Source organism: Thermobia domestica, chromosome 1 (assembly GCF_964235325.1).
Source record: "Thermobia domestica chromosome 1, izTheDome1.hap1.1, whole genome shotgun sequence".
Classification (NCBI taxonomy): domain Eukaryota; kingdom Metazoa; phylum Arthropoda; class Insecta; order Zygentoma; family Lepismatidae; genus Thermobia; species Thermobia domestica.
Genome location: NC_137454.1, coordinates 200748619 through 200820707, shown reverse-complemented (window position 1 = coordinate 200820707; position 72089 = coordinate 200748619).

The following is a 72089-nucleotide window of genomic DNA, read 5'->3' as shown; positions in this document are numbered from 1 at the left end:
AGATGGGCAGCATCAAGTTAGATTACTTCTGTGCAAAGGTAATGTCCAAGAAACAAGAATATTCTGATTTGTGGAATGTTGTAAAAATGTTTAATTTCATCCAATGGCAGTGTCTCAGTGGAGGGCGGGTTCTTAGTCAATAAGACACTTATTGTAGAAACCAAATCAAAGATTCTCTGGTAGCACAGAGGCGGATGTATGATGCAACTATGTACTATGGAGGTGTAAATTCTGTTCTTGTTGATCAAAGAATGCTTCTCTCAGTTCGTTCAGCTCGGAAACGCTTTGATGAGTACCTTAAACTGAAACGAATCAAAAGTGCAGATGAAAAATGAAAACTAAGTGCTGAAATTAAGAAATTGGAAGCAAAGAAGAAACAAATGAAATTATGTTAAGCACAAGAAAAGACGCTCTCGTAGAACAAATTCAAGAACTAATAGAAAACAAAATTCTGATCAAAAATGTAAATGTGAGGATTAACATGTCTCAGAGTTAGCAATATTAGGACCGATAGTGGGCCACGGTGGCTCAGTGGTGGATTATTCACCTCTGATTCAAGGTCCTTGGTCGGATCCCAGCTCGGGCCAAGTGAACTTTGTAGTGGACAAACACGTATGCGTGGGGTTTTCTCGGGGTTCTCCCGTTTCCTCCCACTTTCTTCATTCCATCATTTCATTAATTTCTCATCATCGCCGTCTTCTTTAGCCTAGACGACATAACCATGGAACGTAAAACTTAAAGATTTCATTTCTTCGCATTTTAGCACTGATAGTAATAGGTCTTAGGGAAAGTTGGCAATATATTCTTGACTGCATGTTATATTGCTTTCTATTGTTTTTTCAAGCAAAAAAGTCTAATATGCAATGTCAAGGTATGTGCTACTGTATCATACATATATTATTATATACTTACATGATAAGTGTAAATTATAATTACTAACACATAAGTTTGTGTAAATAATAATTACTCATATTAAACATAAAAAAAATTGTAAATTGTAATTAAAAGAGTATGTTAGACGGGTATGGGGATAAGGAGGCCCTTCTTCTCATTTAGATTCAAGAATTCATGTCAGAAAAAACAAGAATTTGTTCAGGGAATGTCAGGAAAATCGATCTTCACTTTTTTGTGGGAACCCTGTATATATATATATATATATATATATATATATATATATATATATATATATATATATATATATATATATATATATATATATATTATTTTCAAGATCGTCATAATTTCTTCTGTTCTATTGTCGCTCGAGTGAAAAAATATCCAGAAATAAAATAACACACAAAAAATATTGGACGTACAGAAGAGTATGTAAAAACTCCACTGCTATTATTTTACAAAAAGTAAGGAGAGCACAGTATCATAAAATCTTCCGGAAATCATGCATTGTCAGTCATATCAACCTGCACAACTAGAGTGCAGTTGAACTATTTCTTACTTAAGTAACCAACTTGTTCCAGATTTTTAGAAATTTGTGGTCTTGCATTCAACACTGAATACTTCATGTGTTCCTGTCCTCTATAATAATTAAAAAAAAAAAAACTCTTATACTAACACAGTTTTCGAAAAATGTATCTTCCGTGTTTCTCACTAAGTTTGCTAGATTCTACACTATACTCAGATGGAAAAGAACACCCCAATTTCATTCGGAATTCACGGGTTTTGATACTTTTTTTTGCATCTTACCCGAGATCGGCCTTTTTTAAAATCCAAATGTGTTTTGCAACACTCCGCTTATTATGATTACCGTTATTCAAGCCCACAGGGTACATTTTATCTATGATATTTTTGAGGAATTACCAAGAAATCGATGTAAATGTTTCTTATTCTCTCTATCTATCAGGCATTCCTAGTTGTTTTCTACTACATTTCTTAACCTTCTATTTTCTTACAGGGTTAAAATAAATTTAAAACAAGAATTTTAGGAAAACTAAAGATGGATCAAAAGATTGTGATCTTGACCAATAATTAGTTTTTGGATCAGGGCCACAAAATTTTTGAATGATCCCTAAATCGAGTTTTCGTTATTTTCTACGGAATAAGCATATCATACTGAGTTAAGTGACAGTTTGGATTTGGCTACACTATATGTAGTTCTCCAGATATAAGGCCTACAAGAGAATTTTTGTTGAAATATATTAGAACTTTCAGACCAATTGGATCAGAGGTCACAAAATTTTTGAACGGCCCCTAAATCAAGTTTTCGTATTTTCTACGGAATAAGCACATCATACCGAGCTAAGTGATAGTTTGGGTTTGGCTTCATTATATGTGGTTCTCCGGATATAAGGTCTACAAGAAAATTTTTGATTGAAATGTATTGAATCTTGTAATCCTGTAAAATATCTCTTTCAAATATGTAATTTGTATTTCTTGTAGCAATATAGTATATAGTGACGCATTGTATCTAGGGGGACAAGGAAAATTTAGGGATCATAGTTACTCAAGCTTCTCCCTCGTTGTGGGGCTGCTTTGATACAGAAAAGTCTTGATTCGATTCCTGAGATAGCTTATTTGATTTATATTGTAGCTGTAGTTCCTGGTTCATGTATCATCCGTGTAGAAAAAAGACGTTAAAACACAAACAACGAACTATGGAATACTGTACGAAGTTAACATTGTATCCATATAATAGTCAAAAGGTATTAACAATAAATGTCCTTGGTAACTGGTTTATCGGAACGACCTGAATTAAAATATTGTTTTCGTTTTTTGCATTATGGATTCAGTTAATAGTCTAAATGCATTGTAACTGGGAAGAGAACAGAAAATAGAAAAAGAGGAAGAGAGAGAGAGGAATGTAAAAAAAAGAAAAGAAAAAAGAAAAACAGTGAACAAGTAAGAACAAGTACTGGCCGACATGTATGTATGTAAGTGGAGTTGTTTTTAATGTGGATCTCTTTGTTGCTGCCATTCTGTGTATATTACGCTTAGTTACATGCAACGTAACGAGCACACGCTACCTTGTTTTAATGGCTTCATTCGTAAATGTATTTTGTCTCTTAGTTACAGCGTATGTAGATAGCAGGAGCAAAATAGAATTGTAAAGCAGAATTAGATCACAAAATTGCTATATTGAACATTTATAATTGGAGAAGATAAGTGTTTATATACAAAAAAAAAAAAAAAAAGCAAAAATGTTTAATGGGGCCATAAAAAATACAATTGACGATATTGTTTAGAAACGTAACACGAACTATTCTATTTAGTTTATCAGAGGTTAATTTTGTTTTTGAGGGCACGGTGCCTCAGTGATAGAGTCATCGCTTTTGTTGGGAGAGGTTCTGGTTCGATACCAGGGCACGTGAGTTTATGATGGAACATTTCATGTCCGTAGGTTTCCTGAAAATTCTTCCACTTCCTTCCATGTCAATATTCCGATAGCGTATCTAGCCCGGGGCGGGAATGCCTAGGCTCCCAGTTTTTTGAGTGACAAAAATAATTTAAGCTATTATTTATATATTTTTGAAAATTTATACCTATCATAGTCGGTTCTGGCTGATCCCTCCACCAATTATTTCATAATTATTCTCTTTCGTTAAACATTCGTCTTCTTTAGAGTAAAGGGCATAATCGTGGGACGTAAAACCACATATTTTATTTCATTTGAATAATAATAATAATAATAATAATAATAATAATAATAATAATAATAATAATAATAATAATAATAATAATAATAATAATAGGTTTTAAGACATTAATGTAAGTAAGAATAGGGACAAACGCAAAGAAGTTACTTTGTAGGTACGTATTTAAATATATGTTGTTATTTTGTCTATATTTTAATAAATCGTTTTTATCTATATTAAGCATAGTAATTATTGAAATGTTTTTTTTTTTGTTTTTGTTTTTTGTTTAGTTAAATAGGTATCAATACTTGGTTTGCACTTATTCAGTTAAAAGTACAAAAGTGAAAGTTTCATAAATATACAGAAGGGGCCACAGTGGTTTCGAAGTAGAGGATGTAAATGTTGTCTGCAAAGCAATATGTACAATACCAATTCTTATATCAAAGAGATTAAGAAGAACTGTGTATAAAACAAATCTTGTTGAGTTGTTGAGTTCTTATTTCGCTCTACATTCCAGTACTTATAACTACGTATGCATTAATTGCAAACTTGGAGCAAAGCGAGTGACCTTTATTGATTATTCATATAATTCTTAGTGCGTCCATTGTTTTCGTGAATGAATACAACATGCAAATAGTTTAATTCGGCGTATCAGCGAAAAGCATAATGGGTTTTGAAAAATTGTGTTCGCAGAATAAAATGCAAAAGGCTTCGCCCTATCTCTAATGCTGAAAATTCTATTTTCCATTGTTTACAATGAGAATTCACGTGTCAAATGCTTTTCCAATGTTAAAACTATGGGCATCCCATTTTTGGTGATTATTCCTCAATGGTATGTCCGATCTGGACGTGCAACTCCTTACGATACTCAGTGTGTGCTCTCGAATCAGCATCTCAAATTTGGTGAGGAACGGTTCCGTTCAGTCATTTTGGAGGAGTATCCGGACAAACGAAAGCCTAAGTTGAGAAAAGAGGACCTTCCTCTAATAATAGTTATTATTATTATTATTATTATTATTATTATTATTATTATTATTATTATTATTATTATTATTATTATTATTATTATTATTATTATTATTATTGGTTGCCCTCTTTCCTTTAGTCTACAGGGCATAATCATGTGCATTGAACCAAAAGTTTTATTTCATAATCATACAACTTTCATAAGAAACTCTGGAAATTATGTTTTTGCGTACGTTGTACCTATCTATTGAACATTGACGTAGGTCTTTCACAATAGTTTCATAAATTGACATAATTGCGTTTTCTCTTTTAACGCAATTCTTAACATTGTAAGTATTCATATACCAACACGTACTGCAAGCCACATATTTTCCCTATAAACACGTCTTTTTACAATTATAAACAAACAGTAGCAGACGACAAGAGGAGACTACACCTCCGGAAAGAAACGAAGAGGATTCGGGAAACTACGAAGAAAGCCGACTACCTAAGCCCTACCGACTACCGAAGCCCTACATAAGCCCTCCCTCCAGTAAGATGGTTATAAAAGAAACTGATAGAACCAAGAAGTTATCAGACCAGTGCTGATCACTCACCTACCAAAACCTTCTGAGGCTGTCATGAGTTACTGAAACTTCCTTTAATACCTACTCCCGGGGCTGCTATGGACTACGGAGAATAACCGATTCCCGTCTGATGCCGCTGTGGGCTAAGACCCTTTATTCCGACTTAGAGAAAAGACTTACAAGACCTTTGTAAAAAAATCATCAGACATTATTTTTATTTATTTATTTATTTAAGAAGAAGAACACAACAGGTTATTGTACCCAATTACAGTGTTCATACCAGAGTTACATAGAATATCTATAATATATTTGCGAAATCTTCTGACTCATACTGTGTATATCCAGAACTTTTTAAATTTACTCAGTTTGTTGTAGACTGCACCCATCCTCCACGTTGGTGACTATTTTGTTGCATTTGTTCGAGATTTCTTAGAATAAAAGAAATTTCCATTGCTCACACGTATGTTTCCATTGGGTACCCTGAGATGAAAGGCAGAGACAAATCCTTACTATTTAATTTGTTATTTAATATTTTGTACAAGAATATCATGTCATTTAACACTCTTCTGTGATTGAGAGACATTGTGTTAAAATTTTCATTAAGAGAAGTACTATTTTCATATGTGGGGAAGATGCCTGTTCTCTTGTACACCAGAAATCGCAGAAATTTATTTCGAACTCTTTCTATTCTAATAGTCTTTCTTCGTGTGGGGGTTCCATATAATAGACGCATATTCTAATTTTGATCTAACAAATGAAAAATATAATTTCAGTAAAACATTCGACTTATTAAATTCCCTTCCCATTCTCAAAATAAATCCAAGATTTTTGTTTGCGTCATTTGCAATTTGATTTATATGATACTCAAACGATAGTTTGTTATCATATATTACACCCAAATCTTTGATAGTTTGTTCCCCCTTTAATTCTTTACCAACTATCTTATATTGAAATTTAACAACATTCCGTTTCTTAGTGAAGGACACGGTTTTGCATTTATCTGAATTTATGTTTAACAAGTTGTTCTTGCACCATTCATTTACTCTGTCTAGATCCTCCTGCAAACTGACACAGTCCTGTGCTGTTGTAATTCTCATTAATGAATATTATAAAAAGTAACGGTCCTAAATTAGATCCTTGTGGGACTCCAGAAAATTGAATATATTCAAATGATCTACAGGATTTATAAACCACATATTGTTTTCTGTCCATCAAATATGACTTCATAAGAGCAATTAACTGATCAGAAAAGTTGAGAAATTTAAGTTTATTCACTAACAACGTGTGGTTTACCTTATCAAATGCTTTCGCAATATCTGTATAAACTACATCTATTTGATTATTACTCTCCAATGTATCAACTAGATGGTCAGTGAAGACAGCGAGATTTGTTACGGTGGATCTGCCAGGAACGAATCCATGTTGATAATCCGATATTACTGGTTTAATGTGATTTTCAATGTGCTTATAAATTATGCTTTCAAATATCTTTGCAAATGAGTTTAGAATACAAACCGGCCTATAATTTTGAATTTATTTACTGTCATTATTTTTAGGAATAGGGCAAACTTTTGTAAGTTTCCATTTTGCTGGAAACGTGCTGGTTTGGAGTATTAGGTTAAATAGCATGTGTAAAGGTAATAAGAAACTCTCTTCACAACCTTTTATTACATATGATGGTACATCATCGATACCTATCGAACACTTTGATTTTAGTTTTCTGATTGCCATTCGAATCTTGTCCACTTCTATTACCGCTATTTGCAACATATCAATTTTTTCATACATTTCAACTAATGTCGAATCATCTGTTTCAACTAGCAGTGGTGTTCCGTCTGTACAGGGTTTTCATAAAGTCTGGACGGATTTAATTTGCTTATAATTTTCATAAAAAATGCTCATAATGAAATCAAATAAAGTGCAAACGGTAGCGGAAGGATTAAATTTTTAGTTGGCAACACTGTTAGATAATCGGCAACTCTGAACACGTTGAGAGAGGGAGAGGGAGGGCAAGGGTCAGTTTCTTACCAAATTCCATCCATTGTTTTCATTGTTGTTTCAATGTTGACTGTTAAAAGTAAGTTGTAAGCTGTATTGGTGTGTGTGTCTTTTAAAGAAATAAATAAATGAAAAACTCCTCTGAGAAGACTATTTTTTTTACCGTATCAAAGATGGCGTCGGTGAAAGAGAAAGCGCAATGTGTTCTGTGGTACGCAGAGCTAAAATCACCAATTCTGGTGTGTCGAAAGTTCACCAAAGAGTTCAAAAAGACGGCACCGACTGAGAGTGCAACCCGAAAGTGGCATGCTAAGTTCTTGGAGACAGGAAGCGTCTGTGGCTGTCATTTCGGATCAAACACGGCGGAACGCTGTGAGTGGATTCCAGCGCCGCCTACGCGAATGTGTGGACGTAAATGGCGCTCAGTTGGAGGTGTGGCGGTGAATGAAATGAGCTGGTGCAGATTACAGGTAAAAATTTAATCCTTCCGCTACCGTTTGCACTTTATTTGATTTCAATATGAGCATTTTTATGTAAATTATAAGCGAATTAAATCCGTCCATACTTTATGAAAACCCTGTATACACTGATTTAAAGTAGGTTGCAAATGCGTTTACTATATCTTTATCACATGCTAACTCTTTACCCTCATAACACAATACATTACCATTTAAATGCTTTGTTTTACTCTTAATAAAGTTCTAAAACGTAGATGGGTCCTCTTGTATTAAATATTCCGCTCCCTTAACGAAGTTTGTATATGCGACTTGTATATCTTTCTTAATCATTTTTCGAAGTTTATTAAATTCGCGTTTATGTAAATCTATATTTGACTTTCCGAGTCTTATCGCTTTGCGGTGACGAGCTTTCATTTTAATTTTATTTATAATGTCTAGCGTGAACCAGCTAGGATAGTTTCCCGTGCCCTGTTTCTTTTTCGGAATGCATTTGTCAAATATATTATATAAGGTGGAATAAAATTTTTCAACAGCGCAATCAACGTCAGCGTGTTCACCCAGTACTTCCCACTCTACCTTTCCCAATTCGTGATATAGTTGATTGTAGTTTGCCTTACTGAAATTATAACCCATTACTTTACTTTGACTTTTTATCTTTACCTTATTGTTCTGTTTGATTTTAATTAATAGCGCAGGGTGGTGTTTATCCTCTTTAAGTACGGGAGGTTCTTCTCTCTCAACCACTACATTATCTAAATTTGTTAATACCAAATCTAGTGTTCTACCTAAACTATTCTGAACATCATTGAATGATTTCAAGTCATATAATGACATGAAGTTATTTTACAAATTTGTACTGCCCCGGGGCGCTCATGAAATCGAAACCCGTACCTTTAATGTCTGGTAAATTAAAGTCTTTATAATGAATAGGTGAAGGGTTGAAGTCTCCATCTACATTCTTTAGACTCTATCTACAGAACATTGCAATATTATCTCTTGCTAAATAATGCTCTTTTTTTCCGTCACCCCATGCGACTAAAAATCCAGGTTACATAGCCTATACTTAAGAAATATATAGATAATAATTCTGGATGTTGCAAGAATAGGAAAAGTTACAAAATGTGAACTGTAACATATTAACAGTACACATGTTAACTTGCTAAACTCAAAGCTGATTTGAGATAACCGTTCTGCTAATTTTAACTCGTTTTATAATTGCACTTTTCATACAAATTCGGGGACGCTGAATAGAATGAAATTTTTTGAAGCGTGTTTTATGGGATTACGAGAAAAATAACCTCAAAGTTGGGCTCCTTCAACTGCAGCTTATGACAATAGTAAAAATGCCCATGCTTTGATACAGTTCTCTTTGTGGTTTTTATATTAATTTGAGAACGCTGAATCAAATGGGATTATTGTCAAACAGATTTGTCCGTGGCATCACGAGAAAGTTGAGCTCTTTGATCACGAAACCCTCCCTCCCCTAAAACAACAGACACTAGCAAGGTAATGAAAATTCTGTATGCCGTATAAAGTTCAAGAAATATAAATGGTAACTTCAACTTACAATTTTCGTTCAGAAGAACAAATGAAGGTCCTTTATCTTATGTTGACTTGGTAAGATCCGGAAAAGTAGCTGCACACATTGATTAGTACATTTGCTTTTCTAAGACAAGAGTGTCACTCAGATTATCCAAATAAGTTGTAAATAGTTTATTGATTGCATCACTGGTATCTTAAGCGTTTACTCTGAGAATGACTTCAAAAAGAGATATTTCTAATTCATTCACATCGAGAATCCATCTGAAATACTATCTTTGGGTACGATTACATGAAAACCAATATTTTAAATTGTTCTTATTCAGTTTCTTCTGGAATTGTTTCAGATGCTCCACCGCTACCACAGTCAGATTCATCGAAGAAATTCTACCTTTTCTTCCCCATCTTGTTTTAACTGCCTTAGTCCCAACGGTAAAACTACTTTTTTTTTTTTTTTTTTTTTTTTTTTTTTTTACCACTCCTTGAATATTTAGATCATATACCTCTTACATCCTTATCTATGATAAGCTTAAGAACTTTAATCTTGTTCATTTCATTAGCAAAGAAGTTAGCTTTTAACTGCAGAATCTAATTCCTCACATTTATATGCTTTTATATGCTGTAAAATTTTCCTCACTTTTCATTCATGAAAATTAGTGGTTCTGGTTCAAACTTGGAAAATAATTAATCGCCTCGTTTATTTCTGCTATCTCATCATAAGACAAACTGCATTGGCTTGTTGTATTTCGTAAAGCTTTCAGTGCTTCTGGTAATTTTTCTGCTGTAGGCTTCGCTGCCTCAATTTGTACATACTGTCAGAGGCGAATCTAGAAGTTAAAAACTGGGGGAGAGGCCAGATCCCAGACTATGATATAGGGATAGCCAGACGGATCCGGATCCTATAAGATCCGGATCTCGGATCCGGAATTTCTGATCTTGGATCCGGATCCGGATATTCGGTTCCTGGATCCACACCCGAAATTTCGAAGTTCAGATTCGGACTCCTGTTTTGAATATTTTAGGCCTTAGATTGAGACCCACAACTAAAATATCCATATGTATAAAATTTACTAGGTGAATTTTATCTAACTCAGTGGGAAGACAATTCAATTTAAATGACAGATTGCATGAAAATCTCATTTTCACATTTTTCGAGGTTAGACCACTGTTGCGCACACCCCATCATTTAGTCTTTAGTATATCTTTAAACGTACTAGAAGTATGCCACTTTCATCTCAAGTCAGTAGTTGTATATTAATCGAGTTAGGATTAAAATTCGATTGTTTGTGAGACCTATCATAATATTTTCAGAATGAGTTATAACGTTGAAAAACAGCATAGTAATGCTGCACATTTTCTTTGTGCCACATTGGAATTTAATGTAGTCTATCTTATTCAGTCGGCTCTTATGATTAATTCAATGATCTGAACTCCTGCAGCATTACGCTAAAATCATGGATGTCTTTGAATTTTCGTCATCATTTCTATTTTTTTATTACGAGCAAAATAAATATCATAAGCGGCATTTTACATAATACATATAGACGCAGATCAGTCAGTTGATTGCTTAAAGTTTATAGCAAAGCTATTACATTTCTAAGACACTGGCGGCCTTAGGACAAAATCCATTTCTTTCCCATAAAATCTTAAATCTCTCTATATAAAAAGGGCAAAGTCCCGAGTGACTCAGTGAGTGAGTGACAGATCACCGTACAGGCCAAATCGCTTAAGTTACAAACTTGAAATTTGAACAGTTTATAGGCTTTGTGACGTAGGATACCACTAAGGAAGGACTTTGGGAAATTCGACGAGGAAGGGGGGAAATGGGGTGGAAAATATTGATGATTCTTGACGTTAGATACTTCAAATTTAGTATTTGGGTTTCTATTGAAAATAATTTGATACTTGTTTAAGTGCTTTTTGATATTTAAATTAGAAGGGGCAGGGAAGATGTAGAAAGTAAAAGAACGGGTGGTAATTGCAATTATTGCAATTAGTATAATAATATGCCTATATCTCGGAAACTTAAAGGGTTAGAAACATGGAATTTGGTATTTGGACTTCTCACTTAAAATAATTAGATACGTATTTCACCTTTTTTCTTTATAATATGTGGCCCAGAAGGGAAGAAAAAGGGCGAGAAGAAAATTAAGTGGGGATTACAATTATTGTATTAATATGTTCAATCCTTTAACGTTAGAGACTTAAAATTTGGTATTTGTATTTCTCATTGAAAATAATTTGACATGTGTTTAAGTGTTTTTTGACGTTTTAGTAAAAATGAAAAGAAAAGAGATGGAAAGGAAAGAGGGTGGGGATTGTAATTATTATAATAACATGTCGATATCTGGGAACCTCTGAAGGTTAGGAGCATAGAATTTGGTATTTGGACTTTACATTTGAAATAATTAGGTATGCACTTAAGCGTTTTTTGATGTATGTCTTAGAGGGGAAGAAAAGGGGCGGGGAGAAAAGACTTTTATATCTCGGAATCCTGGAATGTTAGAGAAATGAAACTTCTTATTTGAACAAAAATTCGTTATGAAATGAAATCCTTGAGTTTTACGTCCCACGATTATGCCGGTTAGGCTAATGAGACGGTGATTATGAGAAATAAATGAAAAGAAGAAAGTGGGAGGAAACGGGAAAACCCCGAGAAGGGTGTTTGTCCACCACAAAGTCCACACGTCGCGCGCTGGGATCGAACCAGGGACCCCAAGCACCAGAGGTGAACGCTCTACCACTTTTTTTTTTAATTCTTTATTAACAGTTCTATCACATGTACATTAGACAGTTATAAAAGCAATACAAGAGCGAGTTGATTAAAAAAAAACTGGTTATAAATCTGAAAAGTTTACAGAATTGTTATGGAGCTAAGACAACAAAATAATTTGCGAAGTGTTGTTTATACTGCACACTCATTTGCTGCAAATGGTACCTTAAATAAGACAAATACACATCGACATGATATGGTCGATGTGTGGTGAGCACATAAAGAAGCGTATATGCAGCGAGCCAGACTACGCTGTTATTTTTTGCTTTAGCAAAATAGTTAAAATCTGGATATATCAGAACATCAGTAGCAGTAATATGAGATGGTGAAGAATGACAAATCTTACTTATGAGTGTACTAAATTTGGTCCATATATGTTGAATCTCTGTACAGTATTGGAAGCGATGCTCAAGAGTATCTATATTATGACAGTAGTCACACAGATTACAAGACACTATACCGAGCTGATATAGTCTGTCTCGCGTTTCGTATTTAATATTAACGATAAAATACCAAAGAGATCGTTGCTGGGTAGTTAAAAAGGGAGCATTAATATTTTGCCAAATATAATTCCAATGAAGTTGTGGTTCTTTCAATTGAATGTGGGGCGTGACGATATGTTGCGTTCTGAGATAATGTCGGTAGAGTGCTTTGACAGGCATTAACTCAATTTGTGCTCGTTCAATTAATGCATAAGCGATATCTAAGACGGGTTCACACAAGTGTGGGAATTTAATTCCCCAAGGAAAAATATGAATCGGAGCTTCAAGGTCGATGCAACCTAAACATGCGGAGAGAACAGATGACGACACACTGACCCTATCGTTCGTAAACAATTCAATGCTTCTTTTCAGCAGTAGTGATTTTGCCTGGAGGGCTATGTTTACATAAGCTACGCCACCCTGAGCTGGTAAAAGCTCAAGTTGATCACGTGCAATTCTCAACAGCTTGTGTTTCCACAGAAAGAACAAAGCGTGACTGTTGAGGAAGTTATATGTTTTTGTGGGAAGAGGGAAAATCTGACAGAAATACCACAAAAGACTCAATGCTTTTTGTTTGAGAAATGAATTCCTACTGATCATGTTCATATTGCGAGGCTTATGCTGTATTAAAAGACCACGTATTTTGTTTGCAATTATGTCAGAATTGTAGTGAATGGTTTGTTTGGTGTTATTGAACCATTCAATACCTAGGATTTTAACTGAGTCAGCAATCGTATAGTGCGAACTGTATGTAGTCCTGTATTCGGGGTGTATACATAGTAGTTTTGTTTTGTCTTTATTTAAAATCGCTCCAGAAATTTGTTGATACCTGTGTAAAAGGCTCTGAATATCTTCTAAGGTAGAAATACTGTTAACATAGAAATGAACGTCATCAAGATAACTTGCGACAGAAATGGAAGCTTGATAAACTTGTATGCCAGTGAGTCTGGTTTGTGCCGCGTATATGAGAGGTGCAACCGAGAAACTGAATAAAAGGCTCGACATGCTATCACCTTGAAGAATATCATTACAGAAAGGAATGACACAACTGAGACTACCATTGAGTTTTAATTTAGTTGTCCTGTTATGATATACTCCTTGGAGCATGGACAAAAAGGCGCCATTGAAACCAAATTTTTGTAGAACTTTAAAAAGATACTCGTGTGATACCCTATCAAAAGCTTTCGAGAAATCGGAAGATAAAATAGCAACGGGCGTAGGAGAGGCAGTCTCATGATAGGCTATAAAATCTCTTATGTTAGCTAAGGCTTCATGAATTAAAGCTTGTTGCCCATGTCCATATTGACAGGAACTTAATAACTCTCCCACATATTGTTTCATACGAAGCGCGAGACATCGTGTTAAAATTTTTAAGTCTGCACTTAAAAGGCTGATAGGACGATAATTGTCTATGAAGTTAGAGTTAGGCAGTTTAGGGATTAATACAGTAATACCCGTGGATAGAGATTCCCCTAAGGTACAGGTATCTCGATATTCATTGAAGAGATCCGTAAGAAACGGGGCAAGAATATCAATGAAAGTAATATAAAATTCTAATGGTAAAGAGTCAATACCAGTAGATTTACCACGTTTCCCTAATTGAATTGATCTCTTGACTTCATCAAGTGTGAAGGGACTGTTGAGATACTCTTGAGCATTTACATCTAGGTTTAGAGGAATAAAGTCCAAAAGAGATTCATCTTCATTATGTACATTAGGTTTTGTATACAATTGTTTATAATACTGAACAAATTGGGGAAGGACCTGCGAACCTTCATAAAGTTGGCCATCCTTGCCCTTAATAGAAGAAATTAGCTTTTGTTTGCCTCTGAGTCGTTCTTTGTGAATTTGCACGATGTTAGCTTGTTCCGTGTCATCGGCCTGGACAAGTTTGCTTCTAACAAAAAAACCGCGCATGCGTTGTTTATGCAACGACAATAAATGCGCTTTGATTTCTTGAATTTGAAGCCTGACCGGACGGCCTCGTAATTGTTCTTGCATGTATTCTTTGAGAAGACTAGAGTAATAGTTGTATTGAGTATTGTATGCCTAGGTCCGTTGAATACAATATTGTTTACTTATGGATCGAAATCTAGGTTTAATTCGCTTGTCCCAAAAATACATAAGTTTAACCTGATAGCGTGATATTAACGGAAACAAGATCCGCCATTCCTCTCGAATTAAATGCTCAGGGTCTCGATACTCAGGGTCCATAAGTATAGAGGTGTTAAAATACCAAAGGGGACTACTTCTCAAAAATTTGGATACTGGTAGGGTTATTCTCATAATTAGAGCATAGTGATCACTGAAACAAACAGGTTCGAGCTTAATATGGCGCACTTGTGCAACAAGTGAGCGGCTTATGTAAAACGATCCAAGCGACTAGATGATTGTGAAGTATGAAATGAGTGACCCGGTTCAGCGGGTCGAAAATGACGCCACACATCCACTAAATCATACGTATTTACTATGCGCTGAAGTTCGGGAGAAAAGTTAAAGTTCGGAGTCTGGTCAATGGGTTGTAAAACGGAATTAAAATCTCCACCTAATATACAAGGGTGAGTACCATTAAATAGAGCCTGAGCAAGGTCAGTATTGAAGAAATCTTGGCGCTCTCTCTTGTTATGAGAACCAGAGGGGACATAAATATTGCATAATTTGATGCTTTCAAGCATACCAAGGGAGATTCGTTCATTTGGGTAATCATTAATTGTCTTAAAAGCTAGATCACTACGATAGATAATTGCTGTACCTAGCCCATTCTCTGTAAAATGAGAATAGCATGTATGATTAGAAAGAGAACCATATTCTGGAAGGGCCACTTCTTGAGCGAACAACACATCAATATCTGCTTTGTAAATAAAATCTCTTAACGCTTCTTGTTTAACAGGAGAAGTAAATCCATTTAGGTTAATGGTGGCAAAACTAAAACGATACATAAACAAAAATAAAGTGAAACGAAGTGGTAAACACTGCATAAAGGGCTGAAAATGATACCACAATAATACAAAGAAGATAATTATAAATCTTCCCCAACAGGGGTACCAGCTTTCAACTTTTTCAAAGTGGCCCGTGTTCGTGCACCTGAAACAGGTGTAACATCTGAAGAACGACCTCCTTTAGAAGTTTTTGAAACTCCAGTAACAGATGCCTTTAATTTGGAAAGTTTACGTTTTTCATATACAGGGGCACTAAGATCGGATTCACTGGCGGAATCACTTGTGAGTGATTGCACATTCCGGTCACGGGTGGTATTCGATTCGGCTACCAATGGCACAACAGACTGATTATCGTGGTCCAAGGGAGCACTAGAATCCATTTGTAAGTCCTTTACTGACTGTTGGTCACCTACCTGAGCTAGTTGTCCTTCCTTGAGAATTTCTTGGGCCTTGCATTCAGGAGTAGACTGAGGTACTGCAGTAGATTCCAGAGGGGCAATAACTTCCGGGTCAGTAGTACGATCTTCTTCCATTTGTAGGTCGGGGCGAATGACGGGATCGTGGGATGTTTCAGGTGCTGGAACGTCAGGACTTGAAGAAATACCAGGGTGAGCAGAAGTGAGCAGAGGAAATTCCGTATAGTTATCAGTATGCAGAGACACCTTTTCATGTGGGAGATTATAAGGGGTACGAAGTGGTGGCAGTGGAGAGCTGCGAACTGGCGGGTGAACTTTGAAGGGCGGACCTTTTTTTCGGGGGCATTCTTGAACAAAATGGTCCTGTGAATTGCACAACGCGCAAGTTTGGATTTGACCGGAATAACTACAGAAGAGGCGCAAACCACACACAGTAATAAATGAAGGAATATTTTGTTTAACCTTCATTTTAATTAATTTACGTCCAGTACGGGTGACATAGACATGATCCGCAGAATACTGTTCGTCTAGGATTGACTGTATTTCACCATACTGAGAAAACACCCGTGTTAACTGTTGATTACTAAGTTCCATGGGGCACAAAGACACCTTAACGACGGTAATACTGTTGTCAGCGAGATCAATAGGAAGTAAATATTCCTTGTCACTATCGGTAAATTTGACTTCACCATGAGTAGAAGATAGAATTCGTTCACACAGAACCTTGTTGACTAACTTAATATACATTGTTTCTTGATATAGTCCAGTTCAATGCTGTGGATTTGATCTATTGTTAATTTAAACGTGTTTCGGATCCATTCATGGACAAAAATTGTAGAAGGCTTTTGACTTACTTGACCAAAATTTATGCGTAAGGTATTTTCACGTAAACAACTCATGTCGAAATTTCGTCGTAGAACGACCACAAAATCACTCGAAGAAATAAAGATATGAAGAGCTAGAAGACACTAATAAATTCAATATCCCACTAAGATAATCGCACAGTACACAAACTTAAATCGACTCGTCGTGTGTTACAACACTACCAGCGAGCGAGAGACGATGTGAATAGCACGAAGTCTCACGAACGTATACCACTGAGCCACCGCGCCCCCTTAAAAATTTGTTATGTTTGCAGGCATATGATATGCGAGGCCGTAGACCGAGCAAATGTGTGGCTGGGGGGAAAGCTCCCATGTACTCGCACTGAAATTCGGTATGTCTCGGGATACCGGAATGTTATTACATACAATTTGATATTTGAACTGAGATTCGGTATGGTTGTAGGTTTACGAGGTACGAGGTCATAGGCCGATCAAATGAGATATCAGAGGGTCTAAGGGCAAATCCCCAGACATTTCTTTTTAAATTGATTATGATTAGAGGCTTTTGTGGTGCGAGGCCCTGGTAACGGGGGTCTAGTGACGAAGCCCCCAACTAGCCGAGGTCTATTAAGTATATAAATGTATTTGCGTAATGACTGGAAATTACATGTATGCCTGTGGACAAAATTGCATAAGTAGCCACGAGAAATGACAATCCTTTAAGATAAAAATTTTAAAAAGCTACCAAAATGTACTCTTGAATGAGTTGTATATTATGTTTGCGCAGGGACGAATCCAGAACGGACTCCTGGAGGGGGCGGTTGGGGATGCTATCAGTGAAAAATTACTTAGATGATCTGAAATTGCCACAAATTACTACTAAAGTACACTGTTAATGGTGGCGCTGGGTAGGGGCGAACGACTTTTCGCCCTCCCCCTGTATCCGCCTATGTGTGTACATGAATGATATAGCTCCTTATACAACCTATGCAGAGTTAATAGTAGTGGATTACTAATTACAAAGATACGTGTTGCTGCTCGAGGCTCCATATGGTATTTTGTATACACATACAGTACATTAATACATTGATTTTGATACATTAATTGCCATTTAGAACTTTATCTCTACTACAATTCTTAATTCTAACTGGAGTGGTACGGTCACAGAGAAACGTATTTTTAAAGAAAGAAAAAAAGCTCATCAAGAGCAAGAAAAGGAAGTTGCTCCTTAATTTGATTTGATCTATATTTTATGGGCTGTTCTATTAGCAATGGCCTAGCTCATCACGACTAGGAAATGGCCTCATTCAGTGACCACAATAACTTAGAAAGAATTAGAAAAGTAAGCAGCCTGAGTCTAATGAAGAAGCTTGGGCTTGAGACTGTTTCATCCCAGCATTTGACTAGTGTTACAGAAAACAAAGGACACATTTCCATCAGGACGACCGCTTTAAAAAAGATTTACTACCTTTTCGGTCAAGTATTTTCACTAGAATCGAATCTGACAATGAGATTGCTCTCTCCTAAGTCGACAGTTTTACTCAATCAAATTTGGAGTAATTGTGACATATTAAGGCACGAAAACCAAATATCAACAGAATGAAGAGAACGCAAGGCTGTCACACGATCAGATACCAAAAGTGTCTTAAAATCTTATTTTAAGCATAGGAATGAAAATCACTTTGTCAATAATTTTGAAGATTTTGCTGATTCGGAACACCCGAATTTTCTGACACGGAGTTTCGAATCCGGATCCAAGATCCGGTTTTTCAGGCCTGGATCCAAGATCCGAAATTTCGGATCCGGATCCACGATCCGAAATTTCGGATCCGGATCCAAGATCCGTTTTTTCGGATCCGTATTCAAGATCCGAAATTTCGGATCCGGATTTTCGAATCCGGATCCAAGATCCGAAATTTTGGATCCGGATCCAAGATCCGTTTTTTTCGGATCCGGATCCAGTGTCCGGATATCCGGATCCAAAAATATCCAGATCTGGCCATCCCTACTATGATAGGTATATCATGAGTTTACTATAAACTTTAAAAAATATATAAAGAATACCTTAAATTATTTTTGTCACTCAAAAAACTGGGGGGGGGGGGCTAGGCTCCCCGGTCCCGGGCTATATCCGCCACTGGCATACTCCATCTTGTTTCAGAAAGGCTATGAAAGGATCGGCCACCATTGTATTTTAGTAATTTCTGTGGTCTTCAAAATAGCCAAGTAACAATATAAAAGTCAGTAAATTCTTGTACTTTCAATAGATTATAGAGGAGCCAGTAAGATAAAGTCTCTGACAGTTTGCAACGGCGTTGCCACTACTCACTTTTCAACGCATCTGTAATAGGTATATATCTATCTATAATGCCAGTTTTTCGGCGCATCTATAATGTCAGTTTTCTTATTGGTGTAAAACAGTGACCATGGTTGATAACGCTAACACCAAAGTAAGAGCTGCATTTTTCCTCCGCACGTGCAAAAAATTTTAGGGACAATCTCATGATGACATCTCTATAAACACTTTATTTCTTGGTACCAAGGGGTGTTTAAAAGATCGTTAAATCGATATATTTAAATCTCTAGAAAACTTACGAAAAATTGAAAGAAAATGTAATTTTTATCACTCCTCCCTGACATTAGTCAGGGTCCACGACACTTATCGGGATTGAACCAGTCCCCTTATGAGTAGTGCTGTTGATATGTCTAGATTCAAAGTTGGTTACATTTTCAAAGACACACAAATTGTACGTCATGCTAATTTGGAAACGCATGCGAGGGACTTCCAAGTACACAAATGATCACTTCGAGGGCCTGATCTCAATTGTATATACAAAACTAACTGAAATGTTAACAGCCGATAGCGCAGTAACCGATAATATGCTTGGCGCCATCTGTATGTATTCCATTTATAACTATAGTGGATTTGATTGTTATAATATAGTCACCTGGCAATCCTTAGCTTATGCATCGATTTAGTTTCAATATTCATGATTACGAGAAAAGATAAATCAGCAATAACAATATAGTGGCAAACAACGCCAAAATCGAGATGCGGCAAACAACACGTAATCTTTGAGTTCGTGCATCAAATATCTTACTATTACTGAGCCATTCATGACTATTTGATGGAAAACACACATATATGATGCCATACACAATGAGAACGAGTAAAGGATGGTTTTTAAGTTTGAGGAAATTTGTTCTTCGCTTTATTAGAGTTCAGTTCCAAACTATAGGAATAAGTATACTAATTTCTTAGGATACTTAATGAAACACGAGCCATATCTCATGAAAACTGGAAAATAGGAATGCTAGGTATGCGAAATTAAAGCAGTCATGGTGTGTGTAGAGGGGTGGGGTGAAAAGGGAAAGTTAAAATAATCCTCTTCTCAGTAGAATGTTTCGACATAGAGACTTAGAAATTTCACATATTTGAACATTCATAATTATTGAAGTATGTAACATTAAAGATACTACTAACCACTAGCCCACCTGTTAATTATGTATAAAATATGTTACATAAGTAAGAAATGTTGTCATTAAAACTTCTCGCAAAATTGTCACTTTATTCACTCTCAGTATCTTATTGATTGAGGGACGGGTATTCCAAAAATTTAGGTGGGTTGAGCTCCCTCTTTTCACCCTAGGATTTCCGTATTTTTCACATCATAATCATCAATCTTAGATTTTTGAATCCGTCATAAGTTAAAAATGAGTTGTAAAATACCTATTGATTTTAATTAGCAGTACAAATTGGTTGATTGAAATAAATATGTAAAGTAACAATGATGATTTCTGGGTCCCGAGGAAGAATATTTTTCACTTGAGCCACGAAGTTATCTCTGATCGTTCTCAATGAAGAGTATCGGTATTTTTACAATATTTTTCAGCCTTATACATTGAAATTTCACTCAGGGGAAATACTTCTGAAATCATCACTGTAAAGTGCATATGAACTGCATGTCAAATAAGACTGACTGATAAGTGATATTGAATCACAATGGAAGAAATAAAGCGAACTAGTTTTCCATTCCACTATTATGCGCTGAGGCGAATTTTTAATGAAAGTCAATGATTATGAAAGATTTGGCTGAACGAGAATGCGAGAAGAAACGGGAGAACTCCAAGAAAATATACGAACACAATATTGTCCATCAAAAACTCTTCTGGTCGGGGATCGAACCAGAGTCCCCTCATATCAGAGGTGAGCTCTGTACCACTCAGCCACTCTACCTCTGAACAATAGAAGAGTTGTTGGATTGAAGGTAGAAAGAGTAACAGAAGAACCCTGAGAAAGCTTTGCCAACTACAACCACAGAAGCTTCAGTAACACAGTGATCACTGCTTCAGCGATCGGGATTGTCTAGTTTATTGATGGTGATAGAGAGAAGGAATTACTTGGTCGGAAGGTTTTTTTCACTTGAATAACATATGATTAGTACATAGAGTCTCATTGCCTATTTAATTCAAGTAGATTTTGAGTTGTTTCATTAAACTGGGCCATCCTGAAAAATTTCGTGCTTCTACCAGGAACCAAACTGGAAACAAAGCGCATCAAAGGTACTGTACGTCTAGTAACTGCTGAAATTAGATAATGCGGTGCACGCTACGAAGGGGTACGAAACGAAGCAGATATGGATTACTTTATCATCAAACTCAAATGACGTGACACTATGCAATAGAGATAAAACTGGAAATCAACTCGGGTGGTTTTCGTTGTTTGAAGAATTTGTGTAATGGAAAACGGTCAGGAAGCCCTAAGATAAACTACAAAGTGAAAAAAAAAATCTTGGAAGTTTGAGTTACTTTAGCCTTTGTTGTATGGTAGAAAACAATCTTTGTATTACAGAAAACAATCTTCAATACACAGAAGAAAGACCGGAAGCGGATTATGATATTTCGTGTTAACTCTGGCGTCTGTCATTTACCTTTGATATACAAAAGGGTTTGTGAGTTGATTCCGCTGTTAATTGGAAGATATTTCGTGTAGCCATTGCCTAAGGTCATATAGTTTGATATTAAAGCTGAACACGCAAATCGTGATAACTTACACAAATACAGTGGAACTTTTAGCTAGATGGTTTATACAACCATGATTTCTTTGAAAAATCAATATTTTGTATTTATTGCTTCAGTCATTTCAACTTTGTATTTGTAGTTGAGCCTTCAACGGTATTAGTCGAAGTGTGAAGGATAGAGGGTAGGTGGAAACAAAAGATTGTGACTGGACAACAGATTACTTTGGGGTCCTCTAATTTTATTACTTTTGAGAGACAAGGAAGTATATTAATGATGAAAAAAATCGAAATCGAGATTTCAACGAGTTTACAAGTGTTATGGCCTCAATATCCTGAAAAAGTTATTTTTGGCTATCTTTCGCTTGTTCGTCCCGATGTATGTAAACTGGACTACAAGCTGAACCGTTCAACATATCCATCGAAATGTTAAACTTAAGGTTCTTATACGATATGGAGACGTATGAGGGGGGTCGAATTTTTCCTATCTCAAAAATAAGGTTAGCTTATTGCAAAGTGAAAATTAAAAAAAAAAAAAAAAAAAAAAACACGAGTTCTTGCAAATGGCGCTAATAATTTTGTTTATATTTCATAAAAAAATAACACGTAGCCTTTTAGCAAAGCTCAAGCTTTTTTAAAAAAAATAAAATATCGATGTGTAACAGTTTTCCACTAAATAAACCTTTGAATTCATCCGACATATTGTAACACAAGAGAGCCGTATGCGTGGGTTTTCTCGGGGTTTTCCGTTTCCCCCCTTTCTTCATTCCATCATTATCATGCATCTTATCATCACTGTCTCCCTTAGCCTCGGGGAGGGAGGCACGGTAGCTCAGTGGTAGAGCACTTACCTCTAGTGCGTGGGGTCTCTGGTTCGATCCTCTGCCAAGAAAGTTTGTGGTGGACAACATCGTGTCCGTGAGTTTTTCTGGGGTACACCCGTTTCCTCCCACAATCTCATTCCACCAATTCTTCCATCATCATTCACTTGTTTTCATCATCGCCTCCCTTAGCCTAAAGGACATAATCGTAGGACGTTAAACTGAAAAATGTTTCCTTATTCTCGCTGCATATCTAGTCATGAGATGTTCAACTAAAGAATGAAAGAGAGAAAGAGAGAGACTGACAGTGAGTTAGCGTCTAGCATATAGGTTAGTACTGTTAAACTCTACTGCTAACCGGAGCATATTGGTACTTTATGCCAGCGTTTTCCAACCGGTGTGCCGCGAGGAAATCGAAACAAATTATTAATTCTATAGCAATCAAATTGCAAGACAAAGGAAAAATGTATTTTTTTTTGTATTTCACATTACTATGAATTTCTACCATGGAAAAAATACTGTAATTGTAATATATTATTCTACATCTATTACTGTGTAGCAGACAGTATTTCGGCTCGTACACATTTTCACGGTTGGCTGCTATATTACGATTCAATTGAGTCATACTAACACCGAGAAATGGAAGCACTTGTACGGTACGCGCCAAGTGAACGTTCGTAGAACACTCATTTGCACGTGAATGACAGAACAACACTTTGTTCAACAGCTGTGTTTTGACTTCGACGCATCGCAAGCTGTGTGATTGCAATAACATGCACCGGTTTTGGTTAAAACAGCAAAGTTAAAACTACAAGACATTTGGTTGTTCGTTCGTTATTTAGTGCTCTTCGTTCTTTCTGAAAGGTTGGATACAGTTTTCGAAAAAGAAAGCTTATTTTTAAAAATCTGAGTCCTATATTTCATTGCAATTGTTTTCTATTTTAAAATTAGAATAAAAAAATAAGCGTAATGAATTATCACGGGGAAAAATCAGTGACCGAGCTTTCATCTCTGTGAGAAAGAGATCAGTAATCACAGAAAAAAATGACCATGGTATTTTATATTTGCAAATAATAATAATAATATATATGGGTGTGCCGCGAGAATTCAAGTTACACCCGTAATGTGACGCAAGTTGAAAAAGGTTGGGAAACGCTGCTTTATGGAGTGATCCGAGAGACACTTTCGGTCGTTACGCTGTTGTTATTCCAGTGATAGACTGATTTCTCTAGTTGCAAAACGATTCAATTCGGTAACTTTATCGCCGTATTGTGCATTTACAGGTGATGACATAATCTGCTTATAGACAGAGCTCATTTACTTCACATTTCCAAAATCGTTTGAATAATTTCTTACAATTTCTTACAAGTAAACCTTACGTTTGGGTGAATCGAGTTGCTGACTGAGACACATATGAGAAAGTGGTACTAAATGTGGTCAGTATTTCAGAGAAGTTGTAGGTGCGAAGCTCCAGGGGTTTAGGAGATACAGCTACAAGAACATCACATGGAAGTACATAATAGTCTTCATACAGTTGGAGGTAAAAGCCCCGTAAGACCTCTTCTAACGACAAAAGGTGAATAACAAATATATGGGTACATATTAGGACTAGGGGGAAGTCATATAGTAAGAGTATACCGGACGGTGGCCATCTTGAAATCCGCCATTTTGAATTAAGGTTAAGTTTTTAAAATAGGAATAGGGTCATGTGATACATGATTTAAGGCGCAAATTTAATCAGATGAACAATGGTGACGTTAATTTTGATTTACGCGCAATTGGTAAAAAAGTTACAGGGAAATTAAATATTGTTCCAGAATATGTATTAGTCCTTTACCCCACCTTGTAAATTTTGTGTTAATGATAATAATTAAATAAAAAGCATGTGGATAAATATTAGGTCTATGTTAAGAGTTGCCTTGATGGTGGCCATGTTGAAATCCGCCATTTTGAATCAGACAAAAGTTTTAAACAAAACGCGTAACAGTGACATCTTATTAATAGCAAATTTTACCATAAATCCAACAGTATAACCATTTTTGCTTTATCATTAACAGCACAAAATTAAATGGGAATAGAGTAATGCATAGATGACTTCGGGCTAGAAGTTAATAAGAAATACAGTGGTGGCGTTACAATGTTTGTGCAAGTCATGCATTCTTTTCTGAACTACATATTGATTGTACTAATTGAGGACTTTTCTGGAAGAAACACCCAAGTTCAATTATGATTCAATTCCACTTTGGTAATTTTTCCTTAAATTAGCAACTTGTTTATGCGATAACAAATGCTGGTTAATGATAAAGCAAAAATAGTTATACCGTTGGATTTATGGTAAAATTTGCTATTAATAAGGTGTCACTATTATGCGTTTTGTTTAAAACTTTTGTCTAATTCAAAATGGCGGATTTCAACATGACTGTCATTAAGGCAACTCTTACCATAGACCTAATATTTATCCGCATGCTTTTTATTTAATTATTATCATTAACACAAAATTTACAAGGTGGGGTAAAGGACTAATACATATTCTGCAACAATATTTAATTTCCCTGTAACTTTTTACCAATTGCGCGTAAATCAAAATTAACAGCACCATTGTTCATCTGATTAAATTTGCGCCTTAAATCATGTATCACATGACCCTATTCCTATTTTAAAAACTTAACCTTAATTCAAAATGGCGGATTTCAAGATGGCCGCCGTCCGGTATACTCTTACTATATGACTTCCCCCTAGTCCTAATATGTACCCATATATTTGTTATTCACCTTTTGTCGTTAGAAGAGGTCTTACAGGGCTTTTACCTCCAACTGTATGAAGACTATTATGTACAGATGTTCTGGTAGCTGTATCTCCTAAACCCCTGGAGCTTCGCACCTACAACTTCACTGAAATACTGACCACATTTAGTACTACTTTCTAATATGTGTCTCAGCCAGCAACTCGATTCACCCAAACGTAAGGTTTACTTGTTAGCAAAATTTCATGGAAAATTTTAAGAAAGAATTTTAGAAATTTTGCCTTAATTATAGATAGGTTTGCCATATGTCAGTGGTTTGTACGGACTGTCTGTATTTTTGGGTCCGTGATCGTGTCCGTATCGTACAAAGCATGAAATAGGAAAATGTCCGTATTTGACAACTTTTAGAGCTGCCCGAAAATTTCCGAGTCGGGAATCGCTAAAATCTCGGGCGAAAAGAATTGTGTTTAGTTACTATTAATGGAGTAGGTTTTTCAAAAGTATCTCATTTTCGCATTCCAGGGTTCTTTTGGTTAAATTTAATATACGTAATTTAATGGTATGATTTATTATATTTGTGTTAATGAAAAAAATTATAAAACATATTAGTTTCTAATAGTGTTTTAAGTATTACAGTAAACAATTGTATGATAAGAACCTAAAAAAGTGATTTTTAGGTAAGAAATTTCAAAATAGCTATCTGTTCTGTGTTTGGGCACCTTATCTTTGATGGGTCGTCATTTCAAGGCTTGTCTGTATTTTGGATCAAAAAATTATGGTAACCCTAATTATAGAGATAATTGTAGATGAGCGACAATGAAATAATGTGTTAAGAATATCGATTTTATTTAAAAAGCTTATTTGTTTATTGATTTGGGTTGAATGTCTTTTTTAGCACCGAGGCTATATGAGACGTAAACTTACAACTTAACGTGGAAGCCGAACCGCGTGCAGTCTACTACATGAGGTACCATCGGGAATTGAATCCGAGTGTCCTGCGCCAAATGCGCGTATAACCATAGAGGGAGTTCATTTATATTATTTAATTTATTTGTTTTGTTGGAAATGCGCATCAGACTAATTCTTATTGATTGAAATAGAAATTAGTGAGAGTGAAAAGGAAGGATTGCTCGCTTCCACAATATTCCTATACAGCACAACTAATTATTATTATTATTATTATTATTATTATTATTATTATTATTATTATTATTATTATTATTATTATTAATAATAATAATAATAATAATAATAATAATAATAATAATAATAATAATAATAATAATAATAATAATAATAATAATAATAATAATAGAAGTAGTAATAGCAATGTTTTATCTTGTGCTGTTTATTGATTTATCTTGTGATTTTTGCATGCTATCTTTTATGTTATCTTTTGACATTTTACTGTGCTCTTTCTTTTTATAATTTTTTTTCTTAATCTCCCTTTAATTTACATAGTTTTAATGTGGCATATCTTGAAAAGTAGTGTTTTGGTCACTGTACACACACACACACTCACACACACTCACTCACACACACACACACACACACACACACTCACACACACACACACACCATATATATATATAAAGATTATTTTTTTATTTCTTCTATACCAGACAAGTATTTCCAACTGGAAATATAATGTTATTAGAAAATAGATATTTCCGTAACATGACCTCTATTATGTTGGTTGACTCCTAAGTTTTCTTCAGATAGGCCTATGTATAAATTGAAATTTGTTATCATCCTTGAGGTTTTGGATTTTATCGTTACAAGGTCTTTCTAACTACATCCGTTTTCTCACTTCCGACTCTTTTTCAGGAAAAAAAGCTTTACAAGTATCCCAAGCTCTATACATTTAAGATTGACCTTAACAAATCATTTTTTTTTTAATTTGATGTTGTTTTGATTGGCGTGCAATAACACTTCAAGTCGTGGTTATACTACTTGTATTATGGATTCACAGGGGCATTTTCTCTAACTTCCTCCAAAACTACTCTATTATCACACTAAATAATTGAGCAGGAATTGTAACAAAATAACTTCGTTAGATTTAGAAGGTAGGATAATGTATATTTATATATATATAGGAAGCTTTACAATATTAAGTAGTTGTCTACTGTAATACTCTATTAAATGATAAGATCAACGAGAAACAAATGGTAGAACTTCTAGACTTAGATAAGTTATTATTCAAGCACTTATTTAGTGAGGCGAAAAATATATTTCAGTCGGTATTTACAGACCATGTGGGACTTGAACTAATTGCACTCATACATAGAATGGTAATGCGAGACAAGCTGAATATTCTTAATGTTTTTTTTTTTTTTTTTAACCTTGCTTTATCCTAACAAATTATATATGAGGAGTGTTATCCTGAACTTCGTTAAGTCCAATTTCCTCTGTGTCTGCTTTCTGTGACTAAAACAGTGCTGTCTAATCTCCATTAGATCCGAGTGAAAAGTGATGTAAAAGTTGGCGCGTTGTGCAAAATTCTTTTAACTTTGCCCTCTTTTTCCTTTCCTTTTCTGTGCTTGTCTGTCCGTCATAGGGTGTGTAACGCATGTACTGATAGTCCTTATAGCCTATTCGTAACCACAACTTACAATTTTTTAAATTAGTGGCGCTGCTAAGAATCTATGATTGTATTTTGGAAGGCTTCGACTGTATTTTCGAGAATTTAAGGAACTATTGACTAACGGACTTCAGGTTCGAAATCAGCAGCCTTCATTTACTTAGTCGTTTTCAATGTAACTTCTCGTGTGTCAGTTATGGGGACAGGAGTCTATCCCGCTTCAAAAGGCTTCGAAAGAGATCCGGAAGATGACTTCCAGAACAATCTCTATTTAAAGGCTTTCGAAGCTGGATAGATTTCCTGGCTCTTCAACTAGAAACTGATACATGGGTCGTCACATTGAAAACACTCAGTAATTGGAGGGTGCTTATTTCGAATCTGAAATCAATGCATGTACACAAAATGAGGCAGCTAATTCATACTAGGTCTTCAGTTCGACACGTGTTCATATAACCCTCCCCACTGGTCTAGTGACTAGTGGCGCGTCTTCAGTGCTTGAGGTGCCGGGTTCTCAGTGAGAGAACATTGACATTTGAATGCATTATCGGCGTTCGAATTCTACCTTAAACTTCGGTTCACATCTCATATACCTTCGATCCTCACAAGGGACGCTAAAGTTCAACAATCAACAACTTCGGTTCCCGTTGCATACATATATTGTTGAGAAAATAACACAACTTGAATTTCCAAATGGAAAATAGGAATTTTTAAAACTCAGATTCAAAATGTGTCTTAAGAAAATATCATCATTCCGTTTAACCTGTTACAAATAATAATAATAATAAAAACAAAATAAAAAGTCCAATGCTTGCTTGTGTCCTCATCAAAATTTAAAAGTTCAGCAAGCTATTTAGAAAGATAAAAACGTACTATAAATGAGGTTCTGTCTCTATAAGAAAAAAAAAAGAAGTAAATAATCCAACGGCTACCTACAGTTTACAAAATTTTGAAATCTTTCATACCACAACTACAAACTAGAAAAGGTGTTATACTTTTGTTTCGAGTGTACCCCTTGCCTCCAAAGGAGGCGGAGCTTTGTTATTATAAGGGTAACCAAGAAAGTTATGTCGCTTTTTCACCCACAACCTTCGAACATCGATGTCACCTAAGACGTACTTGGAAGATCAAAAATTGTCCCATCAGCATCGATGAACTTCTTCCAACGTTCTGGAAGGCCATGGATTCCATCGCGGTAGAACAGGTGATAATCGGATGGTGCAATGTCCGGGGAATATGGTGGAAGCAGTAATGTTTCCCATCCAAGGCATAGAATGGAAAACATTACTGGCATCCTGGTCATCCTAACCACGTGGGACTTAGTGTTGTCCTATAACAGGAGGACCGCTTTGAGACTCAGATGTGCTGGCTCCAGAGTTTTGAGTTGTTCTTGAACACGGCTCAACTGCTGAGAGTACACAGTTGCATTAAGCTGGTAGCAGTTCCCGGTGCACGATACCACGAGCATTCCACCAAACACACAGGAGGATCTTTTGGTGCAGTGCTGGTTTCGGCTGTTTTGGAACCGGTTCATGGGATTCTAACCAATGATGACGGCGCTTGGAGCTTTGTACAGCACCCACTTCTCATTATATGGCAACACCCTGTTCAGAAATGACTCCTTCCTCAGACAAGACAGCAAAGAAACACAGGTATCTGCTCGCGTTGCCTTCTGGCCCGGATCCAATCATGTAGAACTCATTGACCCACTTGTAGTGCTTCCCAAGTTGATGGAGGTGCTGCCCAACGGTTTCTTCACTCATACTAAATTGTAGTCTCAGTTCCTTACATGCCTGACCGCTGTTCGCCTTAATTGCTGCCTGAAGATCTTCATTTTGTACATGTGTTGGTCTTCCGGCACGTGATGCGTCTTCGAGTGTTTCGTCACCGTCTTTAAACTTGTTAAACTACGGTTGCACTGTCCGCGTATTCACGACTCTCTCACCAAAGGCCTAGCATATCTTCTCCCTTGCTACAGCGGCGTTTGACCCCAGTTTGAAATCGTACACCATACTCGCCCTTAGGGCTCTCTGTGGAGATCCCATTTTCACTCTGTCATTAAGCAAGTTCACTGTGTAACTGAACTGCCACAAGGGGGCGCGGTGGCTCAGCGGTAGAGCGTTCACCTCTGGTACTTGGGGTCTTGGGTTCGATCCCAGCCCCCGCCAAGTGAACTTTGGGGTGGACAAACACCGTGCTCATGGGTTTTCTCGGGGTTCTCCCGTTTCCTCCCACTTTCTTCATTCCACCATTTCACTCATCTCTCATCATCACCGTCTCCTTTAGCCTAACCGGCATAACCGTGGGACGCAAAACTCAAAGATTTGAATTGCCACAATCAGGTAGTATGTTGGTATATCCACACCAACAACTGTCCTTCGTCTTATTTCCATTCACATTCAACTCACGATGTGAGAGCCAATTGAACACAGACCTCCACAAAAACAGAACTTTCTTGGTTACCTTTATAATATTAAAGTTTCAAGAACTTCGCCTAATAACTTTCAAATAGGTTACTGAAATTCAAATAAATATGATGCTTACTATACCCTGGCTTTTAGCGTCCATGTACAAATATATATTTGGGGTTGATTTTGTTAGACATGTGCGTATTAAAATCATTCGCATGTTATGACCTGAGGAGAAGAATCTTCACATTTTTGCTATCATGGCTCCTAAATGGTTAAACAATTTTCTATTCGAAAGTTTTTGTATATCGGCTATACCTATAGTTCCGGAAGGTCGGACATATAATAACAGGAAAGTTTTCCATATTATTTTGGTTAATTTATTTTTATGCTTTTATTATGAAATCAAGCGACCACACAATAAATAGCCTATATTATTAGTAAGTTTTTTTTTTTTTACTTGATGTTAATCATATTGAAAACTGTGATACATTGGACATGTACAAAGAACAGTCTACCCTTATAATTACAAATGGAAGGCGTAGATTGGTACAGAGCAGTGGGGGCACATTGGTCCGTACCAATCTACGCCACATGCATGTGCACTAATGTGCCCCAACCGAACTTCAGGATTATTAATTCCTATAACTGAAAAATTACTCCACGCAGGGCAACTGAACATTTGTAAAGAATTACACTTTCATGCAACATTCATAAGTTTTCAAAAATCCGTTGCTTATTACAAATATAAGCTTACAAAGACATAAGTGAAAATTTATTTTTGGTCTAAGAAATCAAGTTCTTTTTTTTCTGCACGGAGAAAAGAACACTGTGACCATCCATCAACTATCCCTCACTATGTTCGCTTGTCACCAATGTTGTGAACACCAAACTGTTGTCCATTTATCTTTTCCAAGTGGAAAAATATCTACCTTGTACCTATGTGCCCCGTGTTCCAATGTTCCCCCTCTCCCCTGTATAGTATACAGGGTATTTCAAAACAACACCGACAACGTTTGGGAGGTGATTCCTGACACCAAGATATGACAAAAGGTATAGACCAACCTGGATGGACAAATGCTTCCTTTCGGTGTTATAGGCAGCCGAAAACATGAAAAAATTAACTTTAAAGGTCCATAGCTCCAAAATTATGGGACCTACCGCAGTCGGGCCAAGACTTCACTCAGGAACTAACATGTGCCCTATCCAAATATCCATGTTTCAGAATCCTGCGGTACTTCCGGAACAACTTTTATAGAGGTATTTGGTGAACACTTCAAATTATATGCCCGTAGCCAAACTCCCTCTATAAAAATTGTTGCGCGAGTACCTTAGGATTCTGAAACATGGATTTTTGGATAGGGCACATATTAGTACCTACGTGAAATCTTGGTCCGACTACGGTAAGTCCCATAGTTTCGGAGCTATGAACCTTTCAAGTTCATTTTTACATGTTTTCGGCAGCCTACAACTCCAAAAGGAAGCATTTATACACCCAGGTTGGTCTATACTTTTCGTCTTATCTTGGTGTCAGGAGTCACTTCCCAAACGTTGTCGGTGTTGTTTTGAAACATCCTGTATATGCATATGTATGCGAGGGCTGCTGGAAAAGTTTTTGCAAACTAACTACACAGCACCTTACGTATGTTATACGTAAATATTAAGTAGATATAGCTACTTTATAGATATGTAGATTTGTTACGTATAATATCTATATATTTTAAATCGGTGTCAGCCTTTTCGCAAGTCGTAGACAGTCATACATAAAATATACGGATTAGCAAATACACATTCACTAGATGGTGTGCATGCGTCAAGGTTCAGGCGCCATTGCTTGTTATAGCCTGTTGTTTGTTGTATTATTGCACAAAGTTCCTATCACATAAGAACAATTGATGGCAACACTCCTACTCATGTAAATGTTGTCAGACAATTCGTAGGCTTTCAAAACTATTTTCTTGACCGATTACAGAAAACATAGTACGTTATTCGTTACTTCGTATAAATGCCAAACATACTGCCTAAAGCTTTGGTCATACAATAAAAAAAAAAATGCAAATTTTCCCTGTCAATTACTAGTTATTTCTGATATGCTCGGAAGGTAATGTCGTTGGTGTTCCCCAGGAACAGAAGATAATTTCATTCGTCTGAACTAACATAACCTTGTGATGTGACGTCCAGAGCACTGCATTTCATTCATTTATTACATTTTTCATTTTGTTTACTGTAGCCCGCAACTTTTTTTTTTCCTTACAATCGTTTGTGTTTATGTAATAACTGGCAATGTTCATTTTTGGCCATTAACCTATTACTGGCTGTGTTATTTTTCCCCCTGGAATAATTTCAATCCATGTATGCTTAATATTAATATGATAATAAAGAAATAATAAACATGACGACCTCTTACGAAACCTATCTTTCCATTGAGACAATTGATCTACATTACAGCACTTACCCGAAGAAAGGGCACAACCCTTTAAACGGGACGACGGATAAAAGAAAATCGTTGGTGTTCAAACAACATATAAATGATCTGCTATAGTGGTAGTCATTTTGGGTGGTTTTAACTCTTTTTTTTTTTTTTTTTTTTTTTGTTGTTGTGTACTACGTTTTGATGGAATATTCGCAGTGCAAATGTTAATTTTTCACTGAATTTGTACTATATTAAAAATAGAACAGCAACCGGGTAACGGATGATAAATCTGAATTTGTCACCTCCAAAACGCAGCGATAGCGCGAAATTTCGAACACATAAATTGCGTTGAAAATATAGACTATATATACTTACTTTATACGTATAATATAGATCACGAAGGCGGACATCTAAACTACTGATATACGTATAATGTACGTAACCTATACCAAACCTATACAGATTATATACGTATACTACGGCTAGATGTAACGTACATTATACATATACCTTATACACGTACATTATACATATGATATACGTATATGTGCTGTGTAGGTACTACTAACAGCGGCACTAGTGTTCCGCTATTATAAAATTCGTAAAAGTAGACTTTTCTATGTTCAAACTATCTTTGAGTGTTCGTTTAAGTCTATTGGTTTATTTTTGACAGCAGTTTGAAGAAGTACCTCAGAAACCGTTGTTCCGATTGCTTCAGCAGGTGCTTCAGGCGACACTAATCGCTTACAATGTATTTTATTTTCCATGTGTGGGAACGAAAAGAAGTCACTAGGTGTTAAATTAGAAGAGTATGGACAATGAGTCATTAATTTGACATTTTTACTGGACATAAAGAAGTCAACAGTATGGTGTGCTAAATAGGAACACGTTGTGGTGGTGAAGAATGATGCGACGATTTGGGTTTGGTTTAAGCAGTTCATTGATGATTTCCAACAAACAGATTATTGTATACAATTCAGCATTTACAGTCCTTCAACCTTCTAAAGCTGTCGTTGCCATATGTCCGTGTAACCGAAGAAACAAGAATTATTTTGCTTCGCAGACTCCTCGACCGAACAACTTTTGTTGGGTTTCGGCTCATTTTGATACACTCAAAAAGTTGAATGCTGTTTAGCTTCGGGTTCGTATGAAGACACCCAAGTTCTGTTCTCTGTAAAGACCTAGGAAACCAAGTTTGACTTACTTCGGTTGAGTATTTCTTTACATCAGTTGACACGAGCCTGTTTTTGAACTTTGGTCAAGTTGTGTGGCATCCAACGAATTGAAAGTTTCTGTACACTAAGGTGACCATGCAAAATATTATGTATTACTTTGATGTCAATGTTCAAGGATGCGTGAATCACACGGTGTGTCATGGGCCGATCTCTCTCACTCATTTCATACACACAGCATCAACGTTACTGGACATAACAAATGTGAATGGACGACCTTCACGAAATTCATCTTTGAGAAATGTGTGACAATCAAAGATAATTTAAACACAGAAGGTCTCTTAGTAGTTTTATATATAAGCCTTGCATATATAAAGTGCCTCATCTGCTTCCAAAATAAAACTGGAAATGTAATAAAATCATCACGTTAATTTACTTAAGATCCCTCTTATTCACTTATAAAATTGAAGAACATGAATTTTGCCAAAATATTAAGTACTGTACAAAGATAATTACATCCTGAATGTTCTTTCAAATGGTGAAATTTTCAACTTTGACATGGGAACCAAAGAGGTCTATTCAAACCAGAAGTTTTAAACAAGCGTAACGTGCCACTATTGGAGGAGAGAATTAAATGTACAGGGCAAGTCAAAATGATGGACCCGATTTCCGAAGTTTATTCCGTAAAATCTAATAAATATATGTTGTTGTGAGACACGCGCTAAGAAGGGTAAACTGTCAAAGTTTTCTTCAAACATATCACAAGGGTTCTATCTCCTGCTAAACGGTTTGTAACACGTTGCTGTCAATATCAGGAATTCATTTTATGCTCGCTGCTGACTTTTAGCGGTAGAAAGTGGAAACACTGCTTGGAAACTAAACTTGGAAAGTTAACCCTTCGAAGCGCATGTCACACAATATCATATGTTTATCAGATTTCACAGAATAAATTTCTGAAATCAGGTCCATCATTTTGACTTGCTCTGTATATTGAATTTTATATCATTCACTAACTTTCTTTGCTGTGGTAACGATATAAACAATACATTTAAAGGCCGCAACACAGCCAAAGTTAGCACCAATAGAAAGTGCCAGAAATTCCTATTTATAATAATCCAAGTAATAATAGGCTAATTTGCATTCTCAACAGCTAATCAAAGATGAGCCTACAACATATCACAGAATCAGTAATAACTGATTAACTTTCGTTGCCATGGGATAGCAGCAATAAATTCAAAGACCGCAACGAAGTCGAAGTTAACAACAATGAAAATTACCAAAAATTCCTGCACATCTATGCTTATAATAATAGAATACTTAACAGTGAGCCTACAACATTTCCATCCCTCCGAATTTCCTATCACAGACAGACATAAATGCCAAACGTTAGGAGTTCATTGTATAATTCACTCAAAAGACAAAATGTATGGTGCTTTTGTTTTAGATTTGGAACGTATGTAAAGAAATAAGAATCTTTTGTAGAATCGGTAGAAATGTTTTTCCTGCATGCTCTCTTGCTTTTAGGATAATATGGAAAATAAGTCCTTTTATGTGAAATAATAATAATTATTTCGACATATTCCTATTGAAGAGAAAGCACTTTCGGTCAGCAGAGTTGGGTATAAGAAGGATGGTAGACAACCCCGACAAATGGTTGGGGGTTCGGGTCCTTGATAAAATCTTCTATTTTTTTTTTCTTAATTCAATTGAGATTTTTTCAAGTTTGAAATTTCCGACAGTGACAGAAATGATCATAGCTTCATTAAATTTAAAAAAAAATATATTTAAAAAGTAGCCTCCATATGTAGTGTCTTTCTAAATACTATCTGGTGACGAGAATAAACTTTAGTTCACTGATAATACAGGAATTTAACGACCTTTGAATTGTTATTTGTTTACTTTCATAAAACCTTAGTTGGCAGTATGGGGACCCAGGAGATATCAATATATGACGATTGTCGGTGGGTATATAATATTTAGAATGGGTAAATTATGTAATATTTTAATAGTTCAGTTTAAACGCGTTAAACTATTAAAAAATCATTTAATTTTACGAACCATTTATATTTTATTTATTATCTTCTGATGTTTCTGTTTAATTTTTATCATTAATAACAATTATAGGCAGCGAGTGTATTGCAAAACAAATGTTTACTTTATTGAAATACTAATGGAAGTTCCTGTTTTTGCACGGAGGCCTAAGCTATATGAGAAATATTTAAAAGATGTATATAAAAAAGTCCTTTTCTGATTTCAAGATATTTAGTGTTTGAAATTCCATTTTATTGTACTTGCGGAAATCCTTCCACAAAAATTAATTCTAAATAAAAATCTGTTCACAACTTCACGACTGGCAAATGTTTTATTGCAACATAAAGAGCTTGGTTCACTCTAATTTATCCAAATCTTGGGCAAACTTTTTAGTCTATCCTTATCACCTCGAAATATATATATATATTTTTAAGGAGTGCCCATTAATGTGTTTACAGAATAAGTTAAATTCCTTTCTTATACCCGGAATTGGAAAATTTTCCCGATTTCGTGGAAATTATTATTACTCTAAACTCGTATCTCCCCCCCCCCCCCCGCAAAAAAAATCAATGTTCCAACAAAAATATCTGAATGTTATTTTCAGTCTCGAAACAACCAAATCGATTTTTCACATGAAATATTCTTTCCCTGTATGCTCAGCATATCAAAAGAAGGTAGACTAATACTCATAATAATAGAAAGCATTTTATTACCTATCTAAATTTCGGAGTGAAATTTCTTGAAACTACATTTTACTTATACTTTGGGTAAATAGAGAATATTTGTATAAAACTTCAACTTCCCTTTCAAAACTTCAACTTCCCTTTCACTACTGAATTTTACAAAATTCTGCCTTACCTGTAATCTAAAATCTGAGGAAATCATTTATACAAAATTTCAGTTTCCTACGACAGACGGTTTATGAAACCTGGTGAATGCGAAAAGGATTCAACTATCGTTCCCCATCTTTCCCCCTCTTAGGAAGGTCACAATTCCTAAAATTCTATCATATTTTATGCGTAGAGTTCAAAGAGAGCATTTGTATATATTTTCAAGTTTGAACGCAAAACAATATTTAGAAAATATTGAACGACGAAAAAGGTGCAAGTTCTCTTTCCCCCTGTAGAGATCGCATTTCGTAAAAGTCCGTCTTAACCTTCAGCTTAGGTTTTATGGTGAACATTTGTACAAAATTTCAAATTTCAATGTCAGTCATTTCCATAGAATTTGTAAATAAATAAATAAATAAATAAATAAATATGTATATAAATAGAAACCTTTTCCGTCCTTATGCACGGTTTTGCACGAGATGAGACAGAACTATCGTAACTAAATTTAAGACCAGACAGCCTTAAATCTTATCTCAGACATCCTTAATACTCTGTTTCGTCATTGCAGTCGTACTTTCTGAAACTCCTTCTTATTCTTAGTTAAGGATTCAAGGAGAACATTTGTTTAAATTTCAGATTTTAGTGTTCAAAGGTTTCGTACAACTTCGTCTTATCCTCAGCGTATACAGTAAAATAAAGGTGGTGTTAATTCAATTCAATTTTAACACAGGCTAGTGGTCCCAGCGAGACTACCACTTTTGCGTGTTATTTCAACATCAAGGATCCGGTTGTTGCGGTTAACACTGTCTTGGTATTACTATTTGAAACAGAGACAGTGTTAATATTTGTGTTACAGAACTTGGTGAATGAACAAACAAACGCATAAATAGGACCAGTTCAACAGCGATCTTTCTATACATACACACCACGTTAGTAACACTCCAGCTAGCAAGCTGAACAGAAGCCAATAATATACTTATATTAATAACTGTGTTACTCGTCAGTGATTAGCGAAACCTTTCGTTTGAGAGCAACGACTTCTCAAAAATATCACAACCAGATCAAAATCTTTTATAAAATGGATACAGCAATACTATAGTTCAATGTATACATTGCGTTGGACCCGACATTGAGAATTTATATTACTTTTTACTTTTTGCTATGAACAAAGCTTTACTCGGTATATTTGACGTTTCTACCAAGTAACTAACATTGCACTATAATTCGTCTTATCGTTTACGAAAATAATTTTGCAAGCGTATGATTTGTTTAAAAAATAATTACGTGAGTAGAAACATATATATCTACCGTATATGTGCATTATATTTCTCTTCATCGCCGAATGTTTTTCGTTCCTCGTAACCACTTATAAATACAGTAATTTATGCCAAACTTTATTATCCCTCATAGGAGCCATGTTCGTTTAATAAAAAAAGAAAATGTTGTTTTGTAAAACTAGTGTTTGACAACTGTATGTAAACAACACTCAATGGTGTGATACTAGAAAGATTCCACATCATATGTCTTGTGGTTGATTTAATGATTACAATAGTAACACCTCACTCCAAAGTGTGAGAGAGTTAAAGTAACAGCAGGATTGTTTGAAAAGTTAACGCACTTTGACTAACACAGAGCCATTGCGTTGAACTGCCACAGCCGCATTTTGTTGTCTAGAGTTCATGAATTACTGTTTGTTCAAAATTTCAAGTTTCTATACTCAATAATTGCGGAGATAATACAAACTTGAAGAGAAACAAACTTAAATACGTCTTTCCTCTCTTAAGTGTAATATTTCACAGAACTCCGTTTAATTTATACATCCTATGATTGAAGGAGACAATTTTGTACATAAATTCAAGTTTCCGTCTCCAAGGGTTTAGAGACTATGTAAACCAGAGAGAGTTGAATTTATAATTTTAAATTAGCTCCAAGAAAGACGAAAGGATACACCTGTAATAATAGCTAAACACAGCGAAAGTCAAAGGTAAAAAACAAACATTGCATGAATATATACACACACCATGTGTGTATCCTTTAGGCGATATTATTTTTGAAACACATATTTAATGTATTTGATGGTATAAAATGTTGCATTGCATTCGTTCTATGAACTACTCGGTGGTTAAAATGCTTGTTTCATAGCAGTATATCCAGACATAATTAAATGTATGTAGTCGTTGCGTAGTTAAATAACATAATAATAACAGGAGTTTATCTATTCAAGAAGCTGCTATAAATAAAAAAAAAATTGGAAACGAGCATAATACGGGACAATGCAGATATCTCCTATCATCTTCCAAACACAAAATTTCTGCTTTTAAGTTATATTTCTGTGATATGTTTCCGTTCCAAATTATACTATCAATATTATTCTATGCTGCCCGCCATGGATATTGGTTTAAAAATTCACATCAGCCACGACTCAACGCCTCTGAAGGCAGATACATTCGTTTGCATTTGAATCAGGACGCACTGAGTTGACCAAATGTATTTTCATTTAGGGTTAGCCATTATAAACTAGAACTGCAACGAATCATTAAAATTACAACAAATTATGGAGAGATGTAGTCATTGCAACGTTGTAAGATTATAGTGATACGTAAGACAAGAAATACGGCTTATATAGCTCATATTAAAGCAGTTAAGAATGCTCCAAGAGCATTGCTAGAACGAACTTAGAAAGAATGGAGAGAGGGAGCGGGAAGGATAACTGCGATTGTTCCTACATGTAAAAGTAAATATTTTTATCCTCACCTTCTTCTGTTGCTCGCAAAATATCATCTCTCTACGAATTACATTGTTCCAAAGATATGGCTCTTTAAATCTCCCGAAATTCGAACTTTTGAAGCTAATATCTGGGGAACGGTGGCCAGTTGGCCAGTGGCCACCGCTTACTATTTGATACCAAATTCTTCTTAGATATTGATCAACACCAATGCCATCTCTCTATAACTTATTATTGACGAGATATGGCTCCTTAAATCTCCGGAAATCGGCCATTTTTTGGCCAATATCTCGGGAAGGGTATGAGTGATGCGAAAAATTCCATCATTTTCTCAGTTTTTGATGCTCTATAGAATGGAGGTCTCAAAATTGAAAAAAAAATCGCTTGTAATAGGCAGACGGACGGACAGACAGACAGACAGACACACATACACAGACATAGAGAATTCAGTAACGAACTTTTAAAGTACGTTGAAAATATTATACACAACGAATGATCATTATTAGTGCTTTCCGCGAAGTGATTCCTTTATATTGGCAAAAAAATCGTTACAAAGTCTCTGGAAACATTATTGTGCTGTGCACTGCATCTACGTGCCATTTCAATCTTAATCCGTACACGTTGTTCGTCTTCGAAACACTTTGTTATGGCGCTTCCACTTTTCTTCTCTACTTTACGGTATTGTTGCGTTTGACTGAATAACACACAATCGTTACAACTGACCACACTTCATCGTCTCTCATTCCTTTATCAGCTACAGAATTCTTGTAAGTGCTGAGACAGTGTTGCCACTACTTTTTATCCAATCTATGTACAGTCGAGAGACGAAAGTTCTTTCTGTTTGATGAAATGAGTTCCCTAAATAACTTAAGAATGGAATGACAATTTGAGTACAGTTTTCAGTAAATAAATATTAATAATAAAAAAAGTTCATACCACCGTTGTACGTCCCAGCCATACCACTGTTATTCCTAAAATAAATTTTACCAAACGGAAAGAACTTTTGTTATTGGCTTTACATGTTTATATATAACACTACAAGAAATACTGAGGTTGTCTGGACGGGTAAACAAAATTACTGATTATATACTTCAAAACAAAGTGAAAAAAAGTGAATTCTTATTTTTAAAAGTGAATTCTTATTTGTATCGATGTTGTGATAATCTTTTTATGTATCTTTCTTAACATTTTGCAAGAAAAAGTAGAAAGAAAAGTGGAATTTGGTTTGACAACAACATTTGCACAATATAAATTGAGAATAAATCCTCTCCCGCTATAAATATTGATTAGTTTCATACAGTAACAAATATTTTAAACATATTTTGAAGAATGAGCGAAAATATATTATCCATGTGTGTAGTAGGGCATTAACAAATAAACTACAATGTTCGATACATATGACTATGGGTTAAAAATGGGACCCTAATCAAGCTTCCATCAGAAGTATTGAGCTTACAGCAGAGTCCAAACTAATTCACCGAAATCGAACATTCCAGCAAGCTGCGGAAGCAGTTCGAAAATCATTGGTAGGTTCGACCGTCTCGTATACTCTTGGAAAATTTCCAGATGGTACTTAGTGTCTAGTTTTAATGTGGACTCTCGAGTTATTTAAAAAAAAAAAAAAATCACCGTTCCTAAGGCTGAACATAATGACTCTATATTTTGTATTGTGCCTCTCACTGCTATACGTAGTATATCTACTCACTACTAGATGTATACTTGATCAACTCCTTGCAAACCTCCCGGATTCCTAGAATCCTAATGCAAAACAATTATACCTACATACCTACAATTATATGACCTATATATTTTTTTAATTTACTACTTAATGCAGAACAGAATACTCTGGATAAAGCAGCCAGGTTTGACTAAGCGTCCCTTCCTCTTGGGAGAATAAAGCGATAGTTATATTACGTTATTGTGCTTCTAAGAACTAAAAGATGTTTAAATTACATTTTGCACAAAGCCGTTTGTGCGTGTTTTAAGGAAGAGAATGTTGTCAGTTGTTGGTGCTAATCTCTACTTGAGCCAATATGGTTTATAGTGTTGCATTGTTAGAATACTAACTATTATTCATATGTTAAATACAGTATACACAACAAAAACAAATGAATACTCTCGGATCTTTTAATGATGAAAGAAAATCTCCAAGCAGAGAAGTCTGCTGGGGAAAGAATATAGCGAGACTGTCAAGAGGCCAATAGGGAACAATACTTCCACAACCTACATATTTCTATTAGAGCTGCAAGGGCTTGAAAAAAAAAAAAAAAAAAAACGGCTCTTTGGAAAAAAAACTCGGTTTTTTCTACTTCGCTTGGGAAATTTTGGGCTTTTTTCAAAATTGTGCTTTAAATTGATAAAGTAGACTTTGTTTCGCTTTTTTATAACACAAAAACTCATTTAATTAGTGGTTGATGTAGATAATAATATGAAACCTCAAAAATGAACCATGAATTTCGAAAAGATTTTTAAAAAAAATCTCAACATATTTACATTATGAACTCCAAAGGATTAACCAATATATATATAATTTTTTAACTTCTTATATACAAAAGTAAGTACTTTTTTAACGAAAATATACACAAATAACTAGTAAAATTGTATGTAGTATTTTTACTTCAAACTATCACATCCTCTTTTTGAAACAAAATAAAGTATAACATGAGATAAATACATTTATATGATATCCTTAAAGGCTCCACTTCGTTCGTTTGGTTCTGTACATTCTTGAAATTTTTCAGTTAAGTTTTAATTTTCATATACATTGTATGAATATGTCGAACAAATTTTTCATTCATTGATCACATACGTAATAATCTGTTACCACCTATCAGGTGCTTCGGATCTGCAAAATCGGTAAAGTTCCGAATTTTCTATTCATGAATCATATACGTAATAGACTGTTCATCTGAGCGTGTGGTTTCCTAGGCTCTAGAATATATAACCACCATCACGGTTTACCCAGTTCTAAAGTTTTCTGAATTTTTAACAAGATTTTAAGGAGTTCCACATATCGTTTCGAGAGTTTCTTTTACAAAAAAGAAAAACTCTGGTATACATTTAAGAAGAGTGGAACAAATCAATCACTGTTCCAATTCACAAGAAAGGCGACAAAATTGATTGTAATAATTATCGAGGCATTTCTCTTAACACTCTACCTAGGTATTAACAATATTGATCCCATACGCAGATGAAATTATTGGAGATTATCTGTGTAGATTTAGGCGAAATCGATCAAATACCGACCAGATATTTACCATTCGACAAATTCTCGAAAAGAAATGGCAATATATTACCCAGTGCATCAACTGTTTATTGATTTTAGAAAGGCTTACGACTCGGTTAGAAGGGAAAAAATTGTACAACATTCTTATACCGTAAATGGGGGGCCGCGGTGGCTCAGTGGTAGAGCGTTCACCTCTGGTGCTTGGGGTCCCGGGTTCGATCCCAGCCCCCGCCAAGTGAACTTTGTGGTGGACAAACACCGTGTGCGTGGGTTTCCTCGGGGTTCTCCCGTTTCCTCCCACTTTCTTCATTCCACCATTTCATTCATTACTCATCATCACCGTCTCCTTTAGCGTACCCGGCATAACCGTGGGACGTAAAACTCAAAGATTTCATTTTCTTATACCGTAAAGCTAATTAGATTAATTAAAATGTGTTTAAATGAATCCCAGAGTAAAGTCTGAGTAGAAAAATGCGAGCTTCCACGTCGAGAATGGCCTGAAACAAGATACGTTGTCGCCATTATTATTCGGCTTTGTTCCGGAGTACGCTATATTAATACAGACCCTGTCCATAAGACCCGTAGGAATTTTGAGGTGGACTAAGTTTCTCTTCAGATCCAAGTAAGACACGTCTCAGTGATGGAAAAAATCTTGGGTGATCATCTGGCAACCCGGGCATAAGTTGGCAAATTGGAAATTCAATATGGCGGCCATGCGAAAATGCCATATTTACCTAAAACACGAATATCTCATCATTAAATGAAGCTAGAAACTTCATTCTTGTACCGAATTCAAGATAATGAGCACTGTAATCAAGAAATAGTCGTAACGTCGAAACATAGTGCCGCCATTTTTAAATATGGCGGCAGGTTTTTCAAAATTTCGATTTTTTTCGTATAATATTATCATTTATTCGAAGATAACTACGAAACTATAAGAGATACCATAAACATACCTAAAATAAACGGGATAGAGCATAATGAGAGCTTTCCAACGCTACCAATATCTTTTCTCTATCTTTAAATTTGATGGAGTTATTGAAATTTTAGTAGCTCAAGGTGTTTGGCTTCAGATTAAGTTAAGAAAGGTTAAGCGCTAAAGCAAAACTATCCATGATTTTTCTGCACAAGTTTTAATGCTGATAAATTACTCTAAGATCTTACAGTGAGATTTCTAGGTAAGAGTGCAAATGGTTAATAATAATAATAATAATAATAATAATAATAATAATAATAATAATAATAATAATAATAATAATAATAATAATAATAATAATAATAATAATAATAATAATAATAAATCGTGGTCGCTAAAATAATAATTCAACAATTTCAGTAGAAAAAAAGCAATATAATGAAAAGTGATGTAAAGTTAGTACACTAATATAAATAATAATAAAAGCACCATATTTATAATATAACAAAGCTTTATGAAATTACTTGGTTTTGGTTTTCTTACAATCCTGTGATGAAATATTTTGATCGGTCTTGTTGAGGGCAACTAATTAAATGTTATTAATAAGTTCGTTGCATATTTTGTCTACATGGATTGAGTTACAGTTCGTAACGTTACCGATTATTACAAATCATTTTGCACTTACAGAAGGTCGTACAACTAACAATTTTTTTAGGCATTTGCATCGTCTTGTAGAACAGCTCTTGCAAGTACATGTTCGAATAACATCTTCTGGTAGCTCATTAATGCTAGTATCCGGTGTGAGCGATGAATAATCTGCGTTGTATGTCCATCCAAAATCCGTTGGATCTAATGGTTCTTCTGCGCCTAACACTGTAGAATACGAATATACCATGTAAAAGGATCTTTTCAGGTGACTCTGCAATGACGAACTGGTGCAAGGTAATTCCTGTAAGCTATGAAGACTACTTTGATTCATAATTTCAAATCGGAGAGTGTCAAATGTCTTAGATCTTGAGCCTGATTTTACAACCCTAACCAAATATTCTTCAGCAAGTTCCAAGCACTCAGCACTTGGAGGAAGACTTCGTCCAAATTTGCACAGATACTTTTCCGGTTCTGCCTTAAGAATATATACCAAAAAACAAAAAGTCAATTAGTGGAGGATAGTCGACTACTTTTTCAGAACATTCTAAATAATGGCTATGGCCTAACCCTTTCTGAGATTCCTGATTGTGTTAACAAGCAGGCTGGAGAGAATTTAATTACTAACAAAGAGGTCAAACTATACATGAAAAATATATTTGGTGATTCTATTCAATTTTGCCAACCACTACAAAGAAACCACTCCCAACTTGTTTATTCATCAAACCTCACTATTGATGAAATAGCTGACCAACTACGTTCTGTTTCTTCTGTCGGAGAGGCTGGAAAGCTAATTAGAAAATCACTTCTGGAAATAGACTTCAACCTAGACAATGAATTTGAAGATGCGAATCAACTAGAAAAATCATGGAGGACAACACCTATTCCCCAACCGCTAATTGACTTTTTCTCTCATGTATTCAACGTGGATAAATTGACACTGTTTTCTCACATCAATGATAACAGTCAAGCATTTATGAGCTCAGACGAAGAAGCAGAATGCAGTGAAATTGAAGACAACAACGATAGAAGAGAAACTCCTATAACAAATCGAGTTAAAGTCCTTTTCCAGATAATGTTTTATAATGTTCATAAGGGAAAAAGGAAAACCCCTTTGCATTTAGTGACTGGCCATTCAATTCATGAAAAATGTAAGAGCAAACAGCTGATAACATTATTCAATAAAGCTGGGTTATCAGTCAGCTATAATGAAATTATGGAATCTCGTCATAATCTTGCACAATACACTATGATGGCATGCTCACAGAACCTTGCACTTCCAAGTCATTTTGTCAGTAATAACTTTACTGTAGTTGCTATGGATAACTTTGACCACGAAAAGGCAAGCCTTTCCGGTCTACAGGGTACGCATTATACTGTTATGGTATTATTCCAGAAAACTCCAAGTGTAAATCCTAGTAAGCCACCACTATCTGAAGTAGCTCTTAACAAACTCAGAAAACGAACTGGTGTCCTTTTATCATGTCAACAAATTAGAGATTACCAGAAACCATCAACACCGCTGAACATTCCACAGGATCTTAAAATCATTGAAGATGCTTACACTTTGCCGTGTGATGAGATCAAGAAAGAAGAGGTAGTGATAAGTATGTTGCAAGCTGTTGAGGGATTGACAAACAAACAAACAAAAAAAAACATTGACATGGTCTGGAATTCATGCTGTTATTTCAGAAGTTGATGTTCCACTTCAACAAGTTGGTTTTCTCCCTATTTTGCCTTATCCAGTAACATCTTATGATACTGTATATTCATGTATGAAAAACGTTCAAAGCTTGCTTTCAGTTCTCGATCAACCAGCTCTGCCAATTTCATGTGATGAAGGTGTTTTTCATATTGCAGCAGAAATTCAGTTAGTTTCAAATGAATTTCCAAACCTAGTGCTGTTCTTGGGATCTTTCCATATGACCAAAATTTTACTTTCTTGTATTGGTAAGTACATAAATGGGAGTTGATTAGAAAATGTTCTCATCGAAAATCACGTGTTTGGTGTTAAAGTTGCTGAAAGTGTCCTTCAAGGGAGTAATTATGTAAGGTCACTCAAAGGAATGTTAATGTTAGCAGAAGTTGTGCAGAGATTAAAGTGGAAAGCATTTTTGCATACTTATGACGATGATTATCAGTTATCTACAAGAGTTGCAGAAGTTTTTACTGCTATGAATCACTCAACAACAGAAGATGCGCAAGCAAAGTTTAAAGAGCTGATTGCAGCATCACAGGAAGTTTTGGAAGCCTCAAATGTTTTCACTGAAGAGCAGACGAGGATGTCTGAGCAGTGTCAATTCCTTGAGGGGTTCTTACATCTAATAAGTCTTTTAAAGAACCTTAAAAGAGCTGACATAGAAGGTAATTGGAGTCTCTATCTTCAAACACTAAAAGATATCCTTCCAGTTTTTCAGGTATTTGACAGAATAAACTATTTGAGACGGGGTTCACTATTCTTTGAGCAAATGCTGAATCTTGAAACACGCCATCCTGAAATATATAACAAGTTCAAACAAGGACATTTTTTGTACGAAGGACAAGTGGAAAATTTAACGCTGTGGATATTGACATGGCTCTCGAACAGACAATAAATCGTTCTCAAAAATCAGCTGGAGGGATTATTGGCCAAACAAAAAGGAAGGAATATATTGCAGAATGGGAGCTTGCTTACCATGAAGTACTGCTCATACGAAAAACATTTCAGTCTGTTCTTAATGTTATACCGTGTGATTATGAGTTAAAAATGCATCATGAATTAATGGGAAGGCTCAGAAATAAAATGGCAGTACATTGAGAGCAGAAAAAAATCATATATTGTGAATGGCGAACTGAAGCTTCACAACCTTCTAACCAATGAGTGTGTCCCGGAATCGAGTGCCAAGAAACTTTTACAATTTTTGATGACTGCCGAAGAAGCTTTTGCCACATTCCGACAGGAAAGGTTTACATCTCGCTCGAAATCACTGATGGCACCCATTTACAGACAAAATCTTCCTACATTTCGAAATATAACACAACCTAGCATGCAGATGAAAAAGAAAACTGTGAGAAGCGTTATTAAGGATCAATTACTGGTTCAACGAAAAGTAGAAATTGCCAAGGAGAGAGGATTGTCGATGGCAGAAATTCTTAGTTATGATATTTCACCTTCACCCTTACTAGATGAGAACGGCGCCACTACGAAACCCTCAAAGTCTCAGCTTATGAATATTTTGATAAAAAGATTAGATACCACGGTCATAAATTTCCAGAAAAATGATCCTCTCGAAACCTGTGTTGTAGTTATGTAATGAACCAGTTTCGAAGACTAAAAGTTAAAGGAAATGTTACATTTAAAGACTTGTTCACATCACTTGACACCATTGTAAATAATGCCTGCAAATTCAGCCGTGTCGACTATGTGTTTGATAGCTATCTTCCAACATCAATCAAAAGTGCTGAGAGGGAAAGAAGATCTTCTGTACAGCCCCTACCATTGATATCAATAAGCACTACCACAACACTTCCTGTACAGATGGACAGATTTTGGGCATCATCTGAGAACAAAGTTTTGAGTCAGGCTGCTCTGGCTGAATTTTTGAAGACAGTTACAATAAATCGAGATTGGGAAACTATTCTCAGTGGCGTCTTGCTTGACGGTGGTCCTACTCCAGCTGTATCAATCAAAGATAAGAGATTCACGGAAATATCAGGAACTCTCAAAGTAGCTGTTGAGGAGGCTGGCATACGCATTATCCCTCACGTTTTCCATGCGGTTAAGTACGGGATACAACGCGTTGCAGTGCTCTCAAATGACACAGATGTGTTTGTTTTACTGATTCATTTTTACAAGATTCTACATGAAAATGGACTTTCAGAATTATGGATGCGAAAATCGAGATCCGATATTATACCAATTCACACACTTGTCAACGAAATATTTGCAGCACCAGATGCCCTTCTTGCAGCACACTTTCTTACAGGGTCTGATGTTACCAGTAAGATGGGTAACAAAATATCCGCTCTTAAGGCAGAACCGGAAAAGTATCTGTGCAAATTTGGACGAAGTCTTCCTCCAAGTGCTGAGTGCTTGGAACTTGCTGAAGAATATTTGGTCAGGGTTGTAAAATCAGGCTCAAGATCTAAGACATTTGACACTCTCCGATTTGAAATTATGAATCAAAGTAGTCTTCATAGCTTACAGGAATTACCTTGCACCAGTTCGTCATTGCAGGGTCACCTGAAAAGATCCTTTTACATGGTATATTCGTATTCTACAGTGTTAGGCGCAGAAGAACCATTAGATCCAACGGATTTTGGATGGACATACCATGCAGATGATTCATCGCTCACACCGGATACTAGCATTAATGAGCTACCAGAAGATGTTATTCGAACATGTACTTGCAAGAGCTGTTCTACAAGACGATGCAAATGCCTAAAAAAAATTGTTAGTTGTACGACCTTCTGTAAGTGCAAAATGATTTGTAATAATCGGTAACGTTACGAACTGTAACTCAATCCATGTAGACAAAATATGCAACGAACTTATTAATAACATTTAATTAGTTGCCCTCAACAAGACCGATCAAAATATTTCATCACAGGATTGTAAGAAAACCAAAACCAAGTAATTTCATAAAGCTTTGTTATATTATAAATATGGTGCTTTTATTATTATTTGTATTAGTGTACTAACTTTACATCACTTTTCATTATATTGCTTTTTTCTACTGAAATTGTTGAATTATTATTTTAGCAACCACGATTTATTATTATTATTATTATTATTATTATTATTATTATTATTATTATTATTATTATTATTATTATTATTATTATTATTATTATTATTATTATTATTATTATTATTATTAACCATTTGCACTCTTACCTAGAAATCTCACTGTAAGATCTTAGAGTAATTTATCAGCATTAAAACTTGTGCAGAAAAATCATAGATAGTTTTGCTTTAGCGCTTAACCTTTCTTAACTTAATCTGAAGCCAAACACCTTGAGCTACTAAAATTTCAATAACTCCATCAAATTTAAAGATAGAGAAAAGATATTGGTAGCGTTGGAAAGCTCTCATTATGCTCTATCCCGTTTATTTTAGGTATGTTTATGGTATCTCTTATAGTTTCGTAGTTATCTTTGAATAAATGATAATATTGTACGAAAAAAATCGAAATTTTGAAAAACCTGCCGCCATATTTAAAAATGGCGGCACTATGTTTCGACGATACGACTATTTCTTGATTACAGTGCTCATTATCTTGAATTCGGTACAAGAATGAAGTTTCTAGCTTCATTTAATGATGAGATATTCGTGTTTTAGGTAAATACGGCATTTTCGCATGGCCGCCATATTGAATTTCCAATTTGCCAACTTATGCCCGGGTTGCCAGATGATCACCCAAGATTTTTTCCATCACTGAGACGTGTCTTACTTGGATCTGAAGAGAAACTTAGTCCACCTCAAAATTCCTACGGGTCTTATGGACAGGGACTGGACTAATATGGAAAATCAAAGATAGCAACCACCGTCTAGAGCTGAATGGTATTCACCAGGTTATGGCGTATGCTGATTATGTAAATCTAATAGGAGATGATAGAAGAATAATAGAAAGAAATGCAGAGGCCTTATTACACGCTTGCAGCGAGATTGATTTAGAAGTAAATGCAGAGAAAACTAAATATATTGAAGTTCACCAGGATCGCAATTCAGCGAATTATGAATGCGTTAAAACATCAAATAATACTTTCGACAAAGTGGATACTTTCAAATATCTAGTATCATTATTACCAGACTAAAATCATATCCACGAAGAAATTAAATGTCGATTGAAATAAGGAAATTCGTGTTATTATTCAGTTCAAAATATTTTGTCGTCGAGAATTCTATCGAGGAATTGAAAGCTTAAAATATATAAAATGATATCATGCCTGTTGAGCTTTATGGTTTTGAAACATGGTCGCTTACGCTGAGGGAAGAACGCAATCTGAAAATATTTGAGAATAAAATTCTGAGACGAATATTCGGGAATGGGTAATGGCAGAAACTTCATAACGAAGAACTGCATAACTTATACGGTTTACCAAACATCGTTAGGGTCATCAAATCTAGGAGGCTCAGGTGGGCAGGTCATATAGCCAGAATGGAAGAAGGTAGGAACGCTTTCAAAGTCTTAACTGGAAGACCAATTAGGAAAACTTAGACGCAGATGGGAGGACAATGTTAAGATGGATCTATCAGAAATAGGAATACAGAGTACAAACAGGGTCGAATTGGGTAAGGATAGAAGTCAATGTAGAGCTTCTGTGAACGCAGCATTGAACCTCCGGATTCCATAGGCCATATATAGAGAGAATACATTTAAGTTAAACACAACTGCATAACAAACATGAGTGAGGGCCTAGCCTTTGCGCTTCTATCGGAAAGTCCGGGATTCAACTCCGCATTCGACTATTTTGACAAAAGTTATTCTTACTTCCATCTGTGAATGTAGAGACAGTGCGTGTACTGTGAGTCCTGGCCGACTTCCTTTCTTATCGTTTTTAAGTTGTTGTTATTACTAATTACTAGCAGTGATGGATGTACGAAAGGACTTAGGGTGGGGATGTCTTTCGGATTGAAGCTTGTACCCCGAAATTACGGAATTTCCAAAACAAACTAAATATTAGTTATGACTTTACTCATAAACTTCAAGCTCTCCTCAAATAAAAAAAAGGCAATTTTGGAAAAAACTAAACATTAATAAGAAAAAACCCTCCCAAAATACTTTTCTAAATCAGCCACTGATTATCAGTATAAAATGGTCTTCAAGGTTGTATCCAGAGGATTATTGCTGAATATACATACGAAACGAAATATTTGTTATGCCTGCACTCATAAACTTCAAGCTCTTCCCAAATAAAAATTAGGGATGTTTAGAAAAAAACAAATATTAATCATACGAAAACCTCCCAAAATACGTTTCTAAATCCGCTACTGATTTGTATTAAGGGTTGTACAAATTGTACAAATTATTGCTAAATTCAGGGTTGCAGGGAAGGTTATTGCTTATCATTGCACAACTACAGTATAAAAGAAATGTGCAAGTAGGCCTACGCTCTGAAGGATATATTGAAAAACGTAAGTTCAACTTCTGTGCTAGAAGCTAGTACTAAGTTCTAAGAGATGAAACACGGATGACTAAAAATGAAATGATCTAGAGAAGAAAAAATGTCGATAACTCATAAGTTAAAATAAAGTTAAATAGCCTTTAAAATTGCCCTCAAATACTACGTACTTTATGTTTGTTTTAGTTCATAAAACATATACTACATCCATTATGGCGAATTCCAGAGCGAAATATGGCATTTTGGTCATGAAATCTTATTTTACTATAGAGTATACTATAAGAAAGCTATTTAAGTAGAAAAATCATGAAACTGAAAAAAGCCAAAATTTCTAAAGTTCTCATTTTTTTTCCCACAAAAAGCCAGCTTTTTTTGCATCTCTAATTTCTATTCTCAAGAATTCCGGAATGAAGACAACTTTTAGCGTATATTATTCAGGACATCAAATTATGTAATTGACACCCAATCGTGCTGGTCCATAAATAATGTATCAATATTTTAAATTAAATTTACAAAACTAGACGCAGGACCTGCAGATATGAACAACTATTCAGTTAGTTATAAGGACTGTATAATTACTGTAAGTTCATGTTTGCCATCTTTAATTTCTTTTCGAAAATAAATAAATAAGATCAATCACATGGACAGTATACCATCATTCATGATCGATTAAATAAATCCAATTTTGATGCAAAATTTTCGCCGTGATGGAACTTGATTGGTTTTTAGTTATGTGTACGAAACATTATGATGTTGTAGGCATTATTTCCTGAGTTGTGGCTGATCAAAGATTGGCATTTGGACAAATTTTCGCAAATGCTTTCTCTAATTGCTATTTAGAAAACAAACATACAAAGAACTAACCTGCACTAAAAGTTAATTTCAGTGATAATAAAGTAAGCACTGAAACAGTTCATTAGCTACGTTTTCAATGCAATGTGCACTTATAGTAAAGATTTCTTTTAAAAAAATCAATGATTGACTTATTTTGCTTCGGTCAGGAAAGTTATTGTTAGTGAGATAGAAGATCTAAATTTTAAAATTAACAAGCGAGGGAAACCACACATACACGCATACGCGCGCATATATATATATATATATATATATATATATATATATATATATATATATATATATATATATATATATATATATATATATAGTGGCGGATCCAAGGGGAGGGCTATAGGGGCTATAGCCCCCCTTGACGCTCATTTATACACTGGATAAAATGGGCTTTAATCCTGCTTTACACCGGATAAAACGACAAAATATGGTTTAGCCCCTCCCTTGATCATATCCTGGATCCGCCCCTTTAAATATATATACAGGGTGTTTCAGATAAAACGTCCAGTGCTTATAAATCCGAAACGGCTGAGAATAAAAAGATGAAACAAAAACTGAGATAGGAAAATGGCATAGGGCACATCACATGGTGTTGTGGTGACCCCCAGGGCCCTCCTTCTAGGGGGCCCAGGGGCCAACTTCAAATTTTCAAATAGGAACACGTATTGAATCATACCTCATTCAATAGTACTTGAAAAACGAAACAACTTTTATAGGGAACAATTTTCGATTTGGGCCACCGTTTTTAAATGCCCGCAAAAAGTGGGTCCTATATCAGATAAAACGTCCAGTGCTTATAAATCCGAAATGGCTGAGAATAAAAAGATGAAACAAAAAGTGAGATAGGAAAATGTCATAGGGCACATCACATGGTCTTGTTGTGGAGACCCCCAGGGCCCTCCTTCTAGGGGGCCCAGGGGTCAACTTCAAATTTTCAAATGGGAACACGTATTGAATCATACCTCATTCAATAGTACTTGAAAAACGAAACAACTTTTGTACGAAACAATTTTCGATTTGGGCCATCGTTTTCATAATGGCTGCAAAAAGTGGGTCCTGTATCAGATAAAACGTCCAGTGCTTATAGGCCTAAATCAGAAACGGCTGAGAATAGAGAGATGAAACAAAAACTGAGATAGACATTATGATAACGCATATCAAGTGGTGTTGTTGTGGTGACCCTCAGGAAACTCCGTGAAGGGGGCCCAGGTGCCAACTTCAAACTGATACAGGACTTTTTGCGGATTTCGGATTTATAAGCACTGGACGTTTTACCTGATATAGCACCTACTTTTTGCGGCCATTTAAAAACGGTGGCCCAAATCGAAAATTGTTACCTACAAAAGTTGTTTCGTTTTTCAAGTACTATTGAATGAGGTATGATTCAATACATGTTCCTATTTGAAAATTTGAAGTTGGCCCTGGGCCCCGTAGAAGGAGGGCCCTGGGGGTCACCACGACAAGACCATGTGATGCGCCCTATGACATTTTCCTATCTCAGTTTTTGTTTCATCTTTTTATTCTCAGCCGTTTCGGATTTATAAGCACTGGACATTTTATCTGAAACACCCTGTATATATTAGCTGAACCTGCGCTCTAGGTATATCATTCCTAGAATATGAGCACGAATCTCCTTGTCATTCCTCACATCTGTACATATTCCTTTACAGACACAAGTGAAAGACTTCTTGATACAAATCGGCGAGGGACATCATAAAGGGGTGATTTTTCAATATCTCGCATCGTTTTCAAAATTTGAGCTTATTTCCGGTTGGAGTTTCAGTGTATGATCACTGTATGATCAGCGTCTTATTTCTTCTTGCATGCAGTATGTAATAAGGAAATACATTACACACACAATTAATTACAATGTCAGTGATATATGATATTCATTGGGCAAAAAACTCCAAACAATAAAGATTCATCTTAGACTGGAGAAATTGTTTTCCTTCGTTTTTCATTATCATTTGGTCATGAAACAAAGGCCGGAGAGGTATACTAACCACGTATATAAATGTGTGGTATTGGAATGTATAACTCGTAGGATATGATGGTTTACTTTTTAAAAATTCAATACTTCTAGTGTACTCTTAAAAATGTAATAAAGAAATAACGGTCATTTTAAAAAATATTCAATTAGAAAATTTGCAATCAACCAATGAAAACGGCGTCTTTCTAGAGCTTGTGGCTTCCGAGATATCATTGTATTTTTTATAAGCTTGCCGAAGACTAGCACCCTGTTAGAAGGTTACGCTCTCTTTTAGCAAAGGAAGTGTTAGAGAATGGGATACTGGATGCAGGAAGGATGGTCTATGGGAAGGTATATATAAATTTCACCTTTTTTTGTTAAAATCGATAAATAAACATAGGACTTAAGACTTTTTCAGCCTTAAGATGTGGGTTGATAGACATACGAAATAATACAGAGATAATATATGATACACATACAACACATAATATACATAATATGAAAAATGCAATATCCATAGAAGGAAAGACGTTAAATCAAGAAGCAATGGTAAAGAGGTAATGACTGAGCTACTAGTCGGATGCTGATAAAAATAATTTGAACACTAGACCGAAAGGTAGTATCTATTTATTATGACGATAAAGGCGAAAGATGATATAATGTGCAAAACACGCCACAACACATAGGAAATGTTAAAAGAACAAAGTGAGAGCATCTTCTTGAATAGGGGCAGCTCTAGGCTATGATGAGAACCGGAGAGTCCATATTAGTAACACAGGAGAATCACTGTGCAGGATAAGATAGATTTATGAGTGGTGATGAAAGTGAATATGAAAATCGTCGAGGAGGTTTAAGTTTGGGTGATTCGGCTGAAGTGTATAACAGTACAGTGTAAATAATAATATAAAAGTCGTATGCATATATCGAGAGGGCGTGGGATGAACTGTTAAATGGTGCATTGCATCAGTAAGAAGAGGATAATAATTTCGGTATCGTTTGATAATTTAGGTAAGTCTGAGTTTTTCTAGATAGTACTGTAAGATAGAAAATGTGAATTAGACTGTACGGATGTTGAGTAGGACTGGGTAGTTTAAGTTTATGAGCGATTCGGAAGGCATAACGTTCAAGTACTAGGAGCGCGCGGATACCTAAGATGTATGTCCATGTGTAAGAGTTGGATGGAGAAATGCTTTATAAGTTGTCAGAACAATGGCAGGTTTTAAACCCCAGGTAGTGCCAGTTAAACGCTTTAGTAAGTTTAAGAGATTATATTCTTAATGTAATCGATGCAAGTGAAGTGCCCATAGAATGTTACACCTAGATATTTTGCTCCCTTACTGGCTTGTATGGGAACTTGGTCATCTTGAATGGATAATCTATTGGGATTGCGGGGAACTTTGGTTGGTTTTTTGGGTGATAGAAATACGACGGGTTGAATTTTTAAAGCATTAATATGAAGATGTCATTTCATGCACCAGTGACAGAAGCTATTTATAGCGGTCTGCAAAAGCGCATTGATACGTTGCATGGTATTGCCCAGTGCAAGGAAAGCAATATCGTCAGCGTATTGAAATACATGCACTCTGTCCGGTAGTGGAGGCATATCAGTGATAAACAGAAGATACAGAAGTGGCGATAATGCAGAACCTTGTGGAACCTCAGGAAGAAGATAAATGGGATGAGATAACTTATCGTTGATAGAAACATATGCAAGACGGCCAGTCAGAAAATTGTAAATGATTCGAATATATAGGATAGGAATATTGAGTCGAATAAGTTTGTAAATGAGAGCCAGATGCGACACCTTGTCGAAAGCTTTTCTAAATCGAATAATACTAGACAAGACGTTCTAATGGTATTATAATAATTGATAATGAGACTAGAAAGACGAAGCCGTTGATCATTGATAGAGAAAGCGGGTCGGAATCCAGCTTGATAAATGGAAAGTATGTGGTGTTCAGTGAGATATGTATGAAGACGTTTGACTAAGATCCGTTCTAGGATTTTACTCAATGTTGAAGCAAGCTGTAAAGGCCGATATGACTAAACGTCGTCCAATGATTTGTTCGGCCTTGGAAACATAAGAATTTTCGACGTTTTCCAGGTGGTTGGATAATACCCAGTTCGAAGAATAAACATGCAAATGGTTGCTAGAAGATTTAATGAGAGATGACTTTCCTTGATAAGGCGATACGTGATGTTCTCAAAACCTGGCGCAGAATTATGTTTCCGGGTGACTACGGTTCTGATATATTCAACAGTAATAGTAGAAGCTAATGGTGTGTCAGGTGGACGAGAATGAATTATGCTGGGTTGTAACTGGTAAGTAGCGAGATTGATCTTTTCGACGGCATGAGAAGTATGCTCAGGTGGTTGTGGTATGAATATGTGCTGAAGATTGTCGGCAAAAGCGTTTGCTTTTCTACATCGTCTTGTGCAGGTGAGTTTTGGATTAACAGAGGATATGGGGTCCTGGTATATTTGCCACACAACGCATTCAATCTTTTCCAGTACTTGGAAGGATAATTAGTGTTCGAGAGTTTTTTGTAATTTTTTTTACACAATATCGAAGTTTATAAGCACGTATGTAGTTGTGTACTGTTCTCTGCAATTGTTTATGGTGACGTAAGGAGTCGAGATTTTGTGTGCGAGTATATTCACGATAAAACTGACGTGAACGTGTTATCATTGTGAGGTAATGACGCGGTAAATTGGGTTGATATGATCCAGATGTACTGGTAGGTATAGACAAAATACTGGCTTTCTAGATGGAAGATGTGATCATGATTATGGCAGTGTACATATCGTCTTCCATTGAGGGCACTGTAATATGAGCGGTGAAGGTGAAAAGATGTCCCCTGTATCTGTCCCAGTTTGCTTTATCAAAGCGAAGGCTTGTAGAAAGAGTAGGTTTTGTTTGATTTGGGTTGGAGCTGTGAGTGTTGGTAGAAAGTTGATTGGGACATGGTCGCTGCCAAGTGGAACTATAACTTCTATGAGGCTGCGTGAGGCAAGATTTGCTGACGTGATGACTATGTCTAGCGTTGTATTTGAACAGGGGCGAGTTGGTTTGGGAAGATCGTGATCGTGATATGAGTGGTAAGGAAATTTCTGAAGCTAGATTTGTCATGTTCTGTCCATTTGTGAATACTGAAATCTACCATAATAATATAATAGTTGAAGGTAATGGGTATGAATTGAACAAATGCAGTAGGCAATGGGTGACCAGGTCATATGTAGATGGTTGCAACAGTGATAGTGATGTTTCGAAAATAGAGAGATGTAATAACGTATTCTGGAAGATGAAGAGCAGGAATCTTATGAAGAAAGTCTATGGCCGTACTACCATGGGCGCGTTGAACTGGTAATTTGCAATCATCGCGTAATAGGGAATATCCTGGTATACGACATGTTGTAGAGGGCATTAGAAATGTTTCGTTCAGCAGAAAGGCATTTGCAGGTTCTTCCATGAGCAACGTTTCGAAGAGAAGTATGTTTTGTCGAAGAGAACGGATGTTAAGAAATAAGAACACCAGAGCCATGTTTGGAAATAACAGGAGGTATGGAGGTATAAAAATGGACTGTGTTTCCAGAATAGATGCAGAAACGTAGCCAAGGCGGGTCCGGACCCCGCTCTTCGAGATCAGAAATGAAGAAAAATTAAGGAAGGATGAAACAAAATGAAATGAGAAAAAGACGGATCAGCGTTAAAAATAAAAAGCTACAGGAAGCTTTTGGTTACTCTTTCTTATGAGGAGATTTGTATTACTTGCAATGCATGCTGGCGAGGTGAGCGAGATATCCTGGAAAAGTCAGGGAATTTGATATTTCTAGAAAAGTTGCGGAATTCTCAGAATTTCTGTTACTAGTCAGGGAGATTTCAAGCTTCCGAAAGCATAGTGCCATTGTGTAACAGAGTGGACATTTTTTATCATAATTTTTCGGGACATTTTTTATCATAATTTTTCGTCATTGCATCCTTGTAGTATCAAACATGTTATTTCAAAAACAATTTTTGTACTGCTCCTTTAACCTATCATTTGGAACAGACAGTGGTTGACGGAAAAATAAAAACAAAAATTTATGCGGAAAGAAAGTTCTGTTAACATTTGATTCAACAGAGAAAGGAACGCATATATATATATATATATATATATATATATATATATATATATATATATATATATATATATATATATATATATATATATATATAAATATATATATTGTAAAATATTTTATGACATTATTAAATATATACTTTTCATAATAGTGAATATGTTCTTTTTATAATAGTTGAGGTCATAATAAAAAGGAAAATTGTTATATTTGAATGAACAGAGGAACAACTTAAATATTGTAAAAAAATTTCAATGTTTTTTTTTATTATTTTACTCAAGATTTCTTCATAGTTTGTTATTAAAATACTTACCAAAATATCCCCATTTTATTGTCCTAACAAACCAATATATGTCAATATTAAAGTAATTTAGATTGATCGAGCTCCTGGGCCTTCAGAATTTCATGTCACGCCTATCCTCCCCGCCCCCGTTGCGAAATCCTGGCTAAAAGAACCAATATATGTTCCAGTAAAATAGTTTAGAATGGTCGAGCCCCTCGTAGTGGTGACCACAGTATTTCATGTCACGGACCCCCCCTTAACGAAATCCTGGCTACGTGCCTGATGTGAAGGAACTTAGAAAGTTTTCCTGCCTGACACTGAAATACCATGCCACTGGTAATAAGTTCTTCACGGTATATAGTGCCATCTATGGAAGAAATTATGGATCAGTTTCAACTTTCTAGCTGTGTCAGTTCGTTGGAGGCAGTCATTTGAATCAGTTGCTGTGCATTGAGATTGTCTATTGCATGATAATGTTCCACTTCTCACGAGTCTTGTTTATCAATGCTGCAGTGAATGATCCTGTGGCTTCGAGGAAATTCAGCATCCGCCTTACAGCCCAGATATAACACTGGAGTCGTGGCCCCCATCAGGACCCTGCCGCCTACACTCGGACAATTTGTCCATGCCGACCAGATGCCGCGGTCGGATTGCCGGCGCCGGACACCGGCGTCTTTCCGCGCGATTTTCGACCACGACGAGCAAAAACAGAGTCGTTCACCAAAAGAAAACAAAGAGAGTTAAAAGATAATTTCTTGCTTTAAAATACGAATTAGGGCTTATATTTCCCTCGTATAAAGCTTTCTCGGAACTGTCGGCAGACAGTCGGACACTGCCGGCAATTTCTTGAAAAAAGACGTCGGCGAAAGTTTCAATATCGCGTACCAGCAGCAACGAGCCGAATTTTGGAAAATGAATAGACTATCATCTTCTTTAATGATGAAGTACAAATTGAAACTGACCGAAGGTTTTTCTTGTGGGTGGGCACTAATTCCAGGAGTCGGAAGAAAGTCAGGATACAGCGGACGGAACCTGTTTATTAACTTCGATTCTATTTGTTACCTTTCTGCTTACCTTCACGGACCCCGTAAGGTATCTCAAAAACTCGATTACAATCGTAGGGGCCGCGGTGGCTCAGTGGTAGAGCGCTCACCAGTAAGTACGCCAGAAATTTTTACTTAGGGGGTGTTCAAAATAAAATGGGGGTGCTCTCAGAATAGTGATATAATTTTTAAACAAACTAAAAGAAGAAAACAGTATATTTTGTTACGCAACTTTTGCAATATTATTATTATTATTATTATTATTATTATTATTATTATTATTATTATTATTATTATTATTATTATTATTATTATTATTATTACTAATAATAATAATAATATCAACTCTTTGCAGTGGTAGGTTCAATAAAGTAAGTTCACACATTTAAGCATTTATTATTGTTATTAAACTAAGTAATACAGTGAAACCTCTCAAAACGGACATCGGTGGAACCGATTATTTGTCCGTAAATGAGAGGTGTCCCTAAAAAGAAGGGTTCTCTCTCGTAACACCACATCACACATATTTATGGCATGAAAAAATAAGAAAGTTTGTCCTCTTACGAAGATGTCCACTATTGAGAGATGCCCGTTAAAAGTGGTTTCACTGTATTAGGAATTAACCTCCACTATTTTACTTAGTAATTACATGTGAATTGATTACATACGAATTATTGTAGTCTAATTATTTCGCAAAATTCTGCTATTATTTCAATTAATTCACCCAAACAAGTTTTAGTGGGTGATTTTTTTTTTCAAAATATTAATTGGGAAAAAATTTCCTCGTCCCACGCTGAAATCACGTTCGTTTAGTAATTAATACTCTGCATAGTTCCAATTTCATTGCATTTAATATTCTAATCCTGTTGTTAACGTTAATTGTTGTAATATTATTTGATATCTTAATCTTCGTTCCTGCCCTTACCTGGCTACGTTATTGGCTCTGAATATCTTTCATAAGAAAATTATTCATTGATTTAGTTGTATTCCAGAAATCCAGTTTTCCAATTTACAAATATGTTGTATAATTCTGTTTTGTCTTCTTTAATATACCCTAATTTTAATAATCCCAGGGCTCATACTGGTCTGATCTCTTGTAAATAGTGGAAAAGTGACCAAAAAATGGCCAAAAGCACACAAAAAAGTGACCAAAATCTCATCATGGCCCTTTTTCCTTTTGTCAATTTCTCCATCACCTCTCTCTTTGTTTCTTCTTTACTTCTTTTTGAGCTTCCTCTTTTCTTAGGTTTTCAAAGTATGCTTTGTAGTTACGGTAAGCAGACTTAGCAGATGTAAACAGCTTCTGAGTAAGTGGAACCAGTTCTGGCCTATTTCCGAATTTCTTCATCCCAGACATTATATTTAACTTCGCATTAAGAGTACTCAAAAACGTGAAATATTCCAATTCATCACCTACTCTTAAGAAGAACATACAAGAAGCATAACACAAAACGAACATGATGAACCACACAAACACACTCACACAACGTTGAACGGAGCATTAATTATTACGAGAGAAAACTAAAAGATTATTATGATAGAAGAAAGAATAGACACAGAAGGGTTCTCAACCCCACCTTGAGAGCTTAAGCATCCACCAACCGTCCACTGTACTTTAGAAAGAATAAAAGCTGAAGTGAGAATAAAGCTGACTGTTTCACATAGCAAGTTCTGAAGTTTTCAGAAGAGAATGAGTAACACATTTCTGCATTTTTCCATTTGTTTTTATATTTTTCTTAGAAAATTGCCAATGCAAAACATAGATCATACGAAAAAGTCACTTTACCTCTCAAAAAAGTAACTTTTAGTGACAAATTTTAAAAAAAGTAACTTTTAGTTACCAACTTGAAAAAAAAGTAAATTTTAGTTAAAAAGTGACTCGCTATGAGCCCTGTTCCGCTCAATGAATTTACGTGAATAAAAATATACTTTACAAAAATTAAGTTAGCGCCAAATACGTTCCTGCATAACACTAGACTCAGTCTAAAAAATATATAAATCTTACTTCGATCGATCTCTTCATTTCAAAAAAAGTCTTGAGTACACCCTTGTAACGTCCTCCGTTGATACAGCACTTGCAGAGCAGGCTCGGCTTTGGGGTTCATGAATATGTTAGGAGGGGTCAAGTCATTAAAAATTATCTTATAAATATCTAAATTGTGCATTTTGTATTGAGCTCTGGACTGGACATGGAAAATTTAGGGAGGGCCAGGCCCTCCTTAGCATCTTCTGGTTGCGAGCCTGTTCCAGAGTAGCACTTACCAACTGAATCTGGTATAGGCTTATTACTATATTGTCACATTTTTCCTTATTGAGGAGGAGGTAGGTGAATGACCGCTTAAGACGTTGCCAATTTCAGTCATCTGCATCCGTCCATCAATCTTTCTTCTCGGAAACAACCGCGGAGTCCAGGAGGGTAGGTATCAGCGGTCTGTTTTGTCAGTTGTTTCAATCGAAACACCGCCCGAAACAATGAGGTCGTGTGGTTATCGAAAACGTACATAAGAACGAAGTCGCTTCGTATTTTGAAGTGAAATAAATAAATAAGAATATTGCCTTCTTTCCTAAACGCTAGACCTTTTTTAACTTGATGTATTGAATAACCTATATGATACTGATTGACACAATTGGTTTTGGGGAAGTATTCCTTTTCCATCCAGGGGTGTATGTAAAGAAATTTGGAGGGGTGTTAGGGGGGTGTTGGGGGTGTAGATTACTCCCTGGCGCTCACCTCTGGTGCTTAGGTTCCCGGGTTGGATCCTAGCCCCGCCAAGTGAACTTTGTGGTGGACAAACATCGTGTGCGTGGGTTTTCTCGGGGTTCTCCCGTTTCCTCCCACATTCTTCATTCCAGCATTTCATTCATTACTCATCATCACCATCTCCTTTAGCCTCACCGGCATCAGCGTGGGACGTAAAACTCAAAGATTTCATTTTTCGATTACAATCGTTTCACACCCTTAATATTATATTCCAAATAAATATAATAATTATTATTTATATGATATTCTGTCGTTAGTAAATACATTAAATTAGAATAAAATCTATCTATATATATAAAAGAGAACGTACAAAATCCTTTGTCCGCTCATCACGCTAATACGGCTGAACCAATTTCTTTCATTTTTGGGGGGTTATTAGGATTTGGACCCTAGATGGTTTTTATCATATCACTTTAATTTTCAATTACCAGTGTCTTGAGATAATTGACCATTCAGGTGTCCACAAATCCTTTGTTATTAGTTCATCATAGGTAAAAATAAACGTATTTATATGCAACCCGCATGACCGTGTCACTCGGCGGGTTAACATAAATGACAGGCGATATACAGCGGAAAATAGCTTGAATCTTCTGTTTAAAATTTTTTAATTGATTTGCTTATTTTTACAGACACTTTTACAATATGCCAGCACCGGGATGACCGCAGCGAAGCGGGGCGGGTTAACATAAATGACAGGCGATATAATGTTAAGATTTACTGCAATCTTCTATGGTTTTTATCATATCACTTGAAAGCGAAAAAGTAAAAATTATCTAAGTAACAAAGTTTATTGCGTTCCGGGGTGACCGCAGCGAAGCGGGGTGAACGCTGCTAGTATATATAAAAGAGAACGTACAAAATCCTTTGTCCGCTCATCACGCTAATACGGCTGAACCAATTTCTTTCATTTTTGGGGGGTTATTAGGATTTGGACCCTAGATGGTTTTTATCATATCACTTTAATTTTTAATTACCAGTGTCTTGAGATAATTGACCATTCAGGTGTCCACAAATCCTTTGTTATTAGTTCATCATAGGTAAAAATAAACGTATTTATATGCAACCCGCATGACCGTGTCACTCGGCGGGTTAACATAAATGACAGGCGATATACAGCGGAAAATAGCTTGAATCTTCTGTTTAAAATTTTTTAATTGATTTGCTTATTTTTACAGACACTTTTACAATATGCCAGCACCGGGATGACCGCAGCGAAGCGGGGCGGGTTAACATAAATGACAGGCGATATAATGTTAAGATTTACTGCAATCTTCTATGGTTTTTATCATATCACTTGAAAGCGAAAAAGTAAAAATTATCTAAGTAACAAAGTTTATTGCGTTCCGGGGTGACCGCAGCGAAGCGGGGTGAACGCTGCTAGTATTGAATATTTTGTACTTCAAAATATTGGGGGAACGAGTCCCCCTCGTTCCCCTCGCCAGAGATGCCCGTGTTCTCGCGCAATAGAACGTTAGGTTACTATTGCATAATCACTCTCAGCTACGCCCGAACAAGACACGCAATAAGAATAAGTGGGTAAGACTACGACTAATTGCTGTATCACCGGACTAATTTTAGGAAATTTACCGGGTCAATTGGACAATTTGTTTGTTTGTGAGGAAGAATGAGTGAAAGTCAGGTAATGGGAATAGTAAAAGTTAAGAAAGTAGTTGTTTTTGATGTAAGCTTCACTGTATGTGGAGGCGGATATACTATTTTGCGGAGAGGTACACTTGTTGTTGTTACAATATAGTGGCGCGAAAGGCAGTGGAGAAATGGTGCGTGTATGACAAGGGAATAACATATCATGTGTGAGTTATATAGAACTATTAAAAAATAGGGGGCGCGGTGGCTCAGTGGTAGAGCGTTCACACGCAGTGCTGGGGTCCCTGGTTCGATCCCACCTTGCGCCGTGTGGACTTTGTGGTGGACAAGCACCGTGCTCGTGGGTTTTCTCGGGGTTCTCCCGTTTCCTCCCACTTTCTTCTTTCCACTATTTCATTCATTTCTCATTATCACCGTCTCCTTTAGCCTAACCAGCGTAATCGTGGGACGTAAAACTTAAAGATTTCATTTAATTTTTTATTTGAAAAAACGAGCGACAGTTAAGTAACTGTAGTACACGATTTTCTTCTTGAAAGTGCAAAAGTTTACAAGCCTTAGTTTTGAAGATAAGTGGCTTCTAACTTAATGGCAATGCATTTCTGCTCAGTGTACGAAAGCTGAATTTTTTTGTTTGCAACTGAAGCGTTACTAGTATCAAACCATAACAAGTGATATTGAAATATGTATCATTACCAAAGCCCACATGCTTTCACTACCCTCGCTTGCGTGTATACCCACCGTCGCTGACGCACCTGCTCCCTTCGGACACCCCCGCGCTACCGCGCGGGCCCACCGACGTCGCTCTGGCCTGACTCAGTTATATAGAATTCGTGCTTTTTAGTGGCCAAATAGCACAGGGGCGGATTCAGGGGGGCGGCATATAAATAAAACCCATTACAGAGTTTGGAGTTCTTAAAAGTAGCTCTAAGCAGTAGTATTACAACCCACCGCTCCCCAAGAGGTCCGTCCTGGATCCGCCCCTAACTAGCAAAGGTTGGTTTGTGTTTTTTGCACTGTACTTTTTATGCCCCCAACCTAATGTAACGTAATCGAACGTAACTTAATCTAATCCAACCAAATATAACCGATTAGAGTACGTTTTGGTACATTTGTTTTTCTATTTTCAAATTGGTCCTGCGATACAGCAGTAATTCCCTAAATCTTAGGTTAGGTTAGTTTGGATAATTTTTAGATTAAGAGCTCTGGCTTACTGCTAGAAGTGATAACTTGATTTTGTCTTCTTGCATAATAGTTGTTGCATAATAGAGTAAGAAAGTGACCCGCAACGTTTTATTATGGTAAAAATACTTAATAAAGCGAGGCGGTATACAGGCTGCACCCCTATAATACAATCAAAAGAACGCTATTTCCAAGCAGAAATCCATACTCCAGAGGAAAAACGTCAGCGCGGTGTGGTAGGCTCAGTTTGAATCTCTCCGCCACCACATACTTTTTTTTTTTTTTTTTACAATATTTTTATTTACAATTTTTACTTCATTAATTTCTATTTAAATCTCGTTTTCCAGGGTGTGTATGACCCTTGTACTTTAAAAAAATTAGAAAATCGTTGACTTTCAAAATCCTTTTTCAAATAGTTGATGGGAAACCGACAGCCTGCACTGAGAAAAAAAATTGTAGGTGGCATACTTAAAAAGATAGGTTACATGCGTAATTCCTGTAGTTTTTGGACTTAACGTACACCAGACGTATAACTGAAAACGCATGTTTTATAATACTTTCTGTATAAGTGTTCCATCTATACGTACTTTCTGTATGAAACAATGTAGGCGGTCAGGATCTCACATACAAATGGACGTATATAGCATATAGCTGACGAAGGTAACATAAGTATATACATGTGATATACGGAAAACTGTTAGATGTCATACATCCTGCAACGGCATGATGTAACATCAAACGGCAGTGCCTATGTATCATACGGATAACGTATGCTCCGTATTGATTTCTATAGTAAGCAAGAGGATACCGTATATTTGTACAATATACCGCTGTCCGGAGAACGGATTTTTCTCAGTGTGAAAAGTCCGTATTCCGACGAATTGCTGCGTTTTTTTTTTTTTCGAAGAAAGCGTTTGCAATGAGCAAATGCAGTGTTGTTCCTAGTGGTCCTGATAGTGAAAAATGTACTGACTGTTATAAGTGTTTCACATTAGGCCCACAGACGTGTTAATTGAATTATTCTTAACGGACATTATTAGCTGCTTACTTGTTATTTTTAGGTCGCTTTCAAGCATTTGTAAGCCATTCCCAGATACTTTCCCTCTATATGGCACTTAAATCGTACTGAGAATTGTAGAAATGTACTGCATATGTACCGAGTGCAACATTACTGGTGGGAATCCGCCATGATTTTCATTGCATTGCTACGCACCTTTTCTGTGTTTACCGACTGCTCGAATGGACCTCTTTTCGACGTCAGCTTCCCGATTCTCCCAGAGGCAATATCCGACCTCTTGCCGCCGTCGAAAAGTGGCCCTTTGCCGACTGGAAATCAACCCTTCAGGGAGGCAAAATTTTCACCACCTTTTACAGTAGCTTTGCCTAAGTCTGTCTCCGTGCTATGATTTCTTGGCAAGGGCAAAATTGCTAGTTCTGAAAGTATATAATACTTGCATGTCCCATTCAATTTGTTCTTTTTTGGCTCAGAATGCTGCAAAAAATTAAAAAGGAAGAAATTTTATACTGGAACACACACACAAAAATGCAAGTATTATACTTCAAGAACTTGCAAAGGTGTTCCTTGTCGAGAAATCATAGCATGGGGGAAGACTTAGGCAAGACTAATGTAGAAGGTGATGAAAATTTTGCTTTCCTGAAGGGTTGATTTCCAGTCGGCAAAGGCTCACTTTTCGACGGCGGCAAGAGGTCGGATGCCGCCTGTGGGAGAATCGGGGAGCGACATCGAAAAGAGGTCCTTTCGAGCAGTCGGCAAACAGCCGGAAAGGCGCACAAAATCAGTCGGCGCCACCGCTGGAAAGTAGCCTTTCCGAGCAGTCGGCAAACAGCAGAAAAAGTGCATAAAATGCGTCGGCGCCGCCGTCGAATAGTTGCCTTGCCGAACAGTCGGCAAACAGCCGGAAATGAGCATTAAATGCGCCGGCAAGCCGTCGAAAAGAGTCCTTGCCCAGCAGTCGCCAAACAGCCGTAAAGGCTCAGGAAATGCGCCGGCGCCGCCTCGTAAAGAGCCCAGCATAAGGGGTCGGCAGAGGGTCGGAAAGAGGGCTTTCCGACTGTTTTGCCGACTCTAACGGCCGGCAACAGTCGGCAAAGAGTCGGCAAAGGGCATTTTTCTTTTCTTTTCTTTTCTTTTTTTTCTTTTTTTTTTTTTTTTTTTACGATTTTCGACCGCTTGCCTATCGGCAAAAGGTCGGCAACTTTGAACAAGTAGATCGTCGTGCCGCCGCGGACGGGTGCCGGTTGCCTACTGGCGGCCTGCCACCGTCGACGGCGGCAATCTTTCTTGCCTACCACGACTTTCTGATGGGGGCCGTGTGGATTGGAGTATTGTAATGCAGCATGCAAGCTTAACGTACAATGACTGATCCAAATGACTGCCACCAACGAGAACTGACGTTAGATGCAGTATATAATATGGACGGCTTACGATATTTGTGTCAGACCGAAAACTTTTGGAAATATCCTCGTATATTGTGACGATTAATTGCAATTTTAACTGCGTTTAATTATTTGCAAATGAATAATAGTGATACTGAACATGACGTGCTTGCTGTTTATTATAATGACAAGCATAGTGTTAAAGCCTTTAATTAAGTGCGATTGTGACCTATAGTGTAGAGAGAGAGCCGAATGTATCGATGCAACAATTAATATAATAAAGTTAAATAAATAATAAGTAATGAAATTAAATAAATAAGGAATTAAATTAAATAAATAATAAGTAATGCAAGAAAAAACTATTGGTCTTATCTAGCTCGAAACTTCGATCCGACATGACTGCATCAATCTATGAGTAACAACACTGTCGTCACTTATTTTGACATATTTTCACAGAAGGTCAAATGTTAAAAGTTCCGTTATTAATAATAGTGTGCAGCTACATTTCCTTTCTTTGCTTCTATTCAAGAAGTTGCATAAACTAGTGTGTGTGTGTGTATTAGAAAGAATCAAAGGAGCACAATTCCTTCTGTTGAAGTCAGATGCTCCATTTTGGTTTTGATGAAGTGGTTCCGACCGACCACTGACATTCTTTGCGGAAGGAAGTAGAAGTTCTGTTCCAAAGTCTATAAATTATATCAGAAGGGAAGGGAGTGCTCAAACAAATGAGAATACAGAGTGCCACGACTTGAGACCTCTGTTGGTAACATGCGGAATAATAGAGTAGACTCAATCTCTTTTTGTATTTTTCCTTTTTTTCCATTTTCTTCAATTTCTTTTTTTTTTTCCTGATGTTTGTGTGATTTATAGAAACCATATATTTTAAAGGAGACTTATCAAGTTGGAGAGTTTACTTCAAAAAGAATTTAAATGGCATGAAAAATAAATTAAATATGGTGTACGTGCTGTGATACAAACGCAAACTTCTATTTTGTCATTGTGTTATGTATTTTTGTGATACAAAAATGCATAACAAAATAATTGTTCATCCATCACGTTTTTTTCCTTTCGGCCTAATGTGGACGGAAGAGTGGCCAAGTTTGTGAAAATGCCAGTTTATCGGGAATGGTTTTAAAAAAAGAATAAGTACTCGTACGAGTGTTTTCTCAGAAAAATATAGTACTGACTTGCATGTATTGATTACTTGAGAGTACAACAGAGAATAAACTGCCCAATTACCCATAAATAAAAAAAATAATGAAATCTTTAAGTTTAACGTCCCACGGTAATGCCGGTTAGGCTAAATGAGACGGTGATAATGAGAGATGAGCGAAATGGTGGAATGAAGAAAGTGGGAGGAAACGGGAGAACCCCGAGAAAATCCGCGAGCACGGAAATAAAGGAAAAGTACGTGCTTTATAAGGCATAGAGCCTTTACTATACATGAAAGTGAAAATTAATGAATACACACTGTATAGTAATTTACCTGCTAAGACTAACCTCAAAAAAATACTTGAACAGATCTGCGCGCGGAGTTTTTCGCCCTACCAGGGTGTGGCAGATTATCCGGACTACCGGGTTAGCGAGTGTCGAGTTTTCGGGGCTCTACTGAACTTTGTAGTCCGATGAAAGATTGGAGGTTAATACAAATAAGATCGATTTTCAATCTGTAATAAATGAATATTATATTATTTTTCATTTTTGGAATTCTTTGAATAAATGACAAGTTTATTTTCAAAAAGGAAGCACTCCCGTCTTCTCTCTCTCTCTCTCTCTCTCTCATTTTATTTATTTATTTTGTTAAAGTGACTTTTAGCGGTTTCTGAATCTATGGGATGAACTCTGTCGAAATAGTTACACGATAGGGTTTATGCAAACGATAATTTTTTTTTGTTAGAAATCATGATGTAAAGTTTGTCGAGCCTATAAAACTTAGAACACGTTTACCTTGTTCATTCACATCTATTGTAATATTAGCAATCATAGAACATTTAATCCCAAAGTTTGAGAAACTATTAAAAGTTAATTTTTAAAGAAAGAACTACAGAACAAAGCATTCCTTTTTTGCAGAATAAGGCCCTCGAATGAAGGATATGTACTTCGTGCTTATATAATTGGAATATTTGTATGATATAGCAAATTTATTTATTGTCTGCTTATAAAGTTCATTGTGAAAATCGTTTCCGAAGATGTAAATACAGCATATAAATCTTAATAAAATACCTGTATTAAAAACTCAAGGTTGAATTTCTGTCAACATCGATCAGTTTTTTATATTTTTTAAATAAAGGTTTATTTTAATGTGACTGGAAATATGCCAGAGTTAAACTCTTCAGATCGGACATACTGTGAAGCAATGTCGCACTTAATATTCAATATTTTACGTATTCGTAACAACTGTATGAAAATAAGATTATGTAAAAATTTCCATGGTACGTACACTATTTTGAAAAACAGACGGAAGTGTAAAAACACTACCTAAAATGTATGGAAACAGAAACTATCTAAATTTGTAAGCAGACAAAATAAACTTGTTCTATTAATTTAAATAATCTAACTATACAACAATAGAGTATATATCTTCTATTTATTGATAAGATTCTAAAGCATCCCAATAATAATAATAATAATAATAATAATAATAATAATAATAATAATAATAATAATAATAATAATAATAATAATAATAATAATAATAATAATAATAATAATAATAATTATACATGCAAATATATGTGTTTCAGCATAGCTCTGGAATGTCTGAAACAATTTCAACCAAAGTTAGTACACATATGACACAGTTAAAAAATATAGGGTGGGTTACAGCACCCCATCGCTAGTGGGAAGAGAACCATTTATTCTCGAAAAAATAATTTTAAACCTGGAAGGTTCGCAACCAAACTAACAATTAAAATGTTATGGTTGCATACATGTAAGGGGAATATGAAAGCCAAATTGTTGTTTGTCTTCACATCACGAAAATAGCTGAACAGTTTGAAATGAACTTTGGAACACTGTTACTACCTACTTAGAACTATGATTTGATCATAACCATGATTAAAAGACGTATCTCAAGAGGGGTAGGAATCTCAAATCAAAATTCGGACATTTGATGGGTTACTATAGTATGTACACTTTCATTGAAATACACATCCTAAAGGGGTTCAAATATTTTCCATAAACTTATTTTTCCCACGCGAATAAAGGATATTTTAGCTAGGGATGATATTTTCGTGGGAAGGAGGTGACATGTAAAATAATAAAAAGATTTTGGTTTCCTAGGCTGATTAGTGACAATCCAGGTGACTTTAAGCCCGAGTTTATTGAAGTAAACCGATGAGCTGATAGGTGTTATGGAATTTCCGTAAATTCTTCTTTTAAAGGGAGAACGACAGTCTCTGTATTAACTTTTGCCCCATCTGCTGTTTTTGATCTCACTACATGAAAATGGTTTTACCGTTTGAAATGAATTTTGAAACATTAGTACGTTTACTTTGATCATATCACTTTTGTTAATGTGCACATCCTAAGGGAATACAGGGGTGCACAATTTATCCGAAAAGTATGGATTATCTTATGAGTTTTTATCATTACAATGTCATTAAAATTCGTTTCTAAAGGGGATGTGAGGTGGATTTCAAATATTTTATATCACCTATTTTCCCAGGTGTTGGTAGAGCATAGCTAGAGCAAATTACAGCCCAGAATCGTTTTCTCCCACTACCAGATATTACTACAAAATTCTACTATAATACAAAATAAATACAAATTTTCTAATGTTTGAGTAAAAGTAGGTGTCCTTTCGAGCTGACGGTCTCGGGAAGAAATCTTCACCAAGAAAGCTACATGAGGAGGAGTAGGAAAGTCAATGCTACATTGCATGCAGAGGGGGGTTAGAGTTCCGACAAAGCTCCATTGCGAGATAGGACAATATGGAGATAAATAATCTCCCAATGCTCCACTGCAGTCAGAGAGAGAAGTAAGGTTCTTGCAAGCCTTCACTGCAAGCCAGGAGGGAAAGAAGCTCAGAAGCTCCACTGCAAGCTAGAGGCTTTGGGTTTAGGCTTCTCTGCAAGCCAAGAACGGGAATTTGACCAGTCGAAACTGATGTTTGTCGTTGAAATTCTCTCGGTTATATAGATGCTCCAGATGAGGTGGTGGCACTGATGTTCCCCGGTCGTCACATGACCAATAGTGTCACTGTTGTCTCCGTCATCTGCAGCTATGGCACTCTGTAGTAATATGCACATGGTTGATGTTTGTAAATAGAAGCACATGTTGACTATTTGTAAACATAACCATGCGGATATTACAATATGTATTGTTTAAGAGCCTGCCTTACTAAAAATACGACAAAATTTACAATTTTTCTTTTGCTTATTTTTCATAAGTGAAAGGAGATAATAAAATGCAACTTACCGTAATCATAGATAATGTTATTCTACAACAGAAAATATGAACCTGAAGAATTTTCTGTGTTGCCATCCATAGAAATTACAGTGTTGCCAGAATAACAATTTCCCTAAAATCTAAGTTAAGGCAGCGACTAGAGGAACGAACTCAACTGTATTTGATTACGCATCATGTTGTTTTGGTTTCCTGTGAACTACTTTTTAAATAATAGTTATATTTAGTTTGTAATAAACAAAACAGTTTTAACATACAGTTATTAAAACTAAATAATATTGCTATTTAAAAAGTAGTTCACA